The sequence below is a fragment of the Opisthocomus hoazin genome, unplaced genomic scaffold (genome assembly GCF_030867145.1).
Source record: "Opisthocomus hoazin isolate bOpiHoa1 unplaced genomic scaffold, bOpiHoa1.hap1 HAP1_SCAFFOLD_42, whole genome shotgun sequence".
In the NCBI taxonomy this organism is placed as follows: Eukaryota; Metazoa; Chordata; class Aves; order Opisthocomiformes; family Opisthocomidae; genus Opisthocomus; species Opisthocomus hoazin.
Genome location: NW_027448984.1, coordinates 1,680,710 through 1,749,761, shown reverse-complemented (window position 1 = coordinate 1,749,761; position 69,052 = coordinate 1,680,710).

The window sequence follows — 69,052 nt, the reverse complement described above, 5'->3', positions numbered from 1 at the left end:
GAGCAGGGCTGCCGGAGACGCCCGGCAAAGACACCCAAAGCTACGTTTGACGTTTGAGGTGGCAAGACAAGCAAGCAGCCCCAGTCTCTGTGCCTCTGTGCGAGCAGTGCCATGGGCAGATGAGGCTGAGCAACAGCTTTCCAGGCTAGCTCTTTCTGCCTGCGAGCTATCTGCAGACGTTCGCATTTTGGGAGCAGGGCTGCCGCAGGCGCCCGGCACGGACACCCAGAGATACCTTTGACGTTTGAGGTGGCAAGACAAGCAAGCAGCCCCAGTCTCTGTGCCTCTGTGCGAGCAGTGCCATGGGCAGATGAGGCTGAGCAACAGCTTTCCAGGCTAGCAATTTCTGCCTGCCAGCTATCTGCAGACGTTCGCATTTTGGGAGCAGGGCTGCCTCAGGCGCTCGGCACGGACACCCAGAGATACCTTTGACGTTTGAGGTGGCAAGACAAGCAAGCAGCCCCAGTCTCTGTGCCTCTGTGCGAGCAGTGCCATGGGCAGATGAGGCTGAGCAACAGCTTTCCAGGCTAGCTCTTTCTGCCTGCGAGCTATCTGCAGACGTTCGCATTTTGGGAGCAGGGCTGCCTCAGGCGCTCGGCACGGACACGCAGAGATACCTTTGACGTTTGAGGTGGCAAGACAAGCAAGCAGCCCCAGTCTCTGTGCCTCTGTGCGAGCAGTGCCATGGGCAGATGAGGCTGAGCAACAGCTTTCCAGGCTAGCTCTTTCTGCCTGCAATCTATCTGCAGACGTTCGCATTTTGGGAGCAGGGCTGCCTCAGGCGCTCGACAAAGACACCCAAAGATACGTTTGAAATTTGAGGTGGCAAGACAAGCAAGCAGCCCCAGTCTCTGTGCCTCTGGGCAAGCAGTGCCATGGGCAGATGAGGCTGAGCAACAGCTTTCCAGGCTACCTCTTTCTGCCTGAGAGCTATCTGCAGACGTTCGCATCTTGGGTGAAGGACTGCCGGAGACACCCGACAAAGACTCCCAAAGCTACATTGCAACTTTGAGGTGGCAAGACAAGCAAGCAGCCCCAGTCTCTGTGCCTCTGTGCAAGCAGTGCCATGGGCAGATGAGGCTGAGCAACAGCTTTCCAGGCTAGCTCTTTCTGCCTGCGAGCTATCTGCAGACGTTCGCATTTTGGGAGCAGGGCTGCCGGAGGCGCCCGGCAAAGACACCCAGAGATATCTTTGACGTTTGAGGTGGCAAGACAAGCAAGCAGCCCCAGTCTCTGTGCCTCTGTGCGAGCAGTGCCATGGGCAGATGAGGCTGAGCAACAGCTTTCCAGGCTAGCTCTTTCTGCCTGCCAGCTATCTGCAGACGTTCGCATTTTGGGAGCACGGCTGCTGCAGGCGCCCGGCACGGACACCCAGAGATACCTTTGACGTTTGAGGTGGCAAGACAAGCAAGCAGCCCCAGTCTCTGTGCCTCTGTGCGAGCAGTGCCATGGGCAGATGAGGCTGAGCAACAGCTTTCCAGGCTAGCTCTTTCTGCCTGCGAGCTATCTGCAGACGTTCGCACTTTGGGAGCAGGGCTGCCTCAGGCGCCCGGCACGGACACCCAGAGATACGTTTGACGTTTGAGGTGGCAAGACAAGCAAGCAGCCCCAGTCTCTGTGCCTCTGTGCGAGCAGTGCCATGGGCAGATGAGGCTGAGCAACAGCTTTCCAGGCTAGCTCTTTCTGCCTGCGAGCTATCTGCAGACGTTCGCATTTTGGGAGCAGGGCTGCCTCAGGCGCCCGGCACGGACACCCAGAGATACCTTTGACGTTTGAGGTGGCAAGACAAGCAAGCAGCCCCAGTCTCTGTGCCTCTGTGCGAGCAGTGCCATGGGCAGATGAGGCTGAGCAACATCTTTCCAGGCTAGCTCTTTCTGCCTGCGAGCTATCTGCAGACGTTCGCATTTTGGGAGCAGGGCTGCCGCAGGCGCCCGGCACGGACACCCAGAGATACGTTTGAAGTTTGAGGTGGCAAGACAAGCAAGCAGCCCTAGTCTCTGTGCCTCTGTGCGAGCAGTGCCATGGGCAGATGAGGCTGAGCAACAGCTTTCCAGGCTAGCTCTTTCTGCCTGCCAGCTATCTGCAGACATTAGCATTTTGGGAGCAGGGCTGCCGGAGACGCCCGGCAAAGACACTCAAAGATTCGTTTGACGTTTGAGGTGGCAAGACAAGCAAGCAGCCCCAGTCTCTGTGCCTCTGTGCGAGCAGTGCCATGGGCAGATGAGGCTGAGCAACAGCTTTCCAGGCTAGCTCTTTCTGCCTGCCAGCTATCTGCAGACGTTCGCATTTTGGGAGCAGGGCTGCCTCAGGCGCCCGGCAAAGACACCCAGAGATACCTTTGACGTTTGAGGTGGCAAGACAAGCAAGCAGCCCCAGACTCTGTGCCTCTGTGCGAGCAGTGCCATGGGCAGATGAGGCTGAGCAACAGCTTTCCAGGTTAGCTCTTTCTGTCTGCCAGCTATCTGCAGACGTTCGCATTTTGGGAGCAGGGCTGCCGCAGGCGCCCGGCACGGACACCCAAAGCTTCGTTTGACGTTTGAGGTGGCAAGACAAGCAAGCAGCCCCAGTCTCTGTGCCTCTGTGCGAGCAGTGCCATGGGCAGATGAGGCTGAGCAACAGCTTTCCAGGCTAGCTCTTTCTGCCTGCGAGCTATCTGCAGACGTTCGCATTTTGGGAGCAGGGCTGCCTCAGGCGCTCGGCAAGGACACACAGAGATACCTTTGACGTTTGAGGTGGCAAGACAAGCAAGCAGCCCCAGTCTCTGTGCCTCTGTGCGAGCAGTGCCATGGGCAGATGAGGCTGAGCAACAGCTTTCCAGGCTAGCTCTTTCTGCCTGCGAGCTATCTGCAGACGTTCGCACTTTGGGAGCAGGGCTGCCTCAGGCGCCCGGCACGGACACCCAGAGATACCTTTGACGTTTGAGGTGGCAAGACAAGCAAGCAGCCCCAGTCTCTGTGCCTCTGTGCGAGCAGTGCCATGGGCAGATGAGGCTGAGCAACAGCTTTCCAGGCTAGCTCTTTCTGCCTGCGAGCTATCTGCAGACGTTCGCATTTTGGGAGCAGGGCTGCCGCAGGCGCCCGGCAAAGACACCCAAAGCTACGTTTTAAGTTTGAGGTGGCAAGACAAGCAAGCAGCCCCAGTCTCTGTGCCTCTGTGCGAGCAGTGCCATGGGCAGATGAGGCTGAGCAACAGCTTTCCAGGCTAGCTCTTTCTGCCTGCGAGCTATCTGCAGACGTTCGCACTTTGGGAGCAGGGCTGCCTCAGGCGCCCGGCACGGACACCCAGAGATACTTTTGACGTTTGAGGTGGCAAGACAAGCAAGCAGCCCCAGTCTGTGTGCCTCTGTGCGAGCAGTGCCATGGGCAGATGAGGCTGAGCAACAGCTTTCCAGGCTAGCTCTTTCTGCCTGCGAGCTATCTGCAGACGTTCGCATTTTGGGAGCAGGGCTGCCTCAGGCGCCCGGCACGGACACCCAGAGATACCTTTGACGTTTGAGGTGGCAAGACAAGCAAGCAGCCCCAGTCTCTGTGCCTCTGTGCGAGCAGTGCCATGGGCAGATGAGGCTGAGCAACAGCTTTCCAGGCTAGCTCTTTCTGCCTGCCAGCTATCTGCAGACGTTCGCATTTTAGGAGCAGGGCTGCCGGAGACGCCCGGCAAAGACACCCAAAGCTACGTTTTAAGTTTGAGGTGGCAAGACAAGCAAGCAGCCCCAGTCTCTGTGCCTCTGTGCGAGCAGTGCCATGGGCAGATGAGGCTGAGCAACAGCTTTCCAGGCTAGCTCTTTCCGCCTGCGAGCTATCTGCAGACGTTCGCATTTTGGGAGCAGGGCTGCCGCAGGCGCCCGGCACGGACACCCAGAGATACCTTTGACGTTTGAGGTGGCAAGACAAGCAAGCAGCCCCAGTCTCTGTGCCTCTGTGCGAGCAGTGCCATGGGCAGATGAGGCTGAGCAACAGCTTTCCAGGCTAGCTCTTTCTGCCTGCGAGCTATCTGCAGACGTTCGCATTTTGGGAGCAGGGCAGCCTCAGGCGCCCTGCAGGGACACCCAGAGATACCTTTGACGTTTGAGGTGGCAAGACAAGCAAGCAGCCCCAGTCTCTGTGCCTCTGTGCGAGCAGTGCCATGGGCAGATGAGGCTGAGCAACAGCTTTCCAGGCTAGCTCTTTCTGCCTGCCAGCTATCTGCAGACGTTCGCATTTTGGGAGCAGGGCTGCCTCAGGCGCCCGGCAAAGACACCCAAAGCTACGTTTTAAGTTTGAGGTGGCAAGACAAGCAAGCAGCCCCAGTCTCTGTGCCTCTGTGCGAGCAGTGCCATGGGCAGATGAGGCTGAGCAACAGCTTTCCAGGCTAGCTCTTTCTGCCTGCGAGCTATCTGCAGACGTTCGCACTTTGGGAGCAGGGCTGCCTCAGGCGCCCGGCACGGACACCCAGAGATACCTTTGACGTTTGAGGTGGCAAGACAAGCAAGCAGCCCCAGTCTGTGTGCCTCTGTGCGAGCAGTGCCATGGGCAGATGAGGCTGAGCAACAGCTTTCCAGGCTAGCTCTTTCTGCCTGCCAGCTATCTGCAGACGTTCGCATTTTGGGAGCAGGGCTGCCTCAGGCGCCCGGCACGGACACCCAGAGATACCTTTGACGTTTGAGGTGGCAAGACAAGCAAGCAGCCCCAGTCTCTGTGCCTCTGTGCGAGCAGTGCCATGGGCAGATGAGGCTGAGCAACAGCTTTCCAGGCTAGCTCTTTCTGCCTGCCAGCTATCTGCAGACGTTCGCATTTTAGGAGCAGGGCTGCCGGAGACGCCCGGCAAAGACACCCAAAGCTACGTTTTAAGTTTGAGGTGGCAAGACAAGCAAGCAGCCCCAGTCTCTGTGCCTCTGTGCGAGCAGTGCCATGGGCAGATGAGGCTGAGCAACAGCTTTCCAGGCTAGCTCTTTCTGCCTGCGAGCTTTCTGCAGACGTTCGCATTTTGGGAGCAGGGCTGCCGGAGGCGCCAGACACGGACACCCAGAGATACGTTTGACGTTTGAGGTGGCAAGACAAGCAAGCAGCCCCAGTCTCTGTTCCTCTGTGCGAGCAGTGCCATGGGCAGATGAGGCTGAGCAACAGCTTTCCAGGCTAGCTCTTTCTGCCTGCCAGCTATCTGCAGACGTTCGCATTTTGGGAGCAGGGCTGCCTCAGGCGCCCGGCACGGACACCCAGAGATACGTTTGACGTTTGAGGTGGCAAGACAAGCAAGCAGCCCCAGTCTCTGTGCCTCTGTGCGAGCAGTGCCGTGGGCAGATGAGGCTGAGCAACAGCTTTCCAGGCTAGCTCTTTCTGCCTGCGAGCTATCTGCAGACGTTTGCATTTTGGGAGCAGGGCTGCCGGAGACGCCCGGCAAAGACACCCAAAGCTACGTTTGACGTTTGAGGTGGCAAGACAAGCAAGCAGCCCCAGTCTCTGTGCCTCTGTGCGAGCAGTGCCATGGGCAGATGAGGCTGAGCAACAGCTTTCCAGGCTAGCTCTTTCTGCCTGCGAGCTATCTGCAGACGTTCGCATTTTGGGAGCAGGGCTGCCTCAGGCGCCCGGCACGGACACCCAGAGATACCTTTGACGTTTGAGGTGGCAAGACAAGCAAGCAGCCCCAGTCTCTGTGCCTCTGTGCGAGCAGTGCCATGGGCAGATGAGGCTGAGCAACAGCTTTCCAGGCTAGCTCTTTCTGCCTGCCAGCTATCTGCAGACGTTTGCATTTTGGGAGCAGGGCTGCCGGAGACGCCCGACAAAGACACCCAAAGCTACGTTTGACGTTTGAGGTGGCAAGACAAGCAAGCAGCCCCAGTCTCTGTGCCTCTGTGCGAGCAGTGCCATGGGCAGATGAGGCTGAGCAACAGCTTTCCAGGCTAGCTCTTTCTGCCTGCGAGCTATCTGCAGACGTTCGCATTTTGGGAGCAGGGCTGCCTCAGGCGCCCGGCACGGACACCCAGAGATACCTTTGACGTTTGAGGTGGCAAGACAAGCAAGCAGCCCCAGTCTCTGTGCCTCTGTGCGAGCAGTGCCATGGGCAGATGAGGCTGAGCAACAGCTTTCCAGGCTAGCTCTTTCTGCCTGCGAGCTATCTGCAGACGTTCGCATTTTGGGAGCAGGGCTGCCGCAGGCGCCCTGCACAGACACCCAGAGATACCTTTGACGTTTGAGGTGGCAAGACAAGCAAGCAGCCCCAGTCTCTGTGCCTCTGTGCGAGCAGTGCCATGGGCAGATGAGGCTGAGCAACAGCTTTCCAGGCTAGCTCTTTCTGCCTGCCAGCTATCTGCAGACGTTCGCATTTTGGGAGCAGGGCTGCCGCAGGCGCCCGGCACTGACACCCAGAGATACCTTTGACGTTTGAGGTGGCAAGACAAGCAAGCAGCCCCAGTCTCTGTGCCTCTGTGCGAGCAGTGCCATGGGCAGATGAGGCTGAGCAACAGCTTTCCAGGCTAGCTCTTTCTGCCTGCCAGCTATCTGCAGACGTTCGCATTTTGGGAGCAGGGCTGCCTCAGGCGCCCGGCAAAGACACCCAAAGCTACGTTTGAAATTTGAGGTGGCAAGACAAGCAAGCAGCCCCAGTCTCTGTGCCTCTGTGCAAGCAGTGCCATGGGCAGATGAGGCTGAGCAACAGCTTTCCAGGCTAGCTCTTTCTGCCTGCCAGCTATCTGCAGACATTCGCATTTTGGGAGCAGGGCTGCCGGAGACGCCCGGCAAAGACACCCAAATATACGTTTTAAGTTTGAGGTGGCAAGACAAGCAAGCAGCCCCAGTCTCTGTGCCTCTGTGCGAGCAGTGCCATGGGCAGATGAGGCTGAGCAACAGCTTTCCAGGCTAGCTCTTTCTGCCTGCGTGCAATCTTCAGACGTTCGCATTTTGGGAGCAGGGCTGCCTCAGGCGCCCGGCACGGACACCCAGAGATACCTTTGACGTTTGAGGTGGCAAGACAAGCAAGCAGCCCCAGTCTCTGTGCCTCTGTGCAAGCAGTGCAATGGGCAGATGAGGCGGAGCAACAGCTTTCCAGGCTAGCTCTTTCTGCCTGCGAGCTATCTGCAGACGTTCGCATTTTGGGAGCAGGGCTGCCGCAGGCGCCCTGCACAGACACCCAGAGATACCTTTGACGTTTGAGGTGGCAAGACAAGCAAGCAGCCCCAGTCTCTGTGCCTCTGTGCGAGCAGTGCCATGGGCAGATGAGGCTGAGCAACAGCTTTCCAGGCTAGCTCTTTCTGCCTGCCAGCTATCTGCAGACGTTCGCATTTTGGGAGCAGGGCTTCCGGAGGCGCCCGGCACGGACACCCAGAGATACCTTTGACGTTTGAGGTGGCAAGACAAGCAAGCAGCCCCAGTCTCTGTGCCTCTGTGCGAGCAGTGCCATGGGCAGATGAGGCTGAGCAACAGCTTTCCAGGCTAGCTCTTTCTGCCTGCCAGCTATCTGCAGACGTTCGCATTTTAGGAGCAGGGCTGCCGGAGACGCCCGGCAAAGACACCCAAAGCTACGTTTTAAGTTTGAGGTGGCAAGACAAGCAAGCAGCCCCAGTCTCTGTGCCTCTGTGCGAGCAGTGCCATGGGCAGATGAGGCTGAGCAACAGCTTTCCAGGCTAGCTCTTTCTGCCTGCCAGCTATCTGCAGACGTTCGCATTTTGGGAGCAGGGCTGCCGCAGGCGCCCGGCACGGACACCCAGAGATACCTTTGACATTTGAGGTGGCAAGACAAGCAAGCAGCCCCAGTCTCTGTGTCTCTGTGCGAGCGGTGCCATGGGCAGATGAGGCTGAGCAACAGCTTTCCAGGCTAGCTCTTTCTGCCTGCGAGCTATCTGCAGACGTTCGCATTTTGGGAACAGGGCTCCCGGAGGCGCCAGGCACGGACACCCAGAGATACCTTTGACGTTTGAGGTGGCAAGACAAGCAAGCAGCCCCAGTCTCTGTGCCTCTGTGCGAGCAGTGCCATGGGCAGATGAGGCTGAGCAACAGCTTTCCAGGCTAGCTCTTTCTGCCTGCCAGCTATCTGCAGACGTTCGCATTTTGGGAGCAGGGCTGCCTCAGGCGCCCGGCAAAGACACCCAAAGCTACGTTTGAAATTTGAGGTGGCAAGACAAGCAAGCAGCCCCAGTCTCTGTGCCTCTGTGCAAGCAGTGCCATGGGCAGATGAGGCTGAGCAACAGCTTTCCAGGCTAGCTCTTTCTGCCTGCGAGCTATCTGCAGACATTCGCATTTTGGGAGCAGGGCTGCCGGAGACGCCCGGCAAAGACACCCAAAGATTCGTTTTAAGTTTGAGGTGGCAAGACAAGCAAGCAGCCCCAGTCTCTGTGCCTCTGTGCGAGCAGTGCCATGGGCAGATGAGGCTGAGCAACAGCTTTCCAGGCTAGCTCTTTCTGCCTGCGAGCTATCTGCAGACGTTCGCATTTTGGGAGCAGGGTTGCCTCAGGCGCCCAACAAAGACACCCAAAGCTACATTGGAACTTTGAGGTGGAAAGACAAGCAAGCAGCCCCAGTCTCTGTGCCTCTGTGCAAGCAGTGCCATGGGAAGATGAGGCTGAGCAACAGCTTTCCAGGCTAGCTCTTTCTGCCTGCGAGCTATCTACAGACGTTCGCATCTTGGGAGCAGGACTGCCGGAGACACCCGACAAAGACACCCAAAGCTACATTGCAACTTTGAGGTGGCAAGACAAGCAAGCAGCCCCAGTCTCTGTGCCTCTGTGCAAGCAGTGCCATGGGCAGATGAGGCTGAGCAACAGCTTTCCAGGCTAGCTCTTTCTGCCTGCCAGCTATCTGCAGACGTTCGCATTTTGGGAGCAGGGCTGCCGCAGGCGCCCGGCAGGGACACCCAGAGATACCTTTGACGTTTGAGGTGGCAAGACAAGCAAGCAGCCCCAGTCTCTGTGCCTCTGTGCGAGCAGTGCCATGGGCAGATGAGGCTGAGCAACAGCTTTCCAGGCTAGCGCTTTCTGCCTGCGAGCTATCTGCAGACGTTCGCATTTTGGGAGCAGGGCAGCCTCAGGCGCCCGGCACGGACACCCAGAGATGCCTTTGACGTTTGAGGTGGCAAGACAAGCAAGCAGCCCCAGTCTCTGTGCCTCTGTGCGAGCAGTTCCATGGGCAGATGAGGCTGAGCAACAGCTTTCCAGGCTAGCTCTTTCTGCCTGCGAGCTATCTGCAGACGTTCGCATTTTGGGAGCAGGGCTGCCTCAGGCGCCCGGCACGGACACCCAGAGATACCTTTGACATTTGAGGTGGCAAGACAAGCAAGCAGCCCCAGTCTCTGTGCCTCTGTGCGAGCAGTGCCATGGGCAGATGAGGCTGAGCAACAGCTTTCCAGGCTAGCTCTTTCTGCCTGCCAGCTATCTGCAGACGTTCGCATTTTGGGAGCAGGGCTGCCTCAGGCGCCCGGCACGGACACGCAGAGATACCTTTGACGTTTGAGGTGGCAAGACAAGCAAGCAGCCCCAGTCTCTGTGCCTCTGTGCGAGCAGTGCCATGGGCAGATGAGGCTGAGCAACAGCTTTCCAGGCTAGCTCTTTCTGCCTGCGAGCTATCTGCAGACGTTCGCATTTTAGGAGCAGGGCTGCCTCAGGCGCCCGACAAACACACCCAAAGCTACGTTTGAAGTTTGAGGTGGCAAGACAAGCAAGCAGCCCCAGTCTCTGTGCCTCTGTGCGAGCAGTGCCATGGGCAGATGAGGCTGAGCAACAGCTTTCCAGGCTAGCTCTTTCTGCCTGCCAGCTATCTGCAGACGTTCGCATTTTGGGAGCAGGGCTGCCGCAGGCGCCCGGCACGGACACCCAGAGATACCTTTGACATTTGAGGTGGCAAGACAAGCAAGCAGCCCCAGTCTCTGTGCCTCTGTGCGAGCGGTGCCATGGGCAGATGAGGCTGAGCAACAGCTTTCCAGGCTAGCTCTTTCTGCCTGCGAGCTATCTGCAGACGTTCGCATTTTGGGAGCAGGGCTCCCGGAGGCGCCAGGCACGGACACCCAGAGATACGTTTGACGTTTGAGGTGGCAAGACAAGCAAGCAGCCCCAGTCTCTGTGCCTCTGTGCGAGCAGTGCCATGGGCAGATGAGGCTGAGCAACAGCTTTCCAGGCTAGCTCTTTCTGCCTGCCAGCTATCTGCAGACGTTCGCATTTTGGGAGCAGGGCTGCCTCAGGCGCCCGGCAAAGACACCCAAAGCTACGTTTGAAATTTGAGGTGGCAAGACAAGCAAGCAGCCCCAGTCTCTGTGCCTCTGTGCAAGCAGTGCCATGGGCAGATGAGGCTGAGCAACAGCTTTCCAGGCTAGCTCTTTCTGCCTGCGAGCTATCTGCAGACATTCGCATTTTGGGAGCAGGGCTGCCGGAGACGCCCGGCAAAGACACCCAAAGATTCGTTTTAAGTTTGAGGTGGCAAGACAAGCAAGCAGCCCCAGTCTCTGTGCCTCTGTGCGAGCAGTGCCATGGGCAGATGAGGCTGAGCAACAGCTTTCCAGGCTAGCTCTTTCTGCCTGCGAGCTATCTGCAGACGTTCGCATTTTGGGAGCAGGGTTGCCTCAGGCGCCCGACAAAGACACCCAAAGCTACATTGGAACTTTGAGGTGGAAAGACAAGCAAGCAGCCCCAGTCTCTGTGCCTCTGTGCAAGCAGTGCCATGGGAAGATGAGGCTGAGCAACAGCTTTCCAGGCTAGCTCTTTCTGCCTGCGAGCTATCTACAGACGTTCGCATCTTGGGAGCAGGACTGCCGGAGACAGCCGACAAAGACACCCAAAGCTACATTGCAACTTTGAGGTGGCAAGACAAGCAAGCAGCCCCAGTCTCTGTGCCTCTGTGCAAGCAGTGCCATGGGCAGATGAGGCTGAGCAACAGCTTTCCAGGCTAGCTCTTTCTGCCTGCCAGCTATCTGCAGACGTTCGCATTTTGGGAGCAGGGCTGCCGCAGGCGCCCGGCAGGGACACCCAGAGATACCTTTGACGTTTGAGGTGGCAAGACAAGCAAGCAGCCCCAGTCTCTGTGCCTCTGTGCGAGCAGTGCCATGGGCAGATGAGGCTGAGCAACAGCTTTCCAGGCTAGCTCTTTCTGCCTGCCAGCTATCTGCAGACGTTCGCATTTTGGGAGCAGGGCAGCCTCAGGCGCCCGGCACGGACACCCAGAGATGCCTTTGACGTTTGAGGTGGCAAGACAAGCAAGCAGCCCCAGTCTCTGTGCCTCTGTGCGAGCAGTGCCATGGGCAGATGAGGCTGAGCAACAGCTTTCCAGGCTAGCTCTTTCTGCCTGCGAGCTATCTGCAGACGTTCGCATTTTGGGAGCAGGGCTGCCTCAGGCGCCCGGCACGGACACCCAGAGATACCTTTGACATTTGAGGTGGCAAGACAAGCAAGCAGCCCCAGTCTCTGTGCCTCTGTGCGAGCAGTGCCATGGGCAGATGAGGCTGAGCAACAGCTTTCCAGGCTAGCTCTTTCTGCCTGCCAGCTATCTGCAGACGTTCGCATTTTGGGAGCAGGGCTGCCTCAGGCGCCCGGCACGGACACGCAGAGATACCTTTGACGTTTGAGGTGGCAAGACAAGCAAGCAGCCCCAGTCTCTGTGCCTCTGTGCGAGCAGTGCCATGGGCAGATGAGGCTGAGCAACAGCTTTCCAGGCTAGCTCTTTCTGCCTGCGAGCTATCTGCAGACGTTCGCATTTTGGGAGCAGGGCTGCCGCAGGCGCCCGGCACGGACACCCAGAGATACTTTTGAAGTTTGAGGTGGCAAGACAAGCAAGCAGCCCCAGTCTCTGTGCCTCTGTGCGAGCAGTGCCATGGGCAGATGAGGCTGAGCAACAGCTTTCCAGGCTAGCTCTTTCTGCCTGCCAGCTATCTGCAGACATTAGCATTTTGGGAGCAGGGCTGCCGGAGACGCCCGGCAAAGACACCCAAAAATTCGTTTGACGTTTGAGGTGGCAAGACAAGCAAGCAGCCCCAGTCTCTGTGCCTCTGTGCGAGCAGTGCCATGGGCAGATGAGGCTGAGAAACAGCTTTCCAGGCTAGCTCTTTCTGCCTGCGAGCTATCTGCAGACGTTCGCATCTTGGGAGCAGGGCTGCCAGAGACACCCGACAAAGACACCCAAAGCTACATTGGAACTTTGAGGTGGCAAGACAAGCAAGCAGCCCCAGTCTCTGTGCCTCTGTGCAAGCAGTGCCATGGGCAGATGAGGCTGAGCAACAGCTTTCCAGGCTAGCTCTTTCTGCCTGCCAGCTATCTGCAGACGTTCGCATTTTGGGAGCAGGGCTGCCTCAGGCGCCCGACAAACACACCCAAAGCTACGTTTGAAATTTGAGGTGGCAAGACAAGCAAGCAGCCCCAGTCTCTGTGCCTCTGTGCGAGCAGTGCCATGGGCAGATGAGGCTGAGCAACAGCTTTCCAGGCTAGCTCTTTCTGCCTGCCAGCTATCTGCAGACGTTCGCATTTTGGGAGCAGGGCTGCCGCAGGCGCCCGGCAAAGACACCCAAAGCTACGTTTTAAGTTTGAGGTGGCAAGACAAGCAAGCAGCCCCAGTCTCTGTGCCTCTGTGCGAGCAGTGCCATGGGCAGATGAGGCTGAGCAACAGCTTTCCAGGCTAGCTCTTTCTGCCTGCAAGCTATCTGCAGACGTTCGCATTTTGGGAGCAGGGCTGCCGCAGGCGCCCGGCACGGACCTCCTAAGATACGTGTGAAGTTTGAGGTGGCAAGACAAGCAAGCAGCCCCAGTCTCTGTGCCTCTGTGCGAGCAGTGCCATGGGCAGATGAGGCTGAGCAACAGCTTTCCAGGCTAGCTCTTTCTGCCTGCGAGCTATCTGCAGACGTTCGCATTTTGGGAGCAGGGCTTCCGGAGGCGCCCGGCAAAGACACCCAAAGCTACGTTTGACGTTTGAGGTGGCAAGACAAGCAAGCAGCCCCAGTCTCTGTGCCTCTGTGCGAGCAGTGCCATGGGCAGATGAGGCTGAGCAACAGCTTTCCAGGCTAGCTCTTTCTGCCTGCCAGCTATCTGCAGACGTTCGCATTTTGGGAGCAGGGCTGCCGCACGCGCCCGGCACGGACACCCAGATATCCGTTTGACGTTTGAGGTGGCAAGACAAGCAAGCAGCCCCAGTCTCTGTGCCTCTGTGCAAGCAGTGCCATGGGCAGATGAGGCTGAGCAACAGCTTTCCAGGCTAGCTCTTTCTGCCTGCCAGCTATCTGCAGACGTTCACATTTTGGGAGCAGGGCTGCCTCAGGCGCCCGACAAAGACACCCAAAGCTACGTTTGAAATTTGAGGTGGCAAGACAAGCAAGCAGCCCCAGTCTCTGTGCCTCTGTGCAAGCAGTGCCATGGGCAGATGAGGCTGAGCAACAGCTTTCCAGGCTAGCTCTTTCTGCCTGCCAGCTATCTGCAGACGTTCGCATTTTGGGAGCAGGGCTGCCGGAGGCGCCAGGCACGGACACTCAGAGATACCTTTGACGTTTGAGGTGGCAAGACAAGCAAGCAGCCCCAGTCTCTGTGCCTCTGTGCGAGCAGTGCCATGGGCAGATGAGGCTGAGCAACAGCTTTCCAGGCTAGCTCTTTCTGCCTGCGAGCTATCTGCAGACGTTCGCATTTTGGGAGCAGGGCTGCCGCAGGCGCCCGGGAGGGACACCCAGAGATACCTTTGACGTTTGAGGTGGCAAGACAAGCAAGCAGCCCCAGTCTCTGTGCCTCTGTGCGAGCAGTGCCATGGGCAGATGAGGCTGAGCAACAGCTTTCCAGGCTAGCTCTTTCTGCCTGCCAGCTATCTGCAGACGTTTGCATTTTGGGAGCAGGGCTGCCGGAGACGCCCGGCAAAGACACCCAAAGCTACGTTTGACATTTGAGGTGGCAAGACAAGCAAGCAGCCCCAGTCTCTGTGCCTCTGTGCGAGCAGTGCCATGGGCAGATGAGGCTGAGCAACAGCTTTCCAGGCTAGCTCTTTCTGCCTGCCAGCTATCTGCAGACGTTCGCATTTTGGGAGCAGGGCTTCCGGAGACGCCCGGCAAAGACATCCAAATATACGTTTTAAGTTTGAGGTGGCAAGACAAGCAAGCAGCCCCAGTCTCTGTGCCTCTGTGCGAGCAGTGCCATGGGCAGATGAGGCTGAGCAACAGCTTTCCAGGCTAGCTCTTTCTGCCTGCGAGCTATCTGCAGACGTTCGCATTTTGGGAGCAGGGCTTCCGGAGGCGCCCGGCAAAGACACCCAAAGATTCGTTTGACGTTTGAGGTGGCAAGACAAGCAAGCAGCCCCAGTCTCTGTGCCTCTGTGCGAGCAGTGCCATGGGCAGATGAGGCTGAGCAACAGCTTTCCAGGCTAGCTCTTTCTGCCTGCCAGCTATCTGCAGACGTTCGCATCTTGGGAGCAGGGCTGTCGGAGACACCCGACAAAGACACCCAAAGCTACATTGGAACTTTGAGGTGGCAAGACAAGCAAGCAGCCCCAGTCTCTGTGCCTCTGTGCGAGCAGTGCCATGGGCAGATGAGGCTGAGCAACAGCTTTCCAGGCTAGCTCTTTCTGCCTGCCAGCTATCTGCAGACGTTCGCATCTTGGGAGCAGGGCTGTCGGAGACACCCGACAAAGACACCCAAAGCTACATTGGAACTTTGAGGTGGCAAGACAAGCAAGCAGCCCCAGTCTCTGTGCCTCTGTGCGAGCAGTGCCATGGGCAGATGAGGCTGAGCAACAGCTTTCCAGGCTAGCTCTTTCTGCCTGCGAGCTATCTGCAGACGTTCGCATTTTGGGAGCAGGGCTGCCTAAGGCGCCCGGCAAAGACACCCAAAGATACGTTTGAAGTTTGAGGTGGCAAGACAAGCAAGCAGCCCCAGTCTCTGTGCCTCTGTGCGAGCAGTGCCATGGGCAGATGAGGCTGAGCAACAGCTTTCCAGGCTAGCTCTTTCTGCCTGCGAGCTATCTGCAGACGTTCGCATTTTGGGAGCAGGGCTGCCTAAGGCGCCCGGCAAAGACACCCAAAGATACGTTTGAAGTTTGAGGTGGCAAGACAAGCAAGCAGCCCCAGTCTCTGTGCCTCTGTGCGAGCAGTGCCATGGGCAGATGAGGCTGAGCAACAGCTTTCCAGGCTAGCTCTTTCTGCCTGCGAGCTATCAGCAGACGTTCGCATCTTGGGAGCAGGGCTGCCGGAGACACCCGACAAAGACACCCAAAGCTACATTGGAACTTTGAGGTGGCAAGACAAGCAAGCAGCCCCAGTCTCTGTGCCTCTGTGCAAGCAGTGCCATGGGCAGATGAGGCTGAGCAACAGCTTTCCAGGCTAGCTCTTTCTGCCTGCCAGCTATCTGCAGACGTTTGCATTTTGGGAGCAGGGCTGCCGGAGACGCCCGGCAAAGACACCCAAAGCTACGTTTGACATTTGAGGTGGCAAGAGAAGCAAGCAGCCCCAGTCTCTGTGCCTCTGTGCGAGCAGTGCCATGGGCAGATGAGGCTGAGCAACAGCTTTCCAGGCTAGTTCTTTCTGCCTGCCAGCTATCTGCAGACGTTCGCATTTTGGGAGCAGGGCTTCCGGAGACGCCCGGCAAAGACATCCAAATATACGTTTTAAGTTTGAGGTGGCAAGACAAGCAAGCAGCCCCAGTCTCTGTGCCTCTGTGCGAGCAGTGCCATGGGCAGATGAGGCTGAGCAACAGCTTTCCAGGCTAGCTCTTTCTGCCTGCCAGCTATCTGCAGACGTTCGCATTTTGGGAGCAGGGCTGCCTCAGGCGCCCGGCACGGAAACCCAGAGATACCTTTGACGTTTGAGGTGGCAAGACAAGCAAGCAGCCCCAGTCTCTGTGCCTCTGTGCGAGCAGTGCCATGGGCAGATGAGTCTGAGCAACAGCTTTCCAGGCTAGCTCTTTCTGCCTGCGAGCTATCTGCAGACGTTCGCATTTTGGGAGCAGGGCTGCCTCAGGCGCCCGGCACGGACACCCAGAGATTCGTTTGACGTTTGAGGTGGCAAGACAAGCAAGCAGCCCCAGTCTCTGTGCCTCTGTGCGAGCAGTGCCATGGGCAGATGAGGCTGAGCAACAGCTTTCCAGGCTAGCTCTTTCTGCCTGCCAGCTATCTGCAGACGTTCGCATCTTGGGAGCAGGGCTGTCGGAGACACCCGACAAAGACACCCAAAGCTACTTTGGAACTTTGAGGTGGCAAGACAAGCAAGCAGCCCCAGTCTCTGTGCCTCTGTGCGAGCAGTGCCATGGGCAGATGAGGCTGAGCAACAGCTTTCCAGGCTAGCTCTTTCTGCCTGCCAGCTATCTGCAGACGTTCGCATCTTGGGAGCAGGGCTGTCGGAGACACCCGACAAAGACACCCAAAGCTACATTGGAACTTTGAGGTGGCAAGACAAGCAAGCAGCCCCAGTCTCTGTGCCTCTGTGCGAGCAGTGCCATGGGCAGATGAGGCTGAGCAACAGCTTTCCAGGCTAGCTCTTTCTGCCTGCGAGCTATCTGCAGACGTTCGCATTTTGGGAGCAGGGCTGCCTAAGGCGCCCGGCAAAGACACCCAAAGATACGTTTGAAGTTTGAGGTGGCAAGACAAGCAAGCAGCCCCAGTCTCTGTGCCTCTGTGCGAGCAGTGCCATGGGTAGATGAGGCTGAGCAACAGCTTTCCAGGCTAGCTCTTTCTGCCTGCGAGCTATCTGCAGACGTTCGCATTTTGGGAGCAGGGCTGCCTAAGGCGCCCGGCAAAGACACCCAAAGATACGTTTGACGTTTGAGGTGGCAAGACAAGCAAGCAGCCCCAGTCTCTGTGCCTCTGTGCGAGCAGTGCCATGGGCAGATGAGGCTGAGCAACAGCTTTCCAGGCTAGCTCTTTCTGCCTGCCAGCTATCTGCAGACGTTCGCATTTTGGGAGCAGGGCTTCCGGAGACGTCCGGCAAAGACACCCAAAGATACGTTTGAAGTTTGAGGTGGCAAGACAAGCAAGCAGCCCCAGTCTCTGTGCCTCTGTGCAAGCAGTGCCATGGGCAGATGAGGCTGAGCAACAGCTTTCCAGGCTAGCTCTTTCTGCCTGCCAGCTATCTGCAGACGTTCGCATTTTGGGAGCAGGGCTGCCTCAGGCGCCCGGCACGGAAACCCAGAGATACCTTTGACGTTTGAGGTGGCAAGACAAGCAAGCAGCCCCAGTCTCTGTGCCTCTGTGCGAGCAGTGCCATGGGCAGATGAGGCTGAGCAACAGCTTTCCAGGCTAGCTCTTTCTGCCTGCGAGCTATCTGCAGACGTTCGCATTTTGGGAGCAGGGCTGCCTCAGGCGCTCGGCAAAGACACCCAAAGCTACGTTTGACATTTGAGGTGGCAAGACAAGCAAGCAGCCCCAGTCTCTGTGCCTCTGTGCGAGCAGTGCCATGGGCAGATGAGGCTGAGCAACAGCTTTCCAGGCTAGCTCTTTCTGCCTGCCAGCTATCTGCAGACGTTCGCATTTTGGGAGCAGGGCTTCCGGAGACGCCCGGCAAAGACACCCAAATATACGTTTTAAGTTTGAGGTGGCAAGACAAGCAAGCAGCCCCAGTCTCTGTGCCTCTGTGCGAGCAGTGCCATGGGCAGATGAGGCTGAGCAACAGCTTTCCAGGCTAGCTCTTTCTGCCTGCCAGCTATCTGCAGACGTTCGCATTTTGGGAGCAGGGCTGCCTCAGGCGCCCGGCACGGAAACCCAGAGATACCTTTGACGTTTGAGGTGGCAAGACAAGCAAGCAGCCCCAGTCTCTGTGCCTCTGTGCGAGCAGTGCCATGGGCAGATGAGGCTGAGCAACAGCTTTCCAGGCTAGCTCTTTCTGCCTGCCAGCTATCTGCAGACGTTCGCATTTTGGGAGCAGGGCTGCCGGAGGCGCCCGGCAAAGACACTCAAAGATTCGTTTGACGTTTGAGGTGGCAAGACAAGCAAGCAGCCCCAGTCTCTGTGCCTCTGTGCGAGCAGTGCCATGGGCAGATGAGGCTGAGCAACAGCTTTCCAGGCTAGCTCTTTCTGCCTGCCAGCTATCTGCACACGTTCACATTTTGGGAGCAGGGCTGCCGCAGGCGCCTGGCACGGACACCCAGAGATACGTTTGACGTTTGAGGTGGCAAGACAAGCAAGCAGCCCCAGTCTCTGTGCCTCTGTGCGAGCAGTGCCATGGGCAGATGAGGCTGAGCAACAGCTTTCCAGGCTAGCTCTTTCTGCCTGCCAGCTATCTGCAGACGTTCGCATTTTGGGAGCAGGGCTGCCTCAGGCCCCCGACAAAGACACCCAAAGCTATGTTTGAAATTTGAGGTGGCAAGACAAGCAAGCAGCCCCAGTCTCTGTGCCTCTGTGCAAGCAGTGCCATGGGCAGATGAGGCTGAGCAACAGCTTTCCAGGCTAGCTCTTTCTGCCTGCGAGCTATCTGCAGACGTTCGCATTTTGGGAGCAGGGCTGCCTCAGGCGCTCGGCAAAGACACCCAAATCTACGTTTGAAATTTGAGGTGGCAAGACAAGCAAGCAGCCCCAGTCTCTGTGCCTCTGTGCGAGCAGTGCCATGGGCAGATGAGGCTGAGCAACAGCTTTCCAGGCTAGCTCTTTCTGCCTGCCAGCTATCTGCAGACGTTCGCATTTTGGGAGCAGGGCTTCCGGAGACGCCTGGCAAAGACACCCAAATATACGTTTTAAGTTTGAGGTGGCAAGACAAGCAAGCAGCCCCAGTCTCTGTGCCTCTGTGCGAGCAGTGCCATGGGCAGATGAGGCTGAGCAACAGCTTTCCAGGCTAGCTCTTTCTGCCTGCCAGCTATCTGCAGACGTTCGCATTTTGGGAGCAGGGCTGCCTCAGGCGCCCGGCAGGGACACCCAGAGATACCTTTGACGTTTGAGGTGGCAAGACAAGCAAGCAGCCCCAGTCTCTGTGCCTCTGTGCGAGCAGTGCCATGGGCAGATGAGGCTGAGCAACAGCTTTCCAGGCTAGCTCTTTCTGCCTGCCAGCTATCTGCAGACATTCGCATCTTGGGAGCAGGGCTGCCGGAGACACCCGATAAAGACACCCAAAGCTACATTGGAACTTTGAGGTGGCAAGACAAGCAAGCAGCCCCAGTCTCTGTGCCTCTGTGCGAGCAGTGCCATGGGCAGATGAGGCTGAGCAACAGCTTTCCAGGCTAGCTCTTTCTGCCTGCAAGCTATCTGCAGACGTTCACATTTTGGGAGCAGGGCTGCCTCAGGCGCCCGGCACGGACACCCAGAGATACGTTTGACGTTTGAGGTGGCAAGACAAGCAAGCAGCCCCAGTCTCTGTGGCTCTGTGCGAGCAGTGCCATGGGCAGATGAGGCTGAGCAACAGTTTTCCAGGCTAGCTCTTTCTGCCTGCGAGCTATCTGCAGACGTTCGCATTTTGGGAGCAGGGCTGCCGGAGACGCCTGGCAAAGACACCCAAAGATACGTTTGAAGTTTGAGGTGGCAAGACAAGCAAGCAGCCCCTGTCTCTGTGCCTCTGTGCGAGCAGTGCCATGGGCAGATGAGGCTGAGCAACAGCTTCCCAGGCTAGCTCTTTCTGCCTGCGAGCTATCTGCAGACATTCGCATTTTGGGAGCAGGGCTGCCGGAGACGCCCGACAAAGACACCCAAAGATTCATTTGACGTTTGAGGTGGCAAGACAAGCAAGCAGCCCCAGTCTCTGTGCCTCTGTGCGAGCAGTGCCATGGGCAGATGAGGCTGAGCAACAGCTTTCCAGGCTAGCTCTTTCTGCCTGCCAGCTATCTGCAGACGTTCGCATCTGGGGAGCAGGGCTGCCGGAGACACCCGACAAAGACACCCAAAGGTACATTGGAACTTTGAGGTGGCAAGACAAGCAAGCAGCCCCAGTCTCTGTGCCTCTGTGCAAGCAGTGCCATGGGCAGATGAGGCTGAGCAACAGCTTTCCAGCCTAGCTCTTTCTGCCTGCCAGCTATCTGCAGACGTTCGCATTTTGGGAGCAGGGCTGCCTCAGGCCCCCGACAAAGACACCCAAAGCTATGTTTGAAATTTGAGGTGGCAAGACAAGCAAGCAGCCCCAGTCTCTGTGCCTCTGTGCGAGCAGTGCCATGGGCAGATGAGGCTGAGCAACAGCTTTCCAGGCTAGCTCTTTCTGCCTGCGAGCTATCTGCAGACGTTCGCATTTTGGGAGCAGGTCTGCCGCAGGCGCCCGGCAAAGACACCCAGAGATACGCTTGAAGTTTGAGGTGGCAAGACAAGCAAGCAGCCCCAGTCTCTGTGCCTCTGTGCGAGCAGTGCCATGGGCAGATGAGGCTGAGCAACAGCTTTCCAGGCTAGCTCTTTCTGCCTGCGAGCTATCTGCAGACGTTCGCATTTTGGGAGCAGGGCTGCCGGAGGCTCCCGGGAAAGACACTCAAAGATTCGTTTGACGTTTGAGGTGGCAAGACAAGCAAGCAGCCCCAGTCTCTGTGCCTCTGTGCGAGCAGTGCCATGGGCAGATGAGGCTGAGCAACAGCTTTCCAGGCTAGCTCTTTCTGCCTGCCAGCTATCTGCAGACGTTCACATTTTGGGAGCAGGGCTGCCGCAGGCGCCCGGCACGGACACCCAGAGATACGTTTGAAGTTTGAGGTGGCAAGACAAGCAAGCAGCCCCTGTCTCTGTGCCTCTGTGCGAGCAGTGCCATGGGCAGATGAGGCTGAGCAACAGCTTCCCAGGCTAGCTCTTTCTGCCTGCGAGCTATCTGCAGACATTCGCATTTTGGGAGCAGGGCTGCCGGAGACTCCCGACAAAGACACCCAAAGATTCGTTTGACGTTTGAGGTGGCAAGACAAGCAAGCAGCCCCAGTCTCTGTGCCTCTGTGCGAGCAGTGCCATGGGCAGATGAGGCTGAGCAACAGCTTTCCAGGCTAGCTCTTTCTGCCTGCCAGCTATCTGCAGACGTTCGCATCTTGGGAGCAGGGCTGCCGGAGACACCCGACAAAGACACCCAAAGCTACATTGGAACTTTGAGGTGGCAAGACAAGCAAGCAGCCCCAGTCTCTGTGCCTCTGTGCAAGCAGTGCCATGGGCAGATGAGGCTGAGCAACAGCTTTCCAGGCTAGCTCTTTCTGCCTGCGAGCTATCTGCAGACGTTCGCATTTTGGGAGCAGGGCTGCCTCAGGCCCCCGACAAAGACACCCAAAGATATGTTTGAAATTTGAGGTGGCAAGACAAGCAAGCAGCCCCAGTCTCTGTGCCTCTGTGCAAGCAGTGCCATGGGCAGATGAGGCTGAGCAACAGCTTTCCAGGCTAGCTCTTTCTGCCTGCGAGCTATCTGCAGACGTTCGCATTTTGGGAGCAGGGCTGCCTCAGGCGCTCGGCAAAGACACCCAAAGCTACGTTTGACGTTTGAGGTGGCAAGACAAGCAAGCAGCCCCAGTCTCTGTGCCTCTGTGCGAGCAGTGCCATGGGCAGATGAGGCTGAGCAACAGCTTTCCAGGCTAGCTCTTTCTGCCTGCCAGCTATCTGCAGACATTCGCATTTTGGGAGCAGGGCTGCCTCAGGCGCCCGGCACGGACACCCAGAGATACCTTTCACGTTTGAGGTGGCAAGACAAGCAAGCAGCCCCAGTCTCTGTGCCTCTGTGCGAGCAGTGCCATGGGCAGATGAGGCTGAGCAACAGCTTTCCAGGCTAGCTCTTTCTGCCTGCCAGCTATCTGCAGACGTTCGCATTTTGGGAGCAGGGCTGCCGCAGGCGCCCGGCACGGACACCCAGAGATACCTTTGACGTTTGAGGTGGCAAGACAAGCAAGCAGCCCCAGTCTCTGTGCCTCTGTGCGAGCAGTGCCATGGGCAGATGAGGCTGAGCAACAGCTTTCCAGGCTAGCTCTTTCTGCCTGCGAGCTATCTGCAGACGTTCGCATTTTGGGAGCAGGGCTGCCGCAGGCGCCCGGCACGGACACCCAGAGATACGTTTGACGTTTGAGGTGGCAAGACAAGCAAGCAGCCCCAGTCTCTGTGCCTCTGTGCGAGCAGTGCCATGGGCAGATGAGGCTGAGCAACAGCTTTCCAGGCTAGCTCTTTCTGCCTGCCAGCTATCTGCAGACGTTCGCATTTTGGGAGCAGGGCTGCCTCAGGCGCCCGGCACGGACACCCAGATATACGTTTGACGTTTGAGGTGGCAAGACAAGCAAGCAGCCCCAGTCTCTGTGCCTCTGTGCGAGCAGTGCCATGGGCAGATGAGTCTGAGCAACAGCTTTCCAGGCTAGCTCTTTCTGCCTGCCAGCTATCTGCAGACGTTCGCATTTTGGGAGCAGGGCTGCCTCAGGCGCCCGGCACGGACACCCAGAGATACCTTTGAGGTTTGAGGTGGCAAGACAAGCAAGCAGCCCCAGTCTCTGTGCCTCTGTGCGAGCAGTGCCATGGGCAGATGAGGCTGAGCAACAGCTTTCCAGGCTAGCTCTTTCTGCCTGCCAGCTATCTGCAGACGTTCGCATTTTGGGAGCAGGGCTGCCACAGGCACCCGGCACGGACACCCAGAGATACCTTTGACGTTTGAGGTGGCAAGACAAGCAAGCAGCCCCAGTCTCTGCGCCTCTGTGTGAGCAGTGCCATGGGCAGATGAGGCTGAGCAACAGCTTTCCAGGCTAGCTCTTTCTGCCTGCCAGCTATCTGCAGACGTTCGCATTTTGGGAGCAGGGCTGCCGGACACGCCCGGCAAAGACACCCAAAGCTACGTTTGACGTTTGAGGTGGCAAGACAAGCAAGCAGCACCAGTCTCTGTGCCTCTGTGCGAGCAGTGCCATGGGCAGATGAGGCTGAGCAACAGCTTTCCAGGCTAGCTCTTTCTGCCTGCGAGCTATCTGCAGACGTTCGCATTTTGGGAGCAGGGCTGCTGGAGGCGCCAGGCACGGACACCCAGAGATACGTTGGAAGTTTGAGGTGGCAAGACAAGCAAGCAGCCCCAGTCTCTGTGCCTCTGTGCGAGCAGTGCCATGGGCAGATGAGGCTGAGCAACAGCTTTCCAGGCTAGCTCTTTCTGCCTGCGAGCTATCTGCAGACGTTCGCATTTTGGGAGCAGGGCTGCCGGAGGCGCCAGGCACGGACACCCAGAGATACGTTGGAAGTTTGAGGTGGCAAGACAAGCAAGCAGCCCCAGTCTCTGTGCCTCTGTGCGAGCAGTGCCATGGGCAGATGAGGCTGAGCAACAGCTTTCCAGGCTAGCTCTTTCTGCCTGCCAGCTATCTGCAGACTTTCGCATTTTGGGAGCAGGGCTGCCGGAGGCGCCAGGCACGGACACCCAGAGATACTTTGGAAGTTTGAGGTGGCAAGACAAGCAAGCAGCCCCAGTCTCTGTGCCTCTGTGCGAGCAGTGCCATGGGCAGATGAGGCTGAGCAACAGCTTTCCAGGCTAGCTCTTTCTGCCTGCGAGCTATCTGCAGACGTTCGCATTTTGGGAGCAGGGCTGCCGGAGGCGCCAGGCACGGACACCCAGAGATACGTTGGAAGTTTGAGGTGGCAAGACAAGCAAGCAGCCCCAGTCTCTGTGCCTCTGTGCGAGCAGTGCCATGGGCAGATGAGGCTGAGCAACAGCTTTCCAGGCTAGCTCTTTCTGCCTGCCAGCTATCTGCAGACGTTCGCATTTTGGGAGCAGGGCTGCCTCAGGCACCCTTCACGGACACCCAGAGATACCTTTGCCGTTTTAGGTGGCAAGACAAGCAAGCAGCCCCAGTCTCTGTGCCTCTGTGCGAGCAGTGCCATGGGCAGATGAGGCTGAGCAACAGCTTTCCAGGCTAGCTCTTTCTGCCTGCCAGCTATCTGCAGACGTTCGCATTTTGGGAGCAGGGCTACCGCAGGCGCCCGGCAGGGACACCCAGAGATTCCTTTGACGTTTGAGTTGGCAAGACAAGCAAGCAGCCCCAGTCTCTGTGCCTCTGTGCGAGCAGTGCCATGGGCAGATGAGGCTGAGCAACAGCTTTCCAGGCTAGCTCTTTCGGCCTGCGAGCTATCTGCAGACGTTCGCATTTTGGGAGCAGAGCTGCCGCAGGCGCCCGGCACGGACACCCAGAGATACCTTTGACGTTTGAGGTGGCAAGACAAGCAAGCAGCCCCAGTCTCTGTGCCTCTGTGCGAGCAGTGCCATGGGCAGATGAGGCTGAGCAACAGCTTTCCAGGCTAGCTCTTTCTGCCTGCCAGCTATCTGCAGACGTTCGCATTTTGGGAGCAGGGCTGCCTCAGGCGCCCGGCACGGACACCCAGATATACCTTTGACGTTTGAGGTGGCAAGACAAGCAAGCAGCCCCAGTCTCTGTGCCTCTGTGCGAGCAGTGCCATGGGCAGATGAGGCTGAGCAACAGCTTTCCAGGCTAGCTCTTTCTGCCTGCGAGCTATCTGCAGACGTTCGCATTTTGGGAGCAGGACTGCCTCAGGCACCCGGCACGGACACCCAGAGATACCTTTGACGTTTGAGGTGGCAAGACAAGCAAGCAGCCCCAGTCTCTGTGCCTCTGTGCGAGCAGTGCCATGGGCAGATGAGGCTGAGCAACAGCTTTCCAGGCTAGCTCTTTCTGCCTGCGAGCTATCTGCAGACGTTCGCATTTTGGGAGCAGGGCTGCCGGAGGCGCCAGGCACGGACACCCAGAGATACGTTGGAAGTTTGAGGTGGCAAGACAAGCAAGCAGCCCCAGTCTCTGTGCCTCTGTGCGAGCAGTGCCATGGGCAGATGAGGCTGAGCAACAGCTTTCCAGGCTAGCTCTTTCTGCCTGCCAGCTATCGGCAGACTTTCGCATTTTGGGAGCAGGGCTGCCGGAGGCGCCAGGCACGGACACCCAGAGATACGTTGGAAGTTTGAGGTGGCAAGAGAAGCAAGCAGCCCCAGTCTCTGTGCCTCTGTGCGAGCAGTGCCATGGGCAGATGAGGCTGAGCAACAGCTTTCCAGGCTAGCTCTTTCTGCCTGCCAGCTATCTGCAGACGTTCGCATCTTGGGAGCAGGGCTGCCGGAGACACCCGACAAAGACACCCAAAGCTACATTGGAACTTTGAGGTGGCAAGACAAGCAAGCAGCCCCAGTCTCTGTGCCTCTGTGCAAGCAGTGCCATGGGCAGATGAGGCTGAGCAACAGCTTTCCAGGCTAGCTCTTTCTGCCTGCGAGCTATCTGCAGACGTTCGCATTTTGGGAGCAGGGCTGCCTCAGGCCCCCGACAAAGACACCCAAAGATATGTTTGAAATTTGAGGTGGCAAGACAAGCAAGCAGCCCCAGTCTCTGTGCCTCTGTGCAAGCAGTGCCATGGGCAGATGAGGCTGAGCAACAGCTTTCCAGGCTAGCTCTTTCTGCCTGCGAGCTATCTGCAGACGTTCGCATTTTGGGAGCAGGGCTGCCTCAGGCGCTCGGCAAAGACACCCAAAGCTACGTTTGACGTTTGAGGTGGCAAGACAAGCAAGCAGCCCCAGTCTCTGTGCCTCTGTGCGAGCAGTGCCATGGGCAGATGAGGCTGAGCAACAGCTTTCCAGGCTAGCTCTTTCTGCCTGCCAGCTATCTGCAGACATTCGCATTTTGGGAGCAGGGCTGCCTCAGGCGCCCAGCACGGACACCCAGAGATACCTTTCACGTTTGAGGTGGCAAGACAAGCAAGCAGCCCCAGTCTCTGTGCCTCTGTGCGAGCAGTGCCATGGGCAGATGAGGCTGAGCAACAGCTTTCCAGGCTAGCTCTTTCTGCCTGCCAGCTATCTGCAGACGTTCGCATTTTGGGAGCAGGGCTGCCGCAGGCGCCCGGCACGGACACCCAGAGATACCTTTGACGTTTGAGGTGGCAAGACAAGCAAGCAGCCCCAGTCTCTGTGCCTCTGTGCGAGCAGTGCCATGGGCAGATGAGGCTGAGCAACAGCTTTCCAGGCTAGCTCTTTCTGCCTGCGAGCTATCTGCAGACGTTCGCATTTTGGGAGCAGGGCTGCCGCAGGCGCCCGGCAGGGACACCCAGAGATACCTTTGACGTTTGAGGTGGCAAGACAAGCAAGCAGCCCCAGTCTCTGTGCCTCTGTGCGAGCAGTGCCATGGGCAGATGAGGCTGAGCAACAGCTTTCCAGGCTAGCTCTTTCTGCCTGCCAGCTATCTGCAGACGTTCGCATTTTGGGAGCAGGGCTGCCTCAGGCGCCCGGCACGGACACCCAGATATACGTTTGACGTTTGAGGTGGCAAGACAAGCAAGCAGCCCCAGTCTCTGTGCCTCTGTGCGAGCAGTGCCATGGGCAGATGAGTCTGAGCAACAGCTTTCCAGGCTAGCTCTTTCTGCCTGCCAGCTATCTGCAGACGTTCGCATTTTGGGAGCAGGGCTGCCTCAGGCGCCCGGCACGGACACCCAGAGATACCTTTGAGGTTTGAGGTGGCAAGACAAGCAAGCAGCCCCAGTCTCTGTGCCTCTGTGCGAGCAGTGCCATGGGCAGATGAGGCTGAGCAACAGCTTTCCAGGCTAGCTCTTTCTGCCTGCCAGCTATCTGCAGACGTTCGCATTTTGGGAGCAGGGCTGCCACAGGCACCCGGCACGGACACCCAGAGATACCTTTGACGTTTGAGGTGGCAAGACAAGCAAGCAGCCCCAGTCTCTGCGCCTCTGTGTGAGCAGTGCCATGGGCAGATGAGGCTGAGCAACAGCTTTCCAGGCTAGCTCTTTCTGCCTGCCAGCTATCTGCAGACGTTCGCATTTTGGGAGCAGGGCTGCCGGACACGCCCGGCAAAGACACCCAAAGCTACGTTTGACGTTTGAGGTGGCAAGACAAGCAAGCAGCACCAGTCTCTGTGCCTCTGTGCGAGCAGTGCCATGGGCAGATGAGGCTGAGCAACAGCTTTCCAGGCTAGCTCTTTCTGCCTGCGAGCTATCTGCAGACGTTCGCATTTTGGGAGCAGGGCTGCTGGAGGCGCCAGGCACGGACACCCAGAGATACGTTGGAAGTTTGAGGTGGCAAGACAAGCAAGCAGCCCCAGTCTCTGTGCCTCTGTGCGAGCAGTGCCATGGGCAGATGAGGCTGAGCAACAGCTTTCCAGGCTAGCTCTTTCTGCCTGCGAGCTATCTGCAGACGTTCGCATTTTGGGAGCAGGGCTGCCGGAGGCGCCAGGCACGGACACCCAGAGATACGTTGGAAGTTTGAGGTGGCAAGACAAGCAAGCAGCCCCAGTCTCTGTGCCTCTGTGCGAGCAGTGCCATGGGCAGATGAGGCTGAGCAACAGCTTTCCAGGCTAGCTCTTTCTGCCTGCCAGCTATCTGCAGACTTTCGCATTTTGGGAGCAGGGCTGCCGGAGGCGCCAGGCACGGACACCCAGAGATACTTTGGAAGTTTGAGGTGGCAAGACAAGCAAGCAGCCCCAGTCTCTGTGCCTCTGTGCGAGCAGTGCCATGGGCAGATGAGGCTGAGCAACAGCTTTCCAGGCTAGCTCTTTCTGCCTGCGAGCTATCTGCAGACGTTCGCATTTTGGGAGCAGGGCTGCCGCAGGCGCCCGGCACGGACACCCAGAGATACCTTTGACGTTTGAGGTGGCAAGACAAGCAAGCAGCCCCAGTCTCTGTGCCTCTGTGCGAGCAGTGCCATGGGCAGATGAGGCTGAGCAACAGCTTTCCAGGCTAGCTCTTTCTGCCTGCCAGCTATCTGCAGACGTTCGCATTTTGGGAGCAGGGCTGCCTCAGGCACCCTTCACGGACACCCAGAGATACCTTTGCCATTTTAGGTGGCAAGACAAGCAAGCAGCCCCAGTCTCTGTGCCTCTGTGCGAGCAGTGCCATGGGCAGATGAGGCTGAGCAACAGCTTTCCAGGCTAGCTCTTTCTGCCTGCGAGCTATCTGCAGACGTTCGCATTTTGGGAGCAGGGCTGCCGGAGGCGCCCGGCAGGGACACCCAGAGATTCCTTTGACGTTTGAGTTGGCAAGACAAGCAAGCAGCCCCAGTCTCTGTGCCTCTGTGCGAGCAGTGCCATGGGCAGATGAGGCTGAGCAACAGCTTTCCAGGCTAGCTCTTTCGGCCTGCGAGCTATCTGCAGACGTTCGCATTTTGGGAGCAGAGCTGCCGCAGGCGCCCGGCACGGACACCCAGAGATACCTTTGACGTTTGAGGTGGCAAGACAAGCAAGCAGCCCCAGTCTCTGTGCCTCTGTGCGAGCAGTGCCATGGGCAGATGAGGCTGAGCAACAGCTTTCCAGGCTAGCTCTTTCTGCCTGCCAGCTATCTGCAGACGTTCGCATTTTGGGAGCAGGGCTGCCTCAGGCGCCCGGCACGGACACCCAGATATACCTTTGACGTTTGAGGTGGCAAGACAAGCAAGCAGCCCCAGTCTCTGTGCCTCTGTGCGAGCAGTGCCATGGGCAGATGAGGCTGAGCAACAGCTTTCCAGGCTAGCTCTTTCTGCCTGCGAGCTATCTGCAGACGTTCGCATTTTGGGAGCAGGGCTGCCTCAGGCACCCGGCACGGACACCCAGAGATACCTTTGACGTTTGAGGTGGCAAGACAAGCAAGCAGCCCCAGTCTCTGTGCCTCTGTGCGAGCTGTGCCATGGGCAGATGAGGCTGAGCAACAGCTTTCCAGGCTAGCTCTTTCTGCCTGCGAGCTATCTGCAGACGTTCGCATTTTGGGAGCAGGGCTGCCGGAGGCGCCAGGCACGGACACCCAGAGATACGTTGGAAGTTTGAGGTGGCAAGACAAGCAAGCAGCCCCAGTCTCTGTGCCTCTGTGCGAGCAGTGCCATGGGCAGATGAGGCTGAGCAACAGCTTTCCAGGCTAGCTCTTTCTGCCTGCGAGCTATCTGCAGACTTTCGCATTTTGGGAGCAGGGCTGCCGGAGGCGCCAGGCACGGACACCCAGAGATACGTTGGAAGTTTGAGGTGGCAAGAGAAGCAAGCAGCCCCAGTCTCTGTGCCTCTGTGCGAGCAGTGCCATGGGCAGATGAGGCTGAGCAACAGCTTTCCAGGCTAGCTCTTTCTGCCTGCCAGCTATCTGCAGACGTTCGCATTTTGGGAGCAGGGCTGCCTAAGGCGCCCGGAAAAGACACCCAAAGCTACGTTGGAAGTTTGAGGTGGCAAGACAAGCAAGCAGCCCCAGTCTCTGTGCCTCTGTGCGAGCAGTGCCATGGGCAGATGAGGCTGAGCAACAGCTTTCCAGGCTAGCTCTTTCTGCCTGCCAGCTATCTGCAGACGTTCGCATTTTGGGAGCAGGGCTGCCTCAGGCGCCCGGCACGGACACCCAGAGATACCTTTGACGTTTGAGGTGGCAAGACAAGCAAGCAGCCCCAGTCTCTGTGCCTCTGTGCGAGCAGTGCCATGGGCAGATGAGGCTGAGCAACAGCTTTCCAGGCTAGCTCTTTCTGCCTGCGAGCTATCTGCAGACGTTCGCATTTTGGGAGCAGGGCTGCCTCAGGCGCCCGGCACGGACACCCAGAGACACCTTTGACGTTTGAGGTGGCAAGACAAGCAAGCAGCCCCAGTCTCTGTGCCTCTGTGCGAGCAGTGCCATGGGCAGATGAGGCTGAGCAACAGCTTTCCAGGCTAGCTCTTTCTGCCTGCGAGCTATCTGCAGACGTTCGCATTTTGGCAGCAGGGCTGCCGCAGGCGCCCTGCAGGGACACCCAGAGATACCTTTGACGTTTGAGGTGGCAAGACAAGCAAGCAGCCCCAGTCTCTGTGCCTCTGTGCGAGCAGTGCCATGGGCAGATGAGGCTGAGCAACAGCTTTCCAGGCTAGCTCTTTCTGCCTGCGAGCTATCTGCAGACATTCGCATTTTGGGAGCAGGGCTGCCTCAGGCGCCCGGCACGGACACCCAGATATACCTTTGACGTTTGAGGTGGCAAGACAAGCAAGCAGCCCCAGTCTCTGTGCCTCTGTGCGAGCAGTGCCATGGGCAGATGAGGCTGAGCAACAGCTTTCCAGGCTAGCTCTTTCTGCCTGCCAGCTATCTGCAGACGTTCGCATTCTGCGACCAGGGCTGCCTCAGGCGCCCGGCACAGACACCCAGAGATACCTTTGACGTTTGAGGTGGCAAGACAAGCAAGCAGCCCCAGTCTCTGTGCCTCTGTGCGAGCAGTGCCATGGGCAGATGAGGCTGAGCAACAGCTTTCCAGGCTAGCTCTTTCTGCCTGCCAGCTATCTGCAGACGTTTCAATTTTGGGAGCAGGGCTGCCGGAGACGCCCGGCAAAGACACCCAAAGCTACGTTTGACGTTTGAGGTGGCAAGACAAGCAAGCAGCCCCAGTCTCTGTGCCTCTGTGCGAGCAGTGCCATGGGCAGATGAGGCTGAGCAACAGCTTTCCAGGCTAGCTCTTTCTGCCTGCCAGCTATCTGCAGACGTTCGCATTTTGGGAGCAGGGCTGCCTCAGGCATCCTTCACGGACACCCAGAGATACCTTTGCCGTTTTAGGTGGCAAGACAAGCAAGCAGCCCCAGTCTCTGTGCCTCTGTGCGAGCAGTGCCATGGGCAGATGAGGCTGAGCAACAGCTTTCCAGGCTAGCTCTTTCTGCCTGCCAGCTATCTGCAGACGTTCGCATTTTGGGAGCAGGGCTGCCGCAGGCACCCGGCACGGACACCCAGAGATACCTTTGACGTTTGAGGTGGCAAGACAAGCAAGCAGCCCCAGTCTCTGTGCCTCTGTGCGAGCAGTGCCATGGGCAGATGAGGCTGAGCAACAGCTTTCCAGGCTAGCTCTTTCTGCCTGCCAGCTATCTGCAGACATTCGCATTTTGGGAGCAGGGCTGCCTAAGGCGCCCGGCAAAGACACCCAAAGCTACGTTGGAAGTTTGAGGTGGCAAGACAAGCAAGCAGCCCCAGTCTCTGTGCCTCTGTGCGAGCAGTGCCATGGGCAGATGAGGCTGAGCAACAGCTTTCCAGGCTAGCTCTTTCTGCCTGCGAGCTATCTGCAGACGTTCGCATTTTGGGAGAAGGGCTGCCTCAGGCGCCCGGCACGGACACCCAGATATACCTTTGACGTTTGAGGTGGCAAGACAAGCAAGCAGCCCCAGTCTCTGTGCCTCTGTGCGAGCAGTGCCATGGGCAGATGAGGCTGAGCAACAGCTTTCCAGGCTAGCTCTTTCTGCCTGCCAGCTATCTGCAGACATTCGCATTTTTAGAGCAGGGCTGCCACAGGCGCCCGGCACGGACACCCAGAGATACCTTTGACGTTTGAGGTGGCAAGACAAGCAAGCAGCCCCAGTCTCTGTGCCTCTGTGCGAGCAGTGCCATGGGCAGATGAGGCTGAGCAACAGCTTTCCAGGCTAGCTCTTTCTGCCTGCGAGCTATCTGCAGACGTTCGCATTTTGGGAGCAGGGCTGCCGGAGGCGCCAGGCACGGACACCCAGAGATACGTTGGAAGTTTGAGGTGGCAAGACAAGCAAGCAGCCCCAGTCTCTGTGCCTCTGTGCGAGCAGTGCCATGGGCAGATGAGGCTGAGCAACAGCTTTCCAGGCTAGCTCTTTCTGCCTGCGAGCTATCTGCAGACGTTCGCATTTTGGGAGCAGGGCTGCCGGAGGCGCCAGGCACGGACACCCAGAGATACGTTGGAAGTTTGAGGTGGCAAGACAAGCAAGCAGCCCCAGTCTCTGTGCCTCTGTGCGAGCAGTGCCATGGGCAGATGAGGCTGAGCAACAGCTTTCCAGGCTAGCTCTTTCTGCCTGCCAGCTATCTGCAGACGTTCGCATTTTGGGAGCAGGGCTGCCGCAGGCGCCCGGCAGGGACACCCAGAGATTCCTTTGACATTTGAGGTGGCAAGACAAGCAAGCAGCCCCAGTCTCTGTGCCTCTGTGCGAGCAGTGCCATGGGCAGATGAGGCTGAGCAACAGCTTTCCAGGCTAGCTCTTTCTGCCTGCGAGCTATCTGCAGACATTCGCATTTTGGGAGCAGGGCTGCCTAAGGCGCCCGGCAAAGACACCCAAAGCTACGTTGGAAGTTTGAGGTGGCAAGACAAGCAAGCAGCCCCAGTCTCTGTGCCTCTGTGCGAGCAGTGCCATGGGCAGATGAGGCTGAGCAACAGCTTTCCAGGCTAGCTCTTTCTGCCTGCCAGCTAACTGCAGACGTTCGCATTTTGGGAGCAGGGCTCACGCAGGCGCCCGGCACGGACACCCAGAGATACCTTTGACATTTGAGGTGGCAAGACAAGCAAGCAGCCCCAGTCTCTGTGCCTCTGTGCGAGCAGTGCCATGGGCAGATGAGTCTGAGCAACAGCTTTCCAGGCTAACTCTTTCTACCTGCGAGCTATCTGCAGACGTTCGCATTTTGGGAGCAGGGCTGCCTCAGGCGCCCGGCACGGACACCCAGAGATACCTTTGACGTTTGAGGTGGCAAGACAAGCAAGCAGCCCCAGTCTCTGTGCCTCTGTGCGAGCAGTGCCATGGGCAGATGAGGCTGAGCAACAGCTTTCCAGGCTAGCTCTTTCTGCCTGCCAGCTATCTGCAGACGTTCGCATTTTGGGAGCAGGGCTGCCTCAGGCGCCCGGCACGGACACCCAGATATACGTTTGACGTTTGAGGTGGCAAGACAAGCAAGCAGCCCCAGTCTCTGTGCCTCTGTGCGAGCAGTGCCATGGGCAGATGAGTCTGAGCAACAGCTTTCCAGGCTAGCTCTTTCTGCCTGCCAGCTATCTGCAGACGTTCGCATTTTGGGAGCAGGGCTGCCTCAGGCGCCCGGCACGGACACCCAGAGATACCTTTCACGTTTGAGGTGGCAAGACAAGCAAGCAGCCCCAGTCTCTGTGCCTCTGTGCGAGCAGTGCCATGGGCAGATGAGGCTGAGCAACAGCTTTCCAGGCTAGCTCTTTCTGCCTGCCAGCTATCTGCAGACGTTCGCATTTTGGGAGCAGGGCTGCCACAGGCACCCGGCACGGACACCCAGAGATACCTTTGACGTTTGGGGTGGCAAGACAAGCAAGCAGCCCCAGTCTCTGCGCCTCTGTGTGAGCAGTGCCATGGGCAGATGAGGCTGAGCAACAGCTTTCCAGGCTAGCTCTTTCTGCCTGCGAGCTATCTGCAGACGTTCGCATTTTGGGAGCAGGGCTGCCGGACACGCCCGGCAAAGACACCCAAAGCTACGTTTGACGTTTGAGGTGGCAAGACAAGCAAGCAGCACCAGTCTCTGTGCCTCTGTGCGAGCAGTGCCATGGGCAGATGAGGCTGAGCAACAGCTTTCCAGGCTAGCTCTTTCTGCCTGCGAGCTATCTGCAGACGTTCGCATTTTGGGAGCAGGGCTGCTGGAGGCGCCAGGCACGGACACCCAGAGATACGTTGGAAGTTTGAGGTGGCAAGACAAGCAAGCAGCCCCAGTCTCTGTGCCTCTGTGCGAGCAGTGCCATGGGCAGATGAGGCTGAGCAACAGCTTTCCAGGCTAGCTCTTTCTGCCTGCGAGCTATCTGCAGACGTTCGCATTTTGGGAGCAGGGCTGCCGGAGGCGCCAGGCACGGACACCCAGAGATACGTTGGAAGTTTGAGGTGGCAAGACAAGCAAGCAGCCCCAGTCTCTGTGCCTCTGTGCGAGCAGTGCCATGGGCAGATGAGGCTGAGCAACAGCTTTCCAGGCTAGCTCTTTCTGCCTGCCAGCTATCTGCAGACTTTTGCATTTTGGGAGCAGGGCTGCCGGAGGCGCCAGGCACGGACACCCAGAGATACTTTGGAAGTTTGAGGTGGCAAGACAAGCAAGCAGCCCCAGTCTCTGTGCCTCTGTGCGAGCAGTGCCATGGGCAGATGAGGCTGAGCAACAGCTTTCCAGGCTAGCTCTTTCTGCCTGCGAGCTATCTGCAGACGTTCGCATTTTGGGAGCAGGGCTGCCTCAGGCGCCAGGCACGGACACCCAGAGATACGTTGGAAGTTTGAGGTGGCAAGACAAGCAAGCAGCCCCAGTCTCTGTGCCTCTGTGCGAGCAGTGCCATGGGCAGATGAGGCTGAGCAACAGCTTTCCAGGCTAGCTCTTTCTGCCTGCCAGCTATCTGCAGACGTTCGCATTTTGGGAGCAGGGCTGCCTCAGGCACCCTTCACGGACACCCAGAGATACCTTTGCCGTTTTAGGTGGCAAGACAAGCAAGCAGCCCCAGTCTCTGTGCCTCTGTGCGAGCAGTGCCATGGGCAGATGAGGCTGAGCAACAGCTTTCCAGGCTAGCTCTTTCTGCCTGCGAGCTATCTGCAGACGTTCGCATTTTGGGAGCAGGGCTGCCGGAGGCGCCCGGCAGGGACACCCAGAGATTCCTTTGACGTTTGAGTTGGCAAGACAAGCAAGCAGCCCCAGTCTCTGTGCCTCTGTGCGAGCAGTGCCATGGGCAGATGAGGCTGAGCAACAGCTTTCCAGGCTAGCTCTTTCGGCCTGCGAGCTATCTGCAGACGTTCGCATTTTGGGAGCAGAGCTGCCGCAGGCGCCCGGCACGGACACCCAGAGATACCTTTGACGTTTGAGGTGGCAAGACAAGCAAGCAGCCCCAGTCTCTGTGCCTCTGTGCGAGCAGTGCCATGGGCAGATGAGGCTGAGCAACAGCTTTCCAGGCTAGCTCTTTCTGCCTGCCAGCTATCTGCAGACGTTCGCATTTTGGGAGCAGGGCTGCCTCAGGCGCCCGGCACGGACACCCAGATATACCTTTGACGTTTGAGGTGGCAAGACAAGCAAGCAGCCCCAGTCTCTGTGCCTCTGTGCGAGCAGTGCCATGGGCAGATGAGGCTGAGCAACAGCTTTCCAGGCTAGCTCTTTCTGCCTGCGAGCTATCTGCAGACGTTCGCATTTTGGGAGCAGGGCTGCCTCAGGCACCCGGCACGGACACCCAGAGATACCTTTGACGTTTGAGGTGGCAAGACAAGCAAGCAGCCCCAGTCTCTGTGCCTCTGTGCGAGCTGTGCCATGGGCAGATGAGGCTGAGCAACAGCTTTCCAGGCTAGCTCTTTCTGCCTGCGAGCTATCTGCAGACGTTCGCATTTTGGGAGCAGGGCTGCCGGAGGCGCCAGGCACGGACACCCAGAGATACGTTGGAAGTTTGAGGTGGCAAGACAAGCAAGCAGCCCCAGTCTCTGTGCCTCTGTGCGAGCAGTGCCATGGGCAGATGAGGCTGAGCAACAGCTTTCCAGGCTAGCTCTTTCTGCCTGCCAGCTATCTGCAGACTTTCGCATTTTGGGAGCAGGGCTGCCGGAGGCGCCAGGCACGGACACCCAGAGATACGTTGGAAGTTTGAGGTGGCAAGAGAAGCAAGCAGCCCCAGTCTCTGTGCCTCTGTGCGAGCAGTGCCATGGGCAGATGAGGCTGAGCAACAGCTTTCCAGGCTAGCTCTTTCTGCCTGCCAGCTATCTGCAGACGTTCGCATTTTGGGAGCAGGGCTGCCTAAGGCGCCCGGAAAAGACACCCAAAGCTACGTTGGAAGTTTGAGGTGGCAAGACAAGCAAGCAGCCCCAGTCTCTGTGCCTCTGTGCGAGCAGTGCCATGGGCAGATGAGGCTGAGCAACAGCTTTCCAGGCTAGCTCTTTCTGCCTGCCAGCTATCTGCAGACGTTCGCATTTTGGGAGCAGGGCTGCCTCAGGCGCCCGGCACGGACACCCAGAGATACCTTTGACGTTTGAGGTGGCAAGACAAGCAAGCAGCCCCAGTCTCTGTGCCTCTGTGCGAGCAGTGCCATGGGCAGATGAGGCTGAGCAACAGCTTTCCAGGCTAGCTCTTTCTGCCTGCGAGCTATCTGCAGACGTTCGCATTTTGGCAGCAGGGCTGCCGCAGGCGCCCTGCAGGGACACCCAGAGATACCTTTGACGTTTGAGGTGGCAAGACAAGCAAGCAGCCCCAGTCTCTGTGCCTCTGTGCGAGCAGTGCCATGGGCAGATGAGGCTGAGCAACAGCTTTCCAGGCTAGCTCTTTCTGCCTGCGAGCTATCTGCAGACATTCGCATTTTGGGAGCAGGGCTGCCTCAGGCGCCCGGCACGGACACCCAGATATACCTTTGACGTTTGAGGTGGCAAGACAAGCAAGCAGCCCCAGTCTCTGTGCCTCTGTGCGAGCAGTGCCATGGGCAGATGAGGCTGAGCAACAGCTTTCCAGGCTAGCTCTTTCTGCCTGCCAGCTATCTGCAGACGTTCGCATTCTGCGACCAGGGCTGCCTCAGGCGCCCGGCACAGACACCCAGAGATACCTTTGACGTTTGAGGTGGCAAGACAAGCAAGCAGCCCCAGTCTCTGTGCCTCTGTGCGAGCAGTGCCATGGGCAGATGAGGCTGAGCAACAGCTTTCCAGGCTAGCTCTTTCTGCCTGCCAGCTATCTGCAGACGTTTCAATTTTGGGAGCAGGGCTGCCGGAGACGCCCGGCAAAGACACCCAAAGCTACGTTTGACGTTTGAGGTGGCAAGACAAGCAAGCAGCCCCAGTCTCTGTGCCTCTGTGCGAGCAGTGCCATGGGCAGATGAGGCTGAGCAACAGCTTTCCAGGCTAGCTCTTTCTGCCTGCCAGCTATCTGCAGACGTTCGCATTTTGGGAGCAGGGCTGCCTCAGGCATCCTTCACGGACACCCAGAGATACCTTTGCCGTTTTAGGTGGCAAGACAAGCAAGCAGCCCCAGTCTCTGTGCCTCTGTGCGAGCAGTGCCATGGGCAGATGAGGCTGAGCAACAGCTTTCCAGGCTAGCTCTTTCTGCCTGCCAGCTATCTGCAGACGTTCGCATTTTGGGAGCAGGGCTGCCGCAGGCACCCGGCACGGACACCCAGAGATACCTTTGACGTTTGAGGTGGCAAGACAAGCAAGCAGCCCCAGTCTCTGTGCCTCTGTGCGAGCAGTGCCATGGGCAGATGAGGCTGAGCAACAGCTTTCCAGGCTAGCTCTTTCTGCCTGCCAGCTATCTGCAGACATTCGCATTTTGGGAGCAGGGCTGCCTAAGGCGCCCGGCAAAGACACCCAAAGCTACGTTGGAAGTTTGAGGTGGCAAGACAAGCAAGCAGCCCCAGTCTCTGTGCCTCTGTGCGAGCAGTGCCATGGGCAGATGAGGCTGAGCAACAGCTTTCCAGGCTAGCTCTTTCTGCCTGCGAGCTATCTGCAGACGTTCGCATTTTGGGAGAAGGGCTGCCTCAGGCGCCCGGCACGGACACCCAGATATACCTTTGACGTTTGAGGTGGCAAGACAAGCAAGCAGCCCCAGTCTCTGTGCCTCTGTGCGAGCAGTGCCATGGGCAGATGAGGCTGAGCAACAGCTTTCCAGGCTAGCTCTTTCTGCCTGCCAGCTATCTGCAGACGTTCGCATTTTTAGAGCAGGGCTGCCACAGGCGCCCGGCACGGACACCCAGAGATACCTTTGACGTTTGAGGTGGCAAGACAAGCAAGCAGCCCCAGTCTCTGTGCCTCTGTGCGAGCAGTGCCATGGGCAGATGAGGCTGAGCAACAGCTTTCCAGGCTAGCTCTTTCTGCCTGCGAGCTATCTGCAGACGTTCGCATTTTGGGAGCAGGGCTGCCGGAGGCGCCAGGCACGGACACCAAGAGATACGTTGGAAGTTTGAGGTGGCAAGACAAGCAAGCAGCCCCAGTCTCTGTGCCTCTGTGCGAGCAGTGCCATGGGCAGATGAGGCTGAGCAACAGCTTTCCAGGCTAGCTCTTTCTGCCTGCGAGCTATCTGCAGACGTTCGCATTTTGGGAGCAGGGCTGCCGGAGGCGCCAGGCACGGACACCCAGAGATACGTTGGAAGTTTGAGGTGGCAAGACAAGCAAGCAGCCCCAGTCTCTGTGCCTCTGTGCGAGCAGTGCCATGGGCAGATGAGGCTGAGCAACAGCTTTCCAGGCTAGCTCTTTCTGCCTGCCAGCTATCTGCAGACGTTCGCATTTTGGGAGCAGGGCTGCCGCAGGCGCCCGGCAGGGACACCCAGAGATTCCTTTGACATTTGAGGTGGCAAGACAAGCAAGCAGCCCCAGTCTCTGTGCCTCTGTGCGAGCAGTGCCATGGGCAGATGAGGCTGAGCAACAGCTTTCCAGGCTAGCTCTTTCTGCCTGCGAGCTATCTGCAGACATTCGCATTTTGGGAGCAGGGCTGCCTAAGGCGCCCGGCAAAGACACCCAAAGCTACGTTGGAAGTTTGAGGTGGCAAGACAAGCAAGCAGCCCCAGTCTCTGTGCCTCTGTGCGAGCAGTGCCATGGGCAGATGAGGCTGAGCAACAGCTTTCCAGGCTAGCTCTTTCTGCCTGCCAGCTAACTGCAGACGTTCGCATTTTGGGAGCAGGGCTCACGCAGGCGCCCGGCACGGACACCCAGAGATACCTTTGACATTTGAGGTGGCAAGACAAGCAAGCAGCCCCAGTCTCTGTGCCTCTGTGCGAGCAGTGCCATGGGCAGATGAGTCTGAGCAACAGCTTTCCAGGCTAACTCTTTCTACCTGCGAGCTATCTGCAGACGTTCGCATTTTGGGAGCAGGGCTGCCTCAGGCGCCCGGCACGGACACCCAGAGATACCTTTGACGTTTGAGGTGGCAAGACAAGCAAGCAGCCCCAGTCTCTGTGCCTCTGTGCGAGCAGTGCCATGGGCAGATGAGGCTGAGCAACAGCTTTCCAGGCTAGCTCTTTCTGCCTGCCAGCTATCTGCAGACGTTCGCATTTTGGGAGCAGGGCTGCCGGAGACGCCCGGCATAGACACCCAAAGCTACGTTTGACGTTTGAGGTGGCAAGACAAGCAAGCAGCCCCAGTCTCTGTGCCTCTGTGCGAGCAGTGCCATGGGCAGATGAGGCTGAGCAACAGCTTTCCAGGCTAGCTCTTTCTGCCTGCCAGCTATCTGCAGACGTTCGCATTTTGGGAGTAGGGCTACCGCAGGCGCCCGGCACGGACACCCAGAGATACCTTTGACATTTGAGGTGGCAAGACAAGCAAGCAGCCCCAGTCTCTGTGCCTCTGTGCGAGCAGTGCCATGGGCAGATGAGGCTGAGCAACAGCTTTCCAGGCTAGCTCTTTCTGCCTGCGAGCTATCTGCAGACGTTCGCATTTTGGGAGCAGGGCTGCCGGAGGCGCCAGGCACGGACACCCAGAGATACGTTGGAAGTTTGAGGTGGCAAGACAAGCAAGCAGCCCCAGTCTCTGTGCCTCTGTGCGAGCAGTGCCATGGGCAGATGAGGCTGAGCAACAGCTTTCCAGGCTAGCTCTTTCTGTCTGCGAGCTATCTGCAGACGTTCGCATTTTGGGAGCAGGGCTGCCGGACGCGCCAGGCACGGACACCCAGAGATACGTTGGAAGTTTGAGGTGGCAAGAGAAGCAAGCAGCCCCAGTCTCTGTGCCTCTGTGCGAGCAGTGCCATGGGCAGATGAGGCTGAGCAACAGCTTTCCAGGCTAGCTCTTTCTGCCTGCGAGCTATCTGCAGACGTTCGCATTTTGGGAGCAGGGCTGCCGGAGGCGCCAGGCACGGACACCCAGAGATACGTTGGAAGTTTGAGGTGTCAAGACAAGCAAGCAGCCCCAATCTCTGTGCCTCTGTGCGAGCAGTGCCATGGGCAGATGAGGCTGAGCAACAGCTTTCCAGGCTAGCTCTTTCTGCCTGCCAGCTATCTGCAGACGTTCGCATTTTGGGAGCAGGGCAGCCTCAGGCGCCCTGCAGGGACACCCAGAGATACCTTTGACGTTTGAGGTGGCAAGACAAGCAAGCAGCCCCAGTCTCTGTGCCTCTGTGCGAGCAGTGCCATGGGCAGATGAGGCTGAGCAACAGCTTTCCAGGCTAGCTCTTTCTGCCTGCCAGCTATCTGCAGACGTTCGCATTTTGGGAGCAGGGCTGCCGGACACGCTCGGCAAAGACACCCAAAGCTACGTTTTAAGTTTGAGGTGGCAAGACAAGCAATCAGCCCCAGTCTCTGTGCCTCTGTGCGAGCAATGCCATGGGCAGATGAGGCTGAGCAACAGCTTTCCAGGCTAGCTCTTTCTGCCTGCGAGCTATCTGCAGACGTTCGCATTTTGGGAGCAGGGCTGCCGCAGGCGCCCGGCACGGACACCCAGAGATACCTTTGACATTTGAGGTGGCAAGACAAGCAAGCAGCCCCAGTCTCTGTGCCTCTGTGCGAGCAGTGCCATGGGCAGATGAGGCTGAGCAACAGCTTTCCAGGCTAGCTCTTTCTGCCTGCGAGCTATCTGCAGACGTTTGCATTTTGGGAGCAGGGCTGCCGGAGACGCCCGGCACGGACACCCAGAGATACCTTTGACATTTGAGGTGGCAAGACAAGCAAGCAGCCCCAGTCTCTGTGCCTCTGTGCGAGCAGTGCCATGGGCAGATGAGGCTGAGCAACAGCTTTCCAGGCTAGCTCTTTCTGCCTGCCAGCTATCTGCAGACGTTCGCATTTTGGGAGCAGGGCTGCCGGAGGCGCCAGGCACGGACACCCAGAGATACGTTTGACGTTTGAGGTGGCAAGACAAGCAAGCAGCCCCAGTCTCTGTGCCTCTGTGCGAGCAGTGCCATGGGCAGATGAGGCTGAGCAACAGCTTTCCAGGCTAGCTCTTTCTGCCTGCCAGCTATCTGCAGACGTTCGCATTTTGGGAGCAGGGCTCACGCAGGCGTCCGGCACGGACACCCAGAGATACGTTGGAAGTTTGAGGTGGCAAGACAAGCAAGCAGCCCCAGTCTCTGTGCCTCTGTGCGAGCAGTGCCATGGGCAGATGAGGCTGAGCAACAGCTTTCCAGGCTAGCTCTTTCTGCCTGCCAGCTATCTGCAGACGTTCGCATTTTGGGAGCAGGGCTGCCTCAGGCGCCCGGCACGGACACCCAGAGATACCTTTGAGGTTTGAGGTGGCAAGACAAGCAAGCAGCCCCAGTCTCTGTGCCTCTGTGCGAGCAGTGCCATGGGCAGATGAGGCTGAGCAACAGCTTTCCAGGCTAGCTCTTTCTGCCTGCCAGCTATCTGCAGACGTTCGCATTTTGGGAGCAGGGCTGCCTCAGGCGCCTGGCAAAGACACCCAAAGCTACGTTTTAAGTTTGAGGTGGCAAGACAAGCAAGCAGCCCCAGTCTCTGTGCCTCTGTGCGAGCAGTGCCATGGGCAGATGAGGCTGAGCAACAGCTTTCCAGGCTAGCTCTTTCTGCCTGCCAGCTATCTGCAGACGTTCGCATTTTGGGAGCAGGGCTGCCTCAGGCGCCCGGCACAGACACCCAGAGACACCTTTGACGTTTGAGGTGGCAAGACAAGCAAGCAGCACCAGTCTCTGTGCCTCTGTGCGAGCAGTGCCATGGGCAGATGAGGCTGAGCAACAGCTTTCCAGGCTAGCTCTTTCTGCCTGCGTGCAATCTTCAGACGTTCGCATTTTGGTAGCAGGGCTGCCGCAGGCGCCCGGCACGTACACCCAGAGATACCTTTGACATTTGAGGTGGCAAGACAAGCAAGCAGCCCCAGTCTCTGTGCCTCTGTGCGAGCAGTGCCATGGGCAGATGAGGCTGAGCAACAGCTTTCCAGGCTAGCTCTTTCTGCCTGCCAGCTATCTGCAGACATTCGCATTTTGGGAGCAGGGCTGCCTCAGGCGCCCGGCACGGACACCCAGAGATACCTTTGACGTTTGAGGTGGCAAGACAAGCAAGCAGCCCCAGTCTCTGTGCCTCTGTGCGAGCAGTGCCATGGGCAGATGAGGCTGAGCAACAGCTTTCCAGGCTAGCTCTTTCTGCCTGCCAGCTATCTGCAGACGTTCGCATTTTGGGAGCAGGGCTGTCGCAGGCGCCCGGCACGGACACCCAGAGATACCTTTGACATTTGAGGTGGCAAGACAAGCAAGCAGCCCCAGTCTCTGTGCCTCTGTGCGAGCAGTGCCATGGGCAGATGAGGCTGAGCAACAGCTTTCCAGGCTAGCTCTTTCTGCCTGCCAGCTATCTGCAGACATTCGCATTTTGGGAGCAGGGCTGCCTCAGGCGCCTGGCACGGACACCCAGAGATACCTTTGACGTTTGAGGTGGCAAGACAAGCAAGCAGCCCCAGTCTCTGTGCCTCTGTGCGAGCAGTGCCATGGGCAGATGAGGCTGAGCAACAGCTTTCCAGGCTAGCTCTTTCTGCCTGCCAGCTATCTGCAGACGTTCGCATTTTGGGAGCAGGGCTGCCGGAGACGCCCGGCACGGACACCCAGAGATACCTTTGACATTTGAGGTGGCAAGACAAGCAAGCAGCCCCAGTCTCTGTGCCTCTGTGCGAGCAGTGCCATGGGCAGATGAGGCTGAGCAACAGCTTTCCAGGCTAGCTCTTTCTGCCTGCGAGCTATCTGCAGACGTTCGCATTTTGGGAGCAGGGCTGCCGTAGGCGCCCGGCATGGACACCCAGAGAAACCTTTGACATTTGAGGTGGCAAGACAAGCAAGCAGCCCCAGTCTCTGTGCCTCTGTGCGAGCAGTGCCATGGGCAGATGAGGCTGAGCAACAGCTTTCCAGGCTAGCTCTTTCTGCCTGCCAGCTATCTGCAGACGTTCGCATTTTGGGAGCAGGGCTGCCACAGGCGCCCGGCACGGACACCCAGAGATACCTTTGACGTTTGAGGTGGCAAGACAAGCAAGCAGCCCCAGTCTCTGTGCCTCTGTGCGAGCAGTGCCATGGGCAGATGAGGCTGAGCAACAGCTTTCCAGGCTAGCTCTTTCTGCCTGCGAGCTATCTGCAGACGTTCGCATTTTGGGAGCAGGGCTGCCTCAGGCGCCAGGCACGGACACCCAGAGATACGTTGGAAGTTTGAGGTGGCAAGACAAGCAAGCAGCCCCAGTCTCTGTGCCTCTGTGCGAGCAGTGCCATGGGCAGATGAGGCTGAGCAACAGCTTTCCAGGCTAGCTCTTTCTGCCTGCGAGCTATCTGCAGACGTTCGCATTTTGGGAGCAGGGCTGCCGGAGGCGCCAGGCACGGACACCCAGAGATACGTTGGAAGTTTGAGGTGGCAAGACAAGCAAGCAGCCCCAGTCTCTGTGCCTCTGTGCGAGCAGTGCCATGGGCAGATGAGGCTGAGCAACAGCTTTCCAGGCTAGCTCTTTCTGCCTGCCAGCTATCTGCAGACGTTCGCATTTTGGGAGCAGGGCTGCCGCAGGCGCCCGGCAGGGACACCCAGAGATTCCTTTGACATTTGAGGTGGCAAGACAAGCAAGCAGCCCCAGTCTCTGTGCCTCTGTGCGAGCAGTGCCATGGGCAGATGAGGCTGAGCAACAGCTTTCCAGGCTAGCTCTTTCTGCCTGCGAGCTATCTGCAGACATTCGCATTTTGGGAGCAGGGCTGCCTAAGGCGCCCGGCAAAGACACCCAAAGCTACGTTGGAAGTTTGAGGTGGCAAGACAAGCAAGCAGCCCCAGTCTCTGTGCCTCTGTGTGAGCAGTGCCATGGGCAGATGAGGCTGAGCAACAGCTTTCCAGGCTAGCTCTTTCTGCCTGCGAGCTATCTGCAGACGTTCGCATTTTGGGAGCAGGGCTGCCTCAGGCGCCCGGCACGGACACCCAGAGATACCTTTGACATTTGAGGTGGCAAGACAAGCAAGCAGCCCCAGTCTCTGTGCCTCTGTGCGAGCAGTGCCATGGGCAGATGAGTCTGAGCAACAGCTTTCCAGGCTAACTCTTTCTACCTGCGAGCTATCTGCAGACGTTCGCATTTTGGGAGCAGGGCTGCCTCAGGCGCCCGGCACGGACACCCAGAGATACCTTTGACGTTTGAGGTGGCAAGACAAGCAAGCAGCCCCAGTCTCTGTGCCTCTGTGCGAGCAGTGCCATGGGCAGATGAGGCTGAGCAACAGTTTTCCAGGCTAGCTCTTTCTGCCTGCGAGCTATCTGCAGACGTTCGCATTTTGGGAGCAGGGCTGCCGGAGACGCCCGGCATAGACACCCAAAGCTACGTTTGACGTTTGAGGTGGCAAGACAAGCAAGCAGCCCCAGTCTCTGTGCCTCTGTGCGAGCAGTGCCATGGGCAGATGAGGCTGAGCAACAGCTTTCCAGGCTAGCTCTTTCTGCCTGCCAGCTATCTGCAGACGTTCGCATTTTGGGAGTAGGGCTACCGCAGGCGCCCGGCACGGACACCCAGAGATACCTTTGACATTTGAGGTGGCAAGACAAGCAAGCAGCCCCAGTCTCTGTGCCTCTGTGCGAGCAGTGCCATGGGCAGATGAGGCTGAGCAACAGCTTTCCAGGCTAGCTCTTTCTGCCTGCGAGCTATCTGCAGACGTTCGCATTTTGGGAGCAGGGCTGCCGGAGGCGCCAGGCACGGACACCCAGAGATACGTTGGAAGTTTGAGGTGGCAAGACAAGCAAGCAGCCCCAGTCTCTGTGCCTCTGTGCGAGCAGTGCCATGGGCAGATGAGGCTGAGCAACAGCTTTCCAGGCTAGCTCTTTCTGTCTGCGAGCTATCTGCAGACGTTCGCATTTTGGGAGCAGGGCTGCCGGACGCGCCAGGCACGGACACCCAGAGATACGTTGGAAGTTTGAGGTGGCAAGAGAAGCAAGCAGCCCCAGTCTCTGTGCCTCTGTGCGAGCAGTGCCATGGGCAGATGAGGCTGAGCAACAGCTTTCCAGGCTAGCTCTTTCTGCCTGCGAGCTATCTGCAGACGTTCGCATTTTGGGAGCAGGGCTGCCGGAGGCGCCAGGCACGGACACCCAGAGATACGTTGGAAGTTTGAGGTGGCAAGACAAGCAAGCAGCCCCAGTCTCTGTGCCTCTGTGCGAGCAGTGCCATGGGCAGATGAGGCTGAGCAACAGCTTTCCAGGCTAGCTCTTTCTGCCTGCCAGCTATCTGCAGACGTTCGCATTTTGGGAGCAGGGCTGCCGGACACGCTCGGCAAAGACACCCAAAGCTACGTTTTAAGTTTGAGGTGGCAAGACAAGCAAGCAGCCCCAGTCTCTGTGCCTCTGTGCGAGCAGTGCCATGGGCAGATGAGGCTGAGCAACAGCTTTCCAGGCTAGCTCTTTCTGCCTGCGAGCTATCTGCAGACGTTCGCATTTTGGGAGCAGGGCTGCCGCAGGCGCCCGGCACGGACACCCAGAGATACCTTTGACATTTGAGGTGGCAAGACAAGCAAGCAGCCCCAGTCTCTGTGCCTCTGTGCGAGCAGTGCCATGGGCAGATGAGGCTGAGCAACAGCTTTCCAGGCTAGCTCTTTCTGCCTGCGAGCTATCTGCAGACGTTCGCATTTTGGGAGCAGGGCTGCCGGAGACGCCCGGCACGGACACCCAGAGATACCTTTGACATTTGAGGTGGCAAGACAAGCAAGCAGCCCCAGTCTCTGTGCCTCTGTGCGAGCAGTGCCATGGGCAGATGAGGCTGAGCAACAGCTTTCCAGGCTAGCTCTTTCTGCCTGCGAGCTATCTGCAGACGTTCGCATTTTGGGAGCAGGGCTGCCGGAGGCGCCAGGCACGGACACCCAGAGATACGTTTGACGTTTGAGGTGGCAAGACAAGCAAGCAGCCCCAGTCTCTGTGCCTCTGTGCGAGCAGTGCCATGGGCAGATGAGGCTGAGCAACAGCTTTCCAGGCTAGCTCTTTCTGCCTGCCAGCTATCTGCAGACGTTCGCATTTTGGGAGCAGGGCTCACGCAGGCGCCCGGCACGGACACCCAGAGATACGTTGGAAGTTTGAGGTGGCAAGACAAGCAAGCAGCCCCAGTCTCTGTGCCTCTGTGCGAGCAGTGCCATGGGCAGATGAGGCTGAGCAACAGCTTTCCAGGCTAGCTCTTTCTGCCTGCCAGCTATTTGCAGACGTTCGCATTTTGGGAGCAGGGCTGCCTCAGGCGCCCGGCACGGACACCCAGAGATACCTTTGAGGTTTGAGGTGGCAAGACAAGCAAGCAGCCCCAGTCTCTGTGCCTCTGTGCGAGCAGTGCCATGGGCAGATGAGGCTGAGCAACAGCTTTCCAGGCTAGCTCTTTCTGCCTGCCAGCTATCTGCAGACGTTCGCATTTTGGGAGCAAGGCTGCCTCAGGCGCCCGGCACGGACACCCAGAGATACCTTTGACGTTTGAGGTGGCAAGACAAGCAAGCAGCCCCAGTCTCTGTGCCTCTGTGCGAGCAGTGCCATGGGCAGATGAGGCTGAGCAACAGCTTTCCAGGCTAGCTCTTTCTGCCTGCCAGCTATCTGCAGACGTTCGCATTTTGGGAGCAGGGCTGCCGGAGGCGCCAGGCACGGACACCCAGAGATAAGTTGGAAGTTTGAGGTGGCAAGACAAGCAAGCAGCCCCAGTCTCTGTGCCTCTGTGCGAGCAGTGCCATGGGCAGATGAGGCTGAGCAACAGCTTTCCAGGCTAGCTCTTTCTGCCTGCCAGCTATCTGCAGACGTTCGCATTTTGGGAGCAGGGCTGCCTCAGGCGCCCGGCACAGACACCCAGAGACACCTTTGACGTTTGAGGTGGCAAGACAAGCAAGCAGCACCAGTCTCTGTGCCTCTGTGCGAGCAGTGCCATGGGCAGATGAGGCTGAGCAACAGCTTTCCAGGCTAGCTCTTTCTGCCTGCGTGCAATCTTCAGACGTTCGCATTTTGGTAGCAGGGCTGCCGCAGGCGCCCGGCACGTACACCCAGAGATACCTTTGACATTTGAGGTGGCAAGACAAGCAAGCAGCCCCAGTCTCTGTGCCTCTGTGCGAGCAGTGCCATGGGCAGATGAGGCTGAGCAACAGCTTTCCAGGCTAGCTCTTTCTGCCTGCCAGCTATCTGCAGACATTCGCATTTTGGGAGCAGGGCTGCCTCAGGCGCCTGGCACGGACACCCAGAGATACCTTTGACGTTTGAGGTGGCAAGACAAGCAAGCAGCCCCAGTCTCTGTGCCTCTGTGCGAGCAGTGCCATGGGCAGATGAGGCTGAGCAACAGCTTTCCAGGCTAGCTCTTTCTGCCTGCCAGCTATCTGCAGACGTTCGCATTTTGGGAGCAGGGCTGTCGCAGGCGCCCGGCACGGACACCCAGAGATACCTTTGACATTTGAGGTGGCAAGACAAGCAAGCAGCCCCAGTCTCTGTGCCTCTGTGCGAGCAGTGCCATGGGCAGATGAGGCTGAGCAACAGCTTTCCAGGCTAGCTCTTTCTGCCTGCGAGCTATCTGCAGACATTCGCATTTTCGGAGCAGGGCTGCCTCAGGCGCCCGGCACGGACACCCAGAGATACCTTTGACGTTTGAGGTGGCAAGACAAGCAAGCAGCCCCAGTCTCTGTGCCTCTGTGCGAGCAGTGCCATGGGCAGATGAGGCTGAGCAACAGCTTTCCAGGCTAGCTCTTTCTGCCTGCCAGCTATCTGCAGACGTTCGCATTTTGGGAGCAGGGCTGTCGCAGGCGCCCGGCACGGACACCCAGAGATACCTTTGACATTTGAGGTGGCAAGACAAGCAAGCAGCCCCAGTCTCTGTGCCTCTGTGCGAGCAGTGCCATGGGCAGATGAGGCTGAGCAACAGCTTTCCAGGCTAGCTCTTTCTGCCTGCCAGCTATCTGCAGACATTCGCATTTTGGGAGCAGGGCTGCCTCAGGCGCCTGGCACGGACACCCAGAGATACCTTTGACGTTTGAGGTGGCAAGACAAGCAAGCAGCCCCAGTCTCTGTGCCTCTGTGCGAGCAGTGCCATGGGCAGATGAGGCTGAGCAACAGCTTTCCAGGCTAGCTCTTTCTGCCTGCCAGCTATCTGCAGACGTTCGCATTTTGGGAGCAGGGCTACCGCAGGCGCCCGGCAGGGACACCCAGAGATTCCTTTGACGTTTGAGGTGGCAAGACAAGCAAGCAGCCCCAGTCTCTGTGCCTCTGTGCGAGCAGTGCCATGGGCAGATGAGGCTGAGCAACAGCTTTCCAGGCTAGCTCTTTCTGCCTGCCAGCTATCTGCAGACGTTCGCATTTTGGGAGCAGGGCTGCCTAAGGCGCCCGGCAAAGACACCCAAAGCTACGTTGGAAGTTTGAGGTGGCAAGACAAGCAAGCAGCCCCAGTCTCTGTGCCTCTGTGCGAGCAGTGCCATGGGCAGATGAGGCTGAGCAACAGCTTTCCAGGCTAGCTCTTTCTGCCTGCGAGCTATCTGCAGACGTTCGCATTTTGGGAGCAGGGCTGCCTCAGGCGCCCAGCACGGACACCCAGAGATACCTTTGACGTTTGAGGTGGCAAGACAAGCAAGCAGCCCCAGTCTCTGTGCCTCTGTGCGAGCAGTGCCATGGGCAGATGAGGCTGAGCAACAGCTTTCCAGGCTAGCTCTTTCTGCCTGCGAGCTATCTGCAGACGTTCGCATTTTGGGAGCAGGGCTGCCTCAGGCGCCCGGCACGGACACCCAGAGACACCTTTGACGTTTGAGGTGGCAAGACAAGCAATCAGCCCCAGTCTCTGTGCCTCTGTGCGAGCAGTGCCATGGGCAGATGAGGCTGAGCAACAGCTTTCCAGGCTAGCTCTTTCGGCCTGCGAGCTATCTGCAGACGTTCGCATTTTGGGAGCAGAGCTGCCGGAGGCGCCCGGCACGGACACCCAGAGATACCTTTGACGTTTGAGGTGGCAAGACAAGCAAGCAGCCCCAGTCTCTGTGCCTCTGTGCGAGCAGTGCCATGGGCAGATGAGGCTGAGCAACAGCTTTCCAGGCTAGCTCTTTCTGCCTGCCAGCTATCTGCAGACGTTCGCATTTTGGGAGCAGGGCTGCCTCAGGCGCCCGGCACGGACACCCAGATATACCTTTGACGTTTGAGGTGGCAAGACAAGCAAGCAGCCCCAGTCTCTGTGCCTCTGTGCGAGCAGTGCCATGGGCAGATGAGGCTGAGCAACAGCTTTCCAGGCTAGCTCTTTCTGCCTGCCAGCTATCTGCAGACGTTCGCATTTTGGGAGCAGGGCTGCCTCAGGCACCCGGCACGGACACCCAGAGATACCTTTGACGTTTGAGGTGGCAAGACAAGCAAGCAGCCCCAGTCTCTGTGCCTCTGTGCGAGCTGTGCCATGGGCAGATGAGGCTGAGCAACAGCTTTCCAGGCTAGCTCTTTCTGCCTGCGAGCTATCTGCAGACGTTCGCATTTTGGGAGCAGGGCTGCCGGAGGCGCCAGGCACGGACACCCAGAGATACGCTGGAAGTTTGAGGTGGCAAGACAAGCAAGCAGCCCCAGTCTCTGTGCCTCTGTGCGAGCAGTGCCATGGGCAGATGAGGCTGAGCAACAGCTTTCCAGGCTAGCTCTTTCTGCCTGCCAGCTATCTGCAGACGTTCGCATTTTGGGAGCAGGGCTGCCTAAGGCGCCCGGCAAAGACACCCAAAGCTACGTTGGAAGATTGAGGTGGCAAGACAAGCAAGCAGCCCCAGTCTCTGTGCCTCTGTGCGAGCAGTGCCATGGGCAGATGAGGCTGAGCAACAGCTTTCCAGGCTAGCTCTTTCTGCCTGCGAGCTATCTGCAGACGTTCGCATTTTGGGAGCAGGGCTGCCTCAGGCGCCCGGCACGGACACCCAGAGATACCTTTGACGTTTGAGGTGGCAAGACAAGCAAGCAGCCCCAGTCTCTGTGCCTCTGTGCGAGCAGTGCCATGGGCAGATGAGGCTGAGCAACAGCTTTCCAGGCTAGCTCTTTCTGCCTGCGAGCTATCTGCAGACGTTCGCATTTTGGGAGCAGGGCTGCCTCAGGCGCCCGGCACGGACACCCAGAGACACCTTTGACGTTTGAGGTGGCAAGACAAGCAAGCAGCCCCAGTCTCTGTGCCTCTGTGCGAGCAGTGCCATGGGCAGATGAGGCTGAGCAACAGCTTTCCAGGCTAGCTCTTTCTGCCTGCGAGCTATCTGCAGACGTTCGCATTTTGGCAGCAGGGCTGCCGCAGGCGCCCGGCACGGACACCCAGAGATACCTTTGACGTTTGAGGTGGCAAGACAAGCAAGCAGCCCCAGTCTCTGTGCCTCTGTGCGAGCAGTGCCATGGGCAGATGAGGCTGAGCAACAGCTTTCCAGGCTAGCTCTTTCTGCCTGCGAGCTATCTGCAGACGTTCGCATTTTGGGAGCAGGGCTGCCTCAGGCGCCCGGCACGGACACCCAGATATACCTTTGACGTTTGAGGTGGCAAGACAAGCAAGCAGCCCCAGTCTCTGTGCCTCTGTGCGAGCAGTGCCATGGGCAGATGAGGCTGAGCAACAGCTTTCCAGGCTAGCTCTTTCTGCCTGCCAGCTATCTGCAGACGTTCGCATTTTGGGAGCAGGGCTGCCTCAGGCACCCGGCACGGACACCCAGAGATACCTTTGACGTTTGAGGTGGCAAGACAAGCAAGCAGCCCCAGTCTCTCTGCCTCTGTGCGAGCAGTGCCATGGGCAGATGAGGCTGAGCAACAGCTTTCCAGGCTAGCTCATTCTGCCTACCAGCTATCTGCAGACGTTCGCATTTTGGGAGCAGGGCTGCCGCAGGCGCCAGGCAAAGACACTCAAAGATTCGTTTGAAGTTTGAGGTGGCAAGACAAGCAAGCAGCCCCAGTCTCTGTGCCTCTGTGCGAACAGTGCCATGGGCAGATGAGGCTGAGCAACAGCTTTCCAGGCTAGCTCTTTCTGCCTGCCAGCTATCTGCAGACGTTCGCATTCTGCGACCAGGGCTGCCTCAGGCGCCCGGCACAGACACCCAGAGATACCTTTGACGTTTGAGGTGGCAAGACAAGCAAGCAGCCCCAGTCTCTGTGCCTCTGTGCGAGCAGTGCCATGGGCAGATGAGGCTGAGCAACAGCTTTCCAGGCTAGCTCTTTCTGCCTGCCAGCTATCTGCAGACGTTTCAATTTTGGGAGCAGGGCTGCCGGAGACGCCCGGCAAAGACACCCAAAGCTACGTTTGACGTTTGAGGTGGCAAGACAAGCAAGCAGCCCCAGTCTCTGTGCCTCTGTGCGAGCAGTGCCATGGGCAGATGAGGCTGAGCAACAGCTTTCCAGGCTAGCTCTTTCTGCCTGCGAGCTATCTGCAGACGTTCGCATTTTGGGAGCAGGGCTGCCTCAGGCATCCTTCACGGACACCCAGAGATACCTTTGCCGTTTTAGGTGGCAAGACAAGCAAGCAGCCCCAGTCTCTGTGCCTCTGTGCGAGCAGTGCCATGGGCAGATGAGGCTGAGCAACAGCTTTCCAGGCTAGCTCTTTCTGCCTGCCAGCTATCTGCAGACGTTCGCATTTTGGGAGCAGGGCTGCCGCAGGCACCCGGCACGGACACCCAGAGATACCTTTGACGTTTGAGGTGGCAAGACAAGCAAGCAGCCCCAGTCTCTGTGCCTCTGTGCGAGCAGTGCCATGGGCAGATGAGGCTGAGCAACAGCTTTCCAGGCTAGCTCTTTCTGCCTGCCAGCTATCTGCAGACATTCGCATTTTGGGAGCAGGGCTGCCTAAGGCGCCCGGCAAAGACACCCAAAGCTACGTTGGAAGTTTGAGGTGGCAAGACAAGCAAGCAGCCCCAGTCTCTGTGCCTCTGTGCGAGCAGTGCCATGGGCAGATGAGGCTGAGCAACAGCTTTCCAGGCTAGCTCTTTCTGCCTGCGAGCTATCTGCAGACGTTCGCATTTTGGGAGAAGGGCTGCCTCAGGCCCCCGGCACGGACACCCAGATATACCTTTGACGTTTGAGGTGGCAAGACAAGCAAGCAGCCCCAGTCTCTGTGCCTCTGTGCGAGCAGTGCCATGGGCAGATGAGGCTGAGCAACAGCTTTCCAGGCTAGCTCTTTCTGCCTGCCAGCTATCTGCAGACGTTCGCATTTTTAGAGCAGGGCTGCCACAGGCGCCCGGCACGGACACCCAGAGATACCTTTGACGTTTGAGGTGGCAAGACAAGCAAGCAGCCCCAGTCTCTGTGCCTCTGTGCGAGCAGTGCCATGGGCAGATGAGGCTGAGCAACAGCTTTCCAGGCTAGCTCTTTCTGCCTGCCAGCTATCTGCAGACGTTCGCATTTTGGGAGCAGGGCTGCCGGAGGCGCCAGGCACGGACACCCAGAGATACATTGGAAGTTTGAGGTGGCAAGACAAGCAAGCAGCCCCAGTCTCTGTGCCTCTGTGCGAGCAGTGCCATGGGCAGATGAGGCTGAGCAACAGCTTTCCAGGCTAGCTCTTTCTGCCTGCGAGCTATCTGCAGACGTTCGCATTTTGGGAGCAGGGCTGCCGGAGGCGCCAGGCACGGACACCCAGAGATACGTTGGAAGTTTGAGGTGGCAAGACAAGCAAGCAGCCCCAGTCTCTGTGCCTCTGTGCGAGCAGTGCCATGGGCAGATGAGGCTGAGCAACAGCTTTCCAGGCTAGCTCTTTCTGCCTGCCAGCTATCTGCAGACGTTCGCATTTTGGGAGCAGGGCTGCCGCAGGCGCCCGGCAGGGACACCCAGAGATTCCTTTGACATTTGAGGTGGCAAGACAAGCAATCAGCCCCAGTCTCTGTGCCTCTGTGCGAGCAGTGCCATGGGCAGATGAGGCTGAGCAACAGCTTTCCAGGCTAGCTCTTTCTGCCTGCGAGCTATCTGCAGACGTTCGCATTTTGGGAGCAGGGCTCACGCAGGCGCCCGGCACGGACACCCAGAGATACCTTTGACATTTGAGGTGGCAAGACAAGCAAGCAGCCCCAGTCTCTGTGCCTCTGTGCGAGCAGTGCCATGGGCAGATGAGTCTGAGCAACAGCTTTCCAGGCTAACTCTTTCTACCTGCGAGCTATCTGCAGACGTTCGCATTTTGGGAGCAGGGCTGCCTCAGGCGCCCGGCACGGACACCCAGAGATACCTTTGACGTTTGAGGTGGCAAGACAAGCAAGCAGCCCCAGTCTCTGTGCCTCTGTGCGAGCAGTGCCATGGGCAGATGAGGCTGAGCAACAGCTTTCCAGGCTAGCTCTTTCTGCCTGCGAGCTATCTGCAGACGTTCGCATTTTGGGAGCAGGGCTGCCGGAGACGCCCGGCATAGACACCCAAAGCTACGTTTGACGTTTGAGGTGGCAAGACAAGCAAGCAGCCCCAGTCTCTGTGCCTCTGTGCGAGCAGTGCCATGGGCAGATGAGGCTGAGCAACAGCTTTCCAGGCTAGCTCTTTCTGCCTGCCAGCTATCTGCAGACGTTCGCATTTTGGGAGTAGGGCTCACGCAGGCGCCCGGCACGGACACCCAGAGATACCTTTGACATTTGAGGTGGCAAGACAAGCAAGCAGCCCCAGTCTCTGTGCCTCTGTGCGAGCAGTGCCATGGGCAGATGAGGCTGAGCAACAGCTTTCCAGGCTAGCTCTTTCTGCCTGCGAGCTATCTGCAGACGTTCGCATTTTGGGAGCAGGGCTGCCGGAGGCGCCAGGCACGGACACCCAGAGATACGTTGGAAGTTTGAGGTGGCAAGACAAGCAAGCAGCCCCAGTCTCTGTGCCTCTGTGCGAGCAGTGCCATGGGCAGATGAGGCTGAGCAACAGCTTTCCAGGCTAGCTCTTTCTGTCTGCGAGCTATCTGCAGACGTTCGCATTTTGGGAGCAGGGCTGCCGGACGCGCCAGGCACGGACACCCAGAGATACGTTGGAAGTTTGAGGTGGCAAGAGAAGCAAGCAGCCCCAGTCTCTGTGCCTCTGTGCGAGCAGTGCCATGGGCAGATGAGGCTGAGCAACAGCTTTCCAGGCTAGCTCTTTCTGCCTGCCAGCTATCTGCAGACGTTCGCATTTTGGGAGCAGGGCTGTCGCAGGCGCCCGGCACGGACACCCAGAGATACCTTTGACATTTGAGGTGGCAAGACAAGCAAGCAGCCCCAGTCTCTGTGCCTCTGTGCGAGCAGTGCCATGGGCAGATGAGGCTGAGCAACAGCTTTCCAGGCTAGCTCTTTCTGCCTGCCAGCTATCTGCAGACATTCGCATTTTGGGAGCAGGGCTGCCTCAGGCGCCTGGCACGGACACCCAGAGATACCTTTGACGTTTGAGGTGGCAAGACAAGCAAGCAGCCCCAGTCTCTGTGCCTCTGTGCGAGCAGTGCCATGGGCAGATGAGGCTGAGCAACAGCTTTCCAGGCTAGCTCTTTCTGCCTGCCAGCTATCTGCAGACGTTCGCATTTTGGGAGCAGGGCTACCGCAGGCGCCCGGCAGGGACACCCAGAGATTCCTTTGACGTTTGAGGTGGCAAGACAAGCAAGCAGCCCCAGTCTCTGTGCCTCTGTGCGAGCAGTGCCATGGGCAGATGAGGCTGAGCAACAGCTTTCCAGGCTAGCTCTTTCTGCCTGCCAGCTATCTGCAGACGTTCGCATTTTGGGAGCAGGGCTGCCTAAGGCGCCCGGCAAAGACACCCAAAGCTACGTTGGAAGTTTGAGGTGGCAAGACAAGCAAGCAGCCCCAGTCTCTGTGCCTCTGTGCGAGCAGTGCCATGGGCAGATGAGGCTGAGCAACAGCTTTCCAGGCTAGCTCTTTCTGCCTGCGAGCTATCTGCAGACGTTCGCATTTTGGGAGCAGGGCTGCCTCAGGCGCCCAGCACGGACACCCAGAGATACCTTTGACGTTTGAGGTGGCAAGACAAGCAAGCAGCCCCAGTCTCTGTGCCTCTGTGCGAGCAGTGCCATGGGCAGATGAGGCTGAGCAACAGCTTTCCAGGCTAGCTCTTTCTGCCTGCGAGCTATCTGCAGACGTTCGCATTTTGGGAGCAGGGCTGCCTCAGGCGCCCGGCACGGACACCCAGAGACACCTTTGACGTTTGAGGTGGCAAGACAAGCAATCAGCCCCAGTCTCTGTGCCTCTGTGCGAGCAGTGCCATGGGCAGATGAGGCTGAGCAACAGCTTTCCAGGCTAGCTCTTTCGGCCTGCGAGCTATCTGCAGACGTTCGCATTTTGGGAGCAGAGCTGCCGGAGGCGCCCGGCACGGACACCCAGAGATACCTTTGACGTTTGAGGTGGCAAGACAAGCAAGCAGCCCCAGTCTCTGTGCCTCTGTGCGAGCAGTGCCATGGGCAGATGAGGCTGAGCAACAGCTTTCCAGGCTAGCTCTTTCTGCCTGCCAGCTATCTGCAGACGTTCGCATTTTGGGAGCAGGGCTGCCTCAGGCGCCCGGCACGGACACCCAGATATACCTTTGACGTTTGAGGTGGCAAGACAAGCAAGCAGCCCCAGTCTCTGTGCCTCTGTGCGAGCAGTGCCATGGGCAGATGAGGCTGAGCAACAGCTTTCCAGGCTAGCTCTTTCTGCCTGCCAGCTATCTGCAGACGTTCGCATTTTGGGAGCAGGGCTGCCTCAGGCACCCGGCACGGACACCCAGAGATACCTTTGACGTTTGAGGTGGCAAGACAAGCAAGCAGCCCCAGTCTCTGTGCCTCTGTGCGAGCTGTGCCATGGGCAGATGAGGCTGAGCAACAGCTTTCCAGGCTAGCTCTTTCTGCCTGCGAGCTATCTGCAGACGTTCGCATTTTGGGAGCAGGGCTGCCGGAGGCGCCAGGCACGGACACCCAGAGATACGCTGGAAGTTTGAGGTGGCAAGACAAGCAAGCAGCCCCAGTCTCTGTGCCTCTGTGCGAGCAGTGCCATGGGCAGATGAGGCTGAGCAACAGCTTTCCAGGCTAGCTCTTTCTGCCTGCCAGCTATCTGCAGACGTTCGCATTTTGGGAGCAGGGCTGCCTAAGGCGCCCGGCAAAGACACCCAAAGCTACGTTGGAAGATTGAGGTGGCAAGACAAGCAAGCAGCCCCAGTCTCTGTGCCTCTGTGCGAGCAGTGCCATGGGCAGATGAGGCTGAGCAACAGCTTTCCAGGCTAGCTCTTTCTGCCTGCGAGCTATCTGCAGACGTTCGCATTTTGGGAGCAGGGCTGCCTCAGGCGCCCGGCACGGACACCCAGAGATACCTTTGACGTTTGAGGTGGCAAGACAAGCAAGCAGCCCCAGTCTCTGTGCCTCTGTGCGAGCAGTGCCATGGGCAGATGAGGCTGAGCAACAGCTTTCCAGGCTAGCTCTTTCTGCCTGCGAGCTATCTGCAGACGTTCGCATTTTGGGAGCAGGGCTGCCTCAGGCGCCCGGCACGGACACCCAGAGACACCTTTGACGTTTGAGGTGGCAAGACAAGCAAGCAGCCCCAGTCTCTGTGCCTCTGTGCGAGCAGTGCCATGGGCAGATGAGGCTGAGCAACAGCTTTCCAGGCTAGCTCTTTCTGCCTGCGAGCTATCTGCAGACGTTCGCATTTTGGCAGCAGGGCTGCCGCAGGCGCCCGGCACGGACACCCAGAGATACCTTTGACGTTTGAGGTGGCAAGACAAGCAAGCAGCCCCAGTCTCTGTGCCTCTGTGCGAGCAGTGCCATGGGCAGATGAGGCTGAGCAACAGCTTTCCAGGCTAGCTCTTTCTGCCTGCGAGCTATCTGCAGACGTTCGCATTTTGGGAGCAGGGCTGCCTCAGGCGCCCGGCACGGACACCCAGATATACCTTTGACGTTTGAGGTGGCAAGACAAGCAAGCAGCCCCAGTCTCTGTGCCTCTGTGCGAGCAGTGCCATGGGCAGATGAGGCTGAGCAACAGCTTTCCAGGCTAGCTCTTTCTGCCTGCCAGCTATCTGCAGACGTTCGCATTTTGGGAGCAGGGCTGCCTCAGGCACCCGGCACGGACACCCAGAGATACCTTTGACGTTTGAGGTGGCAAGACAAGCAAGCAGCCCCAGTCTCTCTGCCTCTGTGCGAGCAGTGCCATGGGCAGATGAGGCTGAGCAACAGCTTTCCAGGCTAGCTCATTCTGCCTACCAGCTATCTGCAGACGTTCGCATTTTGGGAGCAGGGCTGCCGCAGGCGCCAGGCAAAGACACTCAAAGATTCGTTTGAAGTTTGAGGTGGCAAGACAAGCAAGCAGCCCCAGTCTCTGTGCCTCTGTGCGAACAGTGCCATGGGCAGATGAGGCTGAGCAACAGCTTTCCAGGCTAGCTCTTTCTGCCTGCCAGCTATCTGCAGACGTTCGCATTCTGCGACCAGGGCTGCCTCAGGCGCCCGGCACAGACACCCAGAGATACCTTTGACGTTTGAGGTGGCAAGACAAGCAAGCAGCCCCAGTCTCTGTGCCTCTGTGCGAGCAGTGCCATGGGCAGATGAGGCTGAGCAACAGCTTTCCAGGCTAGCTCTTTCTGCCTGCCAGCTATCTGCAGACGTTTCAATTTTGGGAGCAGGGCTGCCGGAGACGCCCGGCAAAGACACCCAAAGCTACGTTTGACGTTTGAGGTGGCAAGACAAGCAAGCAGCCCCAGTCTCTGTGCCTCTGTGCGAGCAGTGCCATGGGCAGATGAGGCTGAGCAACAGCTTTCCAGGCTAGCTCTTTCTGCCTGCGAGCTATCTGCAGACGTTCGCATTTTGGGAGCAGGGCTGCCTCAGGCATCCTTCACGGACACCCAGAGATACCTTTGCCGTTTTAGGTGGCAAGACAAGCAAGCAGCCCCAGTCTCTGTGCCTCTGTGCGAGCAGTGCCATGGGCAGATGAGGCTGAGCAACAGCTTTCCAGGCTAGCTCTTTCTGCCTGCCAGCTATCTGCAGACGTTCGCATTTTGGGAGCAGGGCTGCCGCAGGCACCCGGCACGGACACCCAGAGATACCTTTGACGTTTGAGGTGGCAAGACAAGCAAGCAGCCCCAGTCTCTGTGCCTCTGTGCGAGCAGTGCCATGGGCAGATGAGGCTGAGCAACAGCTTTCCAGGCTAGCTCTTTCTGCCTGCCAGCTATCTGCAGACATTCGCATTTTGGGAGCAGGGCTGCCTAAGGCGCCCGGCAAAGACACCCAAAGCTACGTTGGAAGTTTGAGGTGGCAAGACAAGCAAGCAGCCCCAGTCTCTGTGCCTCTGTGCGAGCAGTGCCATGGGCAGATGAGGCTGAGCAACAGCTTTCCAGGCTAGCTCTTTCTGCCTGCGAGCTATCTGCAGACGTTCGCATTTTGGGAGAAGGGCTGCCTCAGGCCCCCGGCACGGACACCCAGATATACCTTTGACGTTTGAGGTGGCAAGACAAGCAAGCAGCCCCAGTCTCTGTGCCTCTGTGCGAGCAGTGCCATGGGCAGATGAGGCTGAGCAACAGCTTTCCAGGCTAGCTCTTTCTGCCTGCCAGCTATCTGCAGACGTTCGCATTTTTAGAGCAGGGCTGCCACAGGCGCCCGGCACGGACACCCAGAGATACCTTTGACGTTTGAGGTGGCAAGACAAGCAAGCAGCCCCAGTCTCTGTGCCTCTGTGCGAGCAGTGCCATGGGCAGATGAGGCTGAGCAACAGCTTTCCAGGCTAGCTCTTTCTGCCTGCCAGCTATCTGCAGACGTTCGCATTTTGGGAGCAGGGCTGCCGGAGGCGCCAGGCACGGACACCCAGAGATACATTGGAAGTTTGAGGTGGCAAGACAAGCAAGCAGCCCCAGTCTCTGTGCCTCTGTGCGAGCAGTGCCATGGGCAGATGAGGCTGAGCAACAGCTTTCCAGGCTAGCTCTTTCTGCCTGCGAGCTATCTGCAGACGTTCGCATTTTGGGAGCAGGGCTGCCGGAGGCGCCAGGCACGGACACCCAGAGATACGTTGGAAGTTTGAGGTGGCAAGACAAGCAAGCAGCCCCAGTCTCTGTGCCTCTGTGCGAGCAGTGCCATGGGCAGATGAGGCTGAGCAACAGCTTTCCAGGCTAGCTCTTTCTGCCTGCCAGCTATCTGCAGACGTTCGCATTTTGGGAGCAGGGCTGCCGCAGGCGCCCGGCAGGGACACCCAGAGATTCCTTTGACATTTGAGGTGGCAAGACAAGCAATCAGCCCCAGTCTCTGTGCCTCTGTGCGAGCAGTGCCATGGGCAGATGAGGCTGAGCAACAGCTTTCCAGGCTAGCTCTTTCTGCCTGCGAGCTATCTGCAGACGTTCGCATTTTGGGAGCAGGGCTCACGCAGGCGCCCGGCACGGACACCCAGAGATACCTTTGACATTTGAGGTGGCAAGACAAGCAAGCAGCCCCAGTCTCTGTGCCTCTGTGCGAGCAGTGCCATGGGCAGATGAGTCTGAGCAACAGCTTTCCAGGCTAACTCTTTCTACCTGCGAGCTATCTGCAGACGTTCGCATTTTGGGAGCAGGGCTGCCTCAGGCGCCCGGCACGGACACCCAGAGATACCTTTGACGTTTGAGGTGGCAAGACAAGCAAGCAGCCCCAGTCTCTGTGCCTCTGTGCGAGCAGTGCCATGGGCAGATGAGGCTGAGCAACAGCTTTCCAGGCTAGCTCTTTCTGCCTGCGAGCTATCTGCAGACGTTCGCATTTTGGGAGCAGGGCTGCCGGAGACGCCCGGCATAGACACCCAAAGCTACGTTTGACGTTTGAGGTGGCAAGACAAGCAAGCAGCCCCAGTCTCTGTGCCTCTGTGCGAGCAGTGCCATGGGCAGATGAGGCTGAGCAACAGCTTTCCAGGCTAGCTCTTTCTGCCTGCCAGCTATCTGCAGACGTTCGCATTTTGGGAGTAGGGCTCACGCAGGCGCCCGGCACGGACACCCAGAGATACCTTTGACATTTGAGGTGGCAAGACAAGCAAGCAGCCCCAGTCTCTGTGCCTCTGTGCGAGCAGTGCCATGGGCAGATGAGGCTGAGCAACAGCTTTCCAGGCTAGCTCTTTCTGCCTGCGAGCTATCTGCAGACGTTCGCATTTTGGGAGCAGGGCTGCCGGAGGCGCCAGGCACGGACACCCAGAGATACGTTGGAAGTTTGAGGTGGCAAGACAAGCAAGCAGCCCCAGTCTCTGTGCCTCTGTGCGAGCAGTGCCATGGGCAGATGAGGCTGAGCAACAGCTTTCCAGGCTAGCTCTTTCTGTCTGCGAGCTATCTGCAGACGTTCGCATTTTGGGAGCAGGGCTGCCGGACGCGCCAGGCACGGACACCCAGAGATACGTTGGAAGTTTGAGGTGGCAAGACAAGCAAGCAGCCCCAGTCTCTGTGCCTCTGTGCGAGCAGTGCCATGGGCAGATGAGGCTGAGCAACAGCTTTCCAGGCTAGCTCTTTCTGCCTGCCAGCTATCTGCAGACGTTCGCATTTTGGGAGCAGGGCTGCCTCAGGCGCCTGGCAAAGACACCCAAAGCTACGTTTTAAGTTTGAGGTGGCAAGACAAGCAAGCAGCCCCAGTCTCTGTGCCTCTGTGCGAGCAGTGCCATGGGCAGATGAGGCTGAGCAACAGCTTTCCAGGCTAGCTCTTTCTGCCTGCCAGCTATCTGCAGACGTTCGCATTTTGGGAGCAGGGCTGCCTCAGGCGCCCGGCACAGACACCCAGAGACACCTTTGACGTTTGAGGTGGCAAGACAAGCAAGCAGCACCAGTCTCTGTGCCTCTGTGCGAGCAGTGCCATGGGCAGATGAGGCTGAGCAACAGCTTTCCAGGCTAGCTCTTTCTGCCTGCGTGCAATCTTCAGACGTTCGCATTTTGGTAGCAGGGCTGCCGCAGGCGCCCGGCACGTACACCCAGAGATACCTTTGACATTTGAGGTGGCAAGACAAGCAAGCAGCCCCAGTCTCTGTGCCTCTGTGCGAGCAGTGCCATGGGCAGATGAGGCTGAGCAACAGCTTTCCAGGCTAGCTCTTTCTGCCTGCCAGCTATCTGCAGACATTCGCATTTTCGGAGCAGGGCTTCCTCAGGCGCCCGGCACGGACACCCAGAGATACCTTTGACGTTTGAGGTGGCAAGACAAGCAAGCAGCCCCAGTCTCTGTGCCTCTGTGCGAGCAGTGCCATGGGCAGATGAGGCTGAGCAACAGCTTTCCAGGCTAGCTCTTTCTGCCTGCCAGCTATCTGCAGACGTTCGCATTTTGGGAGCAGGGCTGTCGCAGGCGCCCGGCACGGACACCCAGAGATACCTTTGACATTTGAGGTGGCAAGACAAGCAAGCAGCCCCAGTCTCTGTGCCTCTGTGCGAGCAGTGCCATGGGCAGATGAGGCTGAGCAACAGCTTTCCAGGCTAGCTCTTTCTGCCTGCCAGCTATCTGCAGACATTCGCATTTTGGGAGCAGGGCTGCCTCAGGCGCCTGGCACGGACACCCAGAGATACCTTTGACGTTTGAGGTGGCAAGACAAGCAAGCAGCCCCAGTCTCTGTGCCTCTGTGCGAGCAGTGCCATGGGCAGATGAGGCTGAGCAACAGCTTTCCAGGCTAGCTCTTTCTGCCTGCCAGCTATCTGCAGACGTTCGCATTTTGGGAGCAGGGCTGCCGGAGACGCCCGGCACGGACACCCAGAGATACCTTTGACATTTGAGGTGGCAAGACAAGCAAGCAGCCCCAGTCTCTGTGCCTCTGTGCGAGCAGTGCCATGGGCAGATGAGGCTGAGCAACAGCTTTCCAGGCTAGCTCTTTCTGCCTGCGAGCTATCTGCAGACGTTCGCATTTTGGGAGCAGGGCTGCCGTAGGCGCCCGGCATGGACACCCAGAGAAACCTTTGACATTTGAGGTGGCAAGACAAGCAAGCAGCCCCAGTCTCTGTGCCTCTGTGCGAGCAGTGCCATGGGCAGATGAGGCTGAGCAACAGCTTTCCAGGCTAGCTCTTTCTGCCTGCCAGCTATCTGCAGACGTTCGCATTTTGGGAGCAGGGCTGCCACAGGCGCCCGGCACGGACACCCAGAGATACCTTTGACGTTTGAGGTGGCAAGACAAGCAAGCAGCCCCAGTCTCTGTGCCTCTGTGCGAGCAGTGCCATGGGCAGATGAGGCTGAGCAACAGCTTTCCAGGCTAGCTCTTTCTGCCTGCGAGCTATCTGCAGACGTTCGCATTTTGGGAGCAGGGCTGCCTCAGGCGCCAGGCACGGACACCCAGAGATACGTTGGAAGTTTGAGGTGGCAAGACAAGCAAGCAGCCCCAGTCTCTGTGCCTCTGTGCGAGCAGTGCCATGGGCAGATGAGGCTGAGCAACAGCTTTCCAGGCTAGCTCTTTCTGCCTGCGAGCTATCTGCAGACGTTCGCATTTTGGGAGCAGGGCTGCCGGAGGCGCCAGGCACGGACACCCAGAGATACGTTGGAAGTTTGAGGTGGCAAGACAAGCAAGCAGCCCCAGTCTCTGTGCCTCTGTGCGAGCAGTGCCATGGGCAGATGAGGCTGAGCAACAGCTTTCCAGGCTAGCTCTTTCTGCCTGCCAGCTATCTGCAGACGTTCGCATTTTGGGAGCAGGGCTGCCGCAGGCGCCCGGCAGGGACACCCAGAGATTCCTTTGACATTTGAGGTGGCAAGACAAGCAAGCAGCCCCAGTCTCTGTGCCTCTGTGCGAGCAGTGCCATGGGCAGATGAGGCTGAGCAACAGCTTTCCAGGCTAGCTCTTTCTGCCTGCGAGCTATCTGCAGACATTCGCATTTTGGGAGCAGGGCTGCCTAAGGCGCCCGGCAAAGACACCCAAAGCTACGTTGGAAGTTTGAGGTGGCAAGACAAGCAAGCAGCCCCAGTCTCTGTGCCTCTGTGTGAGCAGTGCCATGGGCAGATGAGGCTGAGCAACAGCTTTCCAGGCTAGCTCTTTCTGCCTGCGAGCTATCTGCAGACGTTCGCATTTTGGGAGCAGGGCTGCCTCAGGCGCCCGGCACGGACACCCAGAGATACCTTTGACATTTGAGGTGGCAAGACAAGCAAGCAGCCCCAGTCTCTGTGCCTCTGTGCGAGCAGTGCCATGGGCAGATGAGTCTGAGCAACAGCTTTCCAGGCTAACTCTTTCTACCTGCGAGCTATCTGCAGACGTTCGCATTTTGGGAGCAGGGCTGCCTCAGGCGCCCGGCACGGACACCCAGAGATACCTTTGACGTTTGAGGTGGCAAGACAAGCAAGCAGCCCCAGTCTCTGTGCCTCTGTGCGAGCAGTGCCATGGGCAGATGAGGCTGAGCAACAGTTTTCCAGGCTAGCTCTTTCTGCCTGCGAGCTATCTGCAGACGTTCGCATTTTGGGAGCAGGGCTGCCGGAGACGCCCGGCATAGACACCCAAAGCTACGTTTGACGTTTGAGGTGGCAAGACAAGCAAGCAGCCCCAGTCTCTGTGCCTCTGTGCGAGCAGTGCCATGGGCAGATGAGGCTGAGCAACAGCTTTCCAGGCTAGCTCTTTCTGCCTGCCAGCTATCTGCAGACGTTCGCATTTTGGGAGTAGGGCTACCGCAGGCGCCCGGCACGGACACCCAGAGATACCTTTGACATTTGAGGTGGCAAGACAAGCAAGCAGCCCCAGTCTCTGTGCCTCTGTGCGAGCAGTGCCATGGGCAGATGAGGCTGAGCAACAGCTTTCCAGGCTAGCTCTTTCTGCCTGCGAGCTATCTGCAGACGTTCGCATTTTGGGAGCAGGGCTGCCGGAGGCGCCAGGCACGGACACCCAGAGATACGTTGGAAGTTTGAGGTGGCAAGACAAGCAAGCAGCCCCAGTCTCTGTGCCTCTGTGCGAGCAGTGCCATGGGCAGATGAGGCTGAGCAACAGCTTTCCAGGCTAGCTCTTTCTGTCTGCGAGCTATCTGCAGACGTTCGCATTTTGGGAGCAGGGCTGCCGGACGCGCCAGGCACGGACACCCAGAGATACGTTGGAAGTTTGAGGTGGCAAGAGAAGCAAGCAGCCCCAGTCTCTGTGCCTCTGTGCGAGCAGTGCCATGGGCAGATGAGGCTGAGCAACAGCTTTCCAGGCTAGCTCTTTCTGCCTGCGAGCTATCTGCAGACGTTCGCATTTTGGGAGCAGGGCTGCCGGAGGCGCCAGGCACGGACACCCAGAGATACGTTGGAAGTTTGAGGTGGCAAGACAAGCAAGCAGCCCCAGTCTCTGTGCCTCTGTGCGAGCAGTGCCATGGGCAGATGAGGCTGAGCAACAGCTTTCCAGGCTAGCTCTTTCTGCCTGCCAGCTATCTGCAGACGTTCGCATTTTGGGAGCAGGGCTGCCGGACACGCTCGGCAAAGACACCCAAAGCTACGTTTTAAGTTTGAGGTGGCAAGACAAGCAAGCAGCCCCAGTCTCTGTGCCTCTGTGCGAGCAGTGCCATGGGCAGATGAGGCTGAGCAACAGCTTTCCAGGCTAGCTCTTTCTGCCTGCGAGCTATCTGCAGACGTTCGCATTTTGGGAGCAGGGCTGCCGCAGGCGCCCGGCACGGACACCCAGAGATACCTTTGACATTTGAGGTGGCAAGACAAGCAAGCAGCCCCAGTCTCTGTGCCTCTGTGCGAGCAGTGCCATGGGCAGATGAGGCTGAGCAACAGCTTTCCAGGCTAGCTCTTTCTGCCTGCGAGCTATCTGCAGACGTTCGCATTTTGGGAGCAGGGCTGCCGGAGACGCCCGGCACGGACACCCAGAGATACCTTTGACATTTGAGGTGGCAAGACAAGCAAGCAGCCCCAGTCTCTGTGCCTCTGTGCGAGCAGTGCCATGGGCAGATGAGGCTGAGCAACAGCTTTCCAGGCTAGCTCTTTCTGCCTGCGAGCTATCTGCAGACGTTCGCATTTTGGGAGCAGGGCTGCCGGAGGCGCCAGGCACGGACACCCAGAGATACGTTTGACGTTTGAGGTGGCAAGACAAGCAAGCAGCCCCAGTCTCTGTGCCTCTGTGCGAGCAGTGCCATGGGCAGATGAGGCTGAGCAACAGCTTTCCAGGCTAGCTCTTTCTGCCTGCCAGCTATCTGCAGACGTTCGCATTTTGGGAGCAGGGCTCACGCAGGCGCCCGGCACGGACACCCAGAGATACGTTGGAAGTTTGAGGTGGCAAGACAAGCAAGCAGCCCCAGTCTCTGTGCCTCTGTGCGAGCAGTGCCATGGGCAGATGAGGCTGAGCAACAGCTTTCCAGGCTAGCTCTTTCTGCCTGCCAGCTATTTGCAGACGTTCGCATTTTGGGAGCAGGGCTGCCTCAGGCGCCCGGCACGGACACCCAGAGATACCTTTGAGGTTTGAGGTGGCAAGACAAGCAAGCAGCCCCAGTCTCTGTGCCTCTGTGCGAGCAGTGCCATGGGCAGATGAGGCTGAGCAACAGCTTTCCAGGCTAGCTCTTTCTGCCTGCCAGCTATCTGCAGACGTTCGCATTTTGGGAGCAAGGCTGCCTCAGGCGCCCGGCACGGACACCCAGAGATACCTTTGACGTTTGAGGTGGCAAGACAAGCAAGCAGCCCCAGTCTCTGTGCCTCTGTGCGAGCAGTGCCATGGGCAGATGAGGCTGAGCAACAGCTTTCCAGGCTAGCTCTTTCTGCCTGCCAGCTATCTGCAGACGTTCGCATTTTGGGAGCAGGGCTGCCGGAGGCGCCAGGCACGGACACCCAGAGATAAGTTGGAAGTTTGAGGTGGCAAGACAAGCAAGCAGCCCCAGTCTCTGTGCCTCTGTGCGAGCAGTGCCATGGGCAGATGAGGCTGAGCAACAGCTTTCCAGGCTAGCTCTTTCTGCCTGCCAGCTATCTGCAGACGTTCGCATTTTGGGAGCAGGGCTGCCTCAGGCGCCCGGCACAGACACCCAGAGACACCTTTGACGTTTGAGGTGGCAAGACAAGCAAGCAGCACCAGTCTCTGTGCCTCTGTGCGAGCAGTGCCATGGGCAGATGAGGCTGAGCAACAGCTTTCCAGGCTAGCTCTTTCTGCCTGCGTGCAATCTTCAGACGTTCGCATTTTGGTAGCAGGGCTGCCGCAGGCGCCCGGCACGTACACCCAGAGATACCTTTGACATTTGAGGTGGCAAGACAAGCAAGCAGCCCCAGTCTCTGTGCCTCTGTGCGAGCAGTGCCATGGGCAGATGAGGCTGAGCAACAGCTTTCCAGGCTAGCTCTTTCTGCCTGCCAGCTATCTGCAGACATTCGCATTTTGGGAGCAGGGCTGCCTCAGGCGCCTGGCACGGACACCCAGAGATACCTTTGACGTTTGAGGTGGCAAGACAAGCAAGCAGCCCCAGTCTCTGTGCCTCTGTGCGAGCAGTGCCATGGGCAGATGAGGCTGAGCAACAGCTTTCCAGGCTAGCTCTTTCTGCCTGCCAGCTATCTGCAGACGTTCGCATTTTGGGAGCAGGGCTGTCGCAGGCGCCCGGCACGGACACCCAGAGATACCTTTGACATTTGAGGTGGCAAGACAAGCAAGCAGCCCCAGTCTCTGTGCCTCTGTGCGAGCAGTGCCATGGGCAGATGAGGCTGAGCAACAGCTTTCCAGGCTAGCTCTTTCTGCCTGCGAGCTATCTGCAGACATTCGCATTTTCGGAGCAGGGCTGCCTCAGGCGCCCGGCACGGACACCCAGAGATACCTTTGACGTTTGAGGTGGCAAGACAAGCAAGCAGCCCCAGTCTCTGTGCCTCTGTGCGAGCAGTGCCATGGGCAGATGAGGCTGAGCAACAGCTTTCCAGGCTAGCTCTTTCTGCCTGCCAGCTATCTGCAGACGTTCGCATTTTGGGAGCAGGGCTGTCGCAGGCGCCCGGCACGGACACCCAGAGATACCTTTGACATTTGAGGTGGCAAGACAAGCAAGCAGCCCCAGTCTCTGTGCCTCTGTGCGAGCAGTGCCATGGGCAGATGAGGCTGAGCAACAGCTTTCCAGGCTAGCTCTTTCTGCCTGCCAGCTATCTGCAGACATTCGCATTTTGGGAGCAGGGCTGCCTCAGGCGCCTGGCACGGACACCCAGAGATACCTTTGACGTTTGAGGTGGCAAGACAAGCAAGCAGCCCCAGTCTCTGTGCCTCTGTGCGAGCAGTGCCATGGGCAGATGAGGCTGAGCAACAGCTTTCCAGGCTAGCTCTTTCTGCCTGCCAGCTATCTGCAGACGTTCGCATTTTGGGAGCAGGGCTACCGCAGGCGCCCGGCAGGGACACCCAGAGATTCCTTTGACGTTTGAGGTGGCAAGACAAGCAAGCAGCCCCAGTCTCTGTGCCTCTGTGCGAGCAGTGCCATGGGCAGATGAGGCTGAGCAACAGCTTTCCAGGCTAGCTCTTTCTGCCTGCCAGCTATCTGCAGACGTTCGCATTTTGGGAGCAGGGCTGCCTAAGGCGCCCGGCAAAGACACCCAAAGCTACGTTGGAAGTTTGAGGTGGCAAGACAAGCAAGCAGCCCCAGTCTCTGTGCCTCTGTGCGAGCAGTGCCATGGGCAGATGAGGCTGAGCAACAGCTTTCCAGGCTAGCTCTTTCTGCCTGCGAGCTATCTGCAGACGTTCGCATTTTGGGAGCAGGGCTGCCTCAGGCGCCCAGCACGGACACCCAGAGATACCTTTGACGTTTGAGGTGGCAAGACAAGCAAGCAGCCCCAGTCTCTGTGCCTCTGTGCGAGCAGTGCCATGGGCAGATGAGGCTGAGCAACAGCTTTCCAGGCTAGCTCTTTCTGCCTGCGAGCTATCTGCAGACGTTCGCATTTTGGGAGCAGGGCTGCCTCAGGCGCCCGGCACGGACACCCAGAGACACCTTTGACGTTTGAGGTGGCAAGACAAGCAATCAGCCCCAGTCTCTGTGCCTCTGTGCGAGCAGTGCCATGGGCAGATGAGGCTGAGCAACAGCTTTCCAGGCTAGCTCTTTCGGCCTGCGAGCTATCTGCAGACGTTCGCATTTTGGGAGCAGAGCTGCCGGAGGCGCCCGGCACGGACACCCAGAGATACCTTTGACGTTTGAGGTGGCAAGACAAGCAAGCAGCCCCAGTCTCTGTGCCTCTGTGCGAGCAGTGCCATGGGCAGATGAGGCTGAGCAACAGCTTTCCAGGCTAGCTCTTTCTGCCTGCCAGCTATCTGCAGACGTTCGCATTTTGGGAGCAGGGCTGCCTCAGGCGCCCGGCACGGACACCCAGAGATACCTTTGACGTTTGAGGTGGCAAGACAAGCAAGCAGCCCCAGTCTCTGTGCCTCTGTGCGAGCAGTGCCATGGGCAGATGAGGCTGAGCAACAGCTTTCCAGGCTAGCTCTTTCTGCCTGCCAGCTATCTGCAGACGTTCGCATTTTGGGAGCAGGGCTGCCTCAGGCACCCGGCACGGACACCCAGAGATACCTTTGACGTTTGAGGTGGCAAGACAAGCAAGCAGCCCCAGTCTCTGTGCCTCTGTGCGAGCTGTGCCATGGGCAGATGAGGCTGAGCAACAGCTTTCCAGGCTAGCTCTTTCTGCCTGCGAGCTATCTGCAGACGTTCGCATTTTGGGAGCAGGGCTGCCGGAGGCGCCAGGCACGGACACCCAGAGATACGCTGGAAGTTTGAGGTGGCAAGACAAGCAAGCAGCCCCAGTCTCTGTGCCTCTGTGCGAGCAGTGCCATGGGCAGATGAGGCTGAGCAACAGCTTTCCAGGCTAGCTCTTTCTGCCTGCCAGCTATCTGCAGACGTTCGCATTTTGGGAGCAGGGCTGCCTAAGGCGCCCGGCAAAGACACCCAAAGCTACGTTGGAAGATTGAGGTGGCAAGACAAGCAAGCAGCCCCAGTCTCTGTGCCTCTGTGCGAGCAGTGCCATGGGCAGATGAGGCTGAGCAACAGCTTTCCAGGCTAGCTCTTTCTGCCTGCGAGCTATCTGCAGACGTTCGCATTTTGGGAGCAGGGCTGCCTCAGGCGCCCGCCACGGACACCCAGAGATACCTTTGACGTTTGAGGTGGCAAGACAAGCAAGCAGCCCCAGTCTCTGTGCCTCTGTGCGAGCAGTGCCATGGGCAGATGAGGCTGAGCAACAGCTTTCCAGGCTAGCTCTTTCTGCCTGCGAGCTATCTGCAGACGTTCGCATTTTGGGAGCAGGGCTGCCTCAGGCGCCCGGCACGGACACCCAGAGACACCTTTGACGTTTGAGGTGGCAAGACAAGCAAGCAGCCCCAGTCTCTGTGCCTCTGTGCGAGCAGTGCCATGGGCAGATGAGGCTGAGCAACAGCTTTCCAGGCTAGCTCTTTCTGCCTGCGAGCTATCTGCAGACGTTCGCATTTTGGCAGCAGGGCTGCCGCAGGCGCCCGGCACGGACACCCAGAGATACCTTTGACGTTTGAGGTGGCAAGACAAGCAAGCAGCCCCAGTCTCTGTGCCTCTGTGCGAGCAGTGCCATGGGCAGATGAGGCTGAGCAACAGCTTTCCAGGCTAGCTCTTTCTGCCTGCGAGCTATCTGCAGACGTTCGCATTTTGGGAGCAGGGCTGCCTCAGGCGCCCGGCACGGACACCCAGATATACCTTTGACGTTTGAGGTGGCAAGACAAGCAAGCAGCCCCAGTCTCTGTGCCTCTGTGCGAGCAGTGCCATGGGCAGATGAGGCTGAGCAACAGCTTTCCAGGCTAGCTCTTTCTGCCTGCCAGCTATCTGCAGACGTTCGCATTTTGGGAGCAGGGCTGCCTCAGGCACCCGGCACGGACACCCAGAGATACCTTTGCCGTTTTAGGTGGCAAGACAAGCAAGCAGCCCCAGTCTCTCTGCCTCTGTGCGAGCAGTGCCATGGGCAGATGAGGCTGAGCAACAGCTTTCCAGACTAGCTCATTCTGCCTACCAGCTATCTGCAGACGTTCGCATTTTGGGAGCAGGGCTGCCGCAGGCGCCAGGCAAAGACACTCAAAGATTCGTTTGAAGTTTGAGGTGGCAAGACAAGCAAGCAGCCCCAGTCTCTGTGCCTCTGTGC